General features: G+C 43.0%; 1 protein-coding gene across 3 annotated transcripts; it reads right to left on the reverse strand.

Annotated features, from left to right (window-relative positions):
* Positions 1–579: 579 nt before the first annotated feature.
* XPO6 (exportin 6) lies at positions 580–28,850 on the reverse strand. Of its 3 annotated transcripts, none has more exons than XM_063430536.1 (24): positions 28,616–28,850; positions 28,029–28,119; positions 25,047–25,159; positions 24,419–24,616; positions 24,175–24,334; positions 23,298–23,375; positions 21,435–21,939; positions 20,929–21,055; positions 20,720–20,829; positions 19,723–19,831; positions 18,661–18,753; positions 13,231–13,300; positions 11,363–11,522; positions 9,311–9,403; positions 8,526–8,670; positions 8,290–8,436; positions 7,698–7,884; positions 7,057–7,212; positions 5,674–5,788; positions 4,773–4,944; positions 4,165–4,326; positions 2,596–2,694; positions 2,188–2,415; positions 580–1,224 (listed from the first exon to the last, which is right to left on the reverse strand). In XM_063430536.1, exons 1-24 carry the CDS (start codon positions 28,616–28,618, stop codon positions 1,123–1,125), a joined length of 3,423 nt encoding a protein of 1,140 aa, XP_063286606.1. In that variant the 5' UTR covers positions 28,619–28,850; the 3' UTR covers positions 580–1,122. The 3 variants fall into 3 exon arrangements, with proteins under 3 accessions (XP_063286606.1, XP_063286605.1, XP_063286607.1); XM_063430535.1 differs by having other exon boundaries at positions 2,188–2,418; positions 28,616–28,849; XM_063430537.1 differs by lacking the exon at positions 23,298–23,375 and having other exon boundaries at positions 2,188–2,418; positions 28,616–28,849.
* Positions 28,851–63,098: the final 34,248 nt, after the last annotated feature.

The raw sequence follows: 63,098 nt of genomic DNA on the forward strand, positions 1-63,098 counted from the left end.
CTAATATTTGTGTTCAGCGAAGTCTCCCGAGTAAAACAGTAACTGGCTGAGATCATCAGAATTGACAATCTCAGCAAATTCAATTATTTCCTATGGAAAAACATTGTGATTAGCAGAGATCATCATTTCTGATTATGTCAGCTAAGGTGGAGTTTCGGGACGGGACCAGACGTTAGGTGCCCCGCACACTACTTTAAAAAGGTGAGTCAATCACCTACACGTAAGGCCAACCACCTAAACTGTGGTTTTATACACATTTGTGCTGCTGACACTATAGTGTTTAACTACACATTTTTAGTGGTCTGCTCATTTTTACTCCCCCCCCCCACCCCCCTCACTTTTAAAAAGGTTTTATTCTAACCCAAACCCATACAAAAACAGCTCCCCACAGTGCATCTATGTTATACATCAAGTTATGTGCACATCATACATTAAGTTATATGGTTGGGCAGTATAAATATGAGTGAATTTAAGATACTTGGACAGCCATAGGACACGGAGTCTGCAGGAGAAATAGTTCATACTAGGTATGTTAAAAACATACCGTATGTGGCTCTTGAAAATAAACACATACAAATCTAAACAAGACAGGAGTTTAATTCGCAGGAAGCGATGTTGCAATTCACAATGGAATGATAAAAAAAAAAAAAAAAAATTAAAATAAAATATAAAAACATTACACAAAGTCTTTCTCCAGATAATTGGGTCAGGCATGTAGCTTAAATGTCCATTTTAAAAAATCCAGAGTATGCGTCCATTAGGGGAAGCAGACCTCTCCACTTCCTCTGCAAATAAGGAAATTTGGGAACGATAAGGTTTGTAAAACTGAGAAGTGTTTTCAGTTAAAAAAAAAACAAAAAACAAGGAGATTTACTTAACCCCTTTATAAACCAAGGGATTAAAATGTTTGGGCAGAGTTGGTTTGAGAAGAGAGTCACAGCAGGCACTGAAATCTGTCAGAGAATGTGCTAAAAAGTCAGTGATTTAAAAACAAAAATAAAATTGGGGGGGGGAAAATAAAATAAAATTAAAAAGCGTGCTTCACAGCTGTAGAGTTAAGACAATCGACGTGAAGAGAAGGGGAAATCTGACCATTCTTTGAAAAAAAATGGAAGGGTTTTGTCACAGTTTCACAGTTCCCGGAGGGAGACTGGCATTGCAGAGTCTGTAGTATCGAAGATCATTCACTAGGCGATGGACGCTCTGCGTAAACGAAGGCAGGTCCTGTGTGGGAGAGAGGAAAGACCAGGTGAGACAAGGAGTAAAACCTGCTGAGCCAACCATAGAAGCTAATTTTACACAATTAAATGCAGTCATATTTACATATTGCATTTTTTCATTGGGGATAGATCTAAAAGCAACTTGCAAAAGCTACAGATCTTCTCTCCAGCCTTTGCAAGCTTTCCCCTTTCCCCACGGGAATAGACTTTGTCTGTGGGGAAAGGACCAATCACAAGCTTTCTCTTTGACAAACCCCAGATTCTGAGCCGTAAGCTTGCAGCGTTCATTTATTGAGCTAAACAGGCATGCCAGGGAGAGTCTACGGTAATGGGAAGAAAGCAGGTGCACTCGAAGACAACCTCCCCAGTTAGACACCAAGGAATGCGTTTCTGCAATTATTTAAAAAGAGCGGATTTCAAATAGAAGTAGTTACTTTTATAAACTGCAATTAAAATGATCATATCTGGACACAAAGCACCTCACAAGCGGGTGGAGTGTTCCTTTAACAAAAGACTTATTTCTAAAAAAATTTTTTTAAAGACAAATCGTTAAAATGTCACTTTGGGGTTTAGCAGAAAGGCCCCAAATCAGTCTTGTCTTTAACAAGGATAATCCTAGCTCAAAGTAACTATTTCCAAATGAACAGCCTGGGGACCTTCTTGTGCCTCTCTCTGGAAACCAGTAAATCCAGTGTTTCTCCATTAGAATAATTTCAACAAAATAAATGTTAAGACTTGGAAATTATTGAAAGTCTTCACAAGGAAGAGCCTCTAGTGGCTGTCATTCTGACTGATTGACGTAAATATGATTCCATTTGTCAGACTGCAGGGCCAGGGTCCATGTACCAAAACCACTACATTAAGATGTAGTGACTTTGGTGCTTAAAGTGTCCCTTTAATGCAATATTATTACATTTTATATTGCTAGATCCAAAGGAGAGAGAGTTTCTATGAGCAGGACTCTTACCCGTTCCATCTTGAAATTGCGGGCGAGGACATTTTTCTGGCCACTGTCTAAGCCCTCACAGCTGCCGAGGAATTCAGGGAGAAAGGAGGAAAAGAACGTGCTGAAATCCACTGATGCCATGTTGTAGACGGCAATGCCAATCTCCTCCTGCAGAAGGTCATGGGATTTGTGAATAAGAACCTGCAGCAGAACACTGACGAACTGAGGCAGCATGACAGCCCGGAACAGCTTCTAAGGTGGAGAGGGAGACGTGGTATCAGTAAGGAAATCCAATAAGGCAGAGACTCAAACACTTAAATCAATCTAGCACAGAAAGCATGGAACCCAAGAGGAGTGTCCGTGTACCAAGTTTACAATGAGTACATGTCACAAATTGCAGTAATATTATTTATGTATTTGTGGTCTCACCTTATGGTACAGTTTATGCTTGCTGTTGAGGGTCTCCAGGTAGGAGAGATTTTGCTTGAACACATGTATGTCTGGTTGAAGAAATGATTGACCAAACGCCTGAGTAGAGAAACCAATATTGGAGGTTAGAAACTCATTGACCTATACAATCATTTATGACATATCAAAAAAATAAATAATGTAAATATGCTGAATGAGGATTGTGAGTATCTTACCCTACTAGAGAGGCTACCTCCAGCTGACCCTGATAAGGAAGCAAAACAATTACGGATAGAAGAGATCTTTTAGTTCACCGTGAGATGGAAACATATCTCTGTACGGGAATTAGGATGAGATTCTTACCTGGCAGAGAAGTATTTAGCATGGAAACAGTATTTTCCAGCACTCTATTCTTATCATTAAATAAACAGAATAGTGGAAGTTTTACCTCTGCGTATCTTTTTTTAGAATGACTTCACAAGGAACTCTGGGAGAACTATGAGGAGGGCCATAGAGCAGGAACTCTTACTGGGAGGGAGTTTGTAGACGAGTGTTAACAACGATATACCCACTAGGCTGAATAAATTGTACACCTTGAGGCAAAGTTATAGAAAACACTTTATATCAACCATATAATACCACGCTCAGGTGGCACATGACCGCGTTCAAGTTGTTCCACACAGAAAGACAGAATCTGATTTATGTTGGCGAATCGGTGGTAAAAAAAGATCCTATTTTGGGTAGGGTTAGAGGCCTTGTAGCCAATGTCTTCAGTATCAAGCCATAGACTTTATTATGTAAACACGTGGAGGGACTATGATTGACCGATCAGACGTTATTTAACAAAATAAATGCCCCAGGCATTAAAGCACTGTGTCATAGAAGGTGTTAATCTGCCATGTAGTCATGGATTACAATTTGAATTTGGCATTTGGGCAGTAAGACGGGTAGCTGGGCAGAAGTAAATCCAGTCAGTATCTACAGAAGTGATGCGCAGCTTGGACAGACCATCACCTCACCATGCTGTGCTTATGGAACATGGCATCAGAGGTTCTTATGTCTTGACTAGTGGAGGTCCTGAAATTGCCAGATGGGGAGTCCTATTTAAAGGAGATACTTGACTGACAACGGAGGCTTAAAAAGCTATTAGGGAGCACCCAGTAACAGCATCTAATGAAGAAGGTTCCATGATGGCATGACGCCTTTAGCAATTAAGAAGAAGAGCGCACATGCACAGTATAGCAGAGTAAAGGCGCCACCTACTGGTAGAAAGAAGAAAATACAGCTGAATTTAAAAGGACAGGAGCACAGCTTGGGTCAGCAACTCTCCTGTATTTGTTCTACCTTGTGGTTTTGTTCTCTTTCACCAGTTTATTGTTGCTTTAAAGATATAGCAACGATGAGGCATGTGAAGTGGCTTCAATGCGGAGAGTGAATAGCCTTCACCTCAATACACACTATGGCAGGTGAAGACAACCTTTAGCACTTCTGGTGTTGTGGATTACATCTCCCATCGTGCTCTTACAGTCATGATGGCCAAGCATCTGGATTGCCGAAGGTTGCCTACTCCATTACTTTTATATCACCCACCTGCATGACTACAACAAACTGCGCCTGGTTCTCCATTGGTTCATCGCCTGCGTCTCTGTTAACGCTATCCAGGATGGAGGAGCGGAAGAAATACCTCCAGTTATTGTGCAGCAACTGGAACAGCAGCTCAAAGAGCTCTGCTTTTACATCGGGGGAGGGGCGCTGAAAAGGATGGAAAGATGCAGAAAATTTCATAAAAAAAAAAAAAAGTATACAAAAGGGATAAGGAACTGCACAAGCTTTGTACTGTAAACGTTAGATCGGTGTGGCACTACGTTAAAACACCATCTTATGACTTAGCCCTCAACAGGACGTCTCCGGCAGCTATGTACAAAATAAAGACCAGACTAAGTGTGTGCACAAACATCTACAGAGAGATCTACCATACGGAGTAATTTCAACATCTTAAGGATCCATCTCACATTGTAAACTGGAAGAAGAGGGAGACTGTACACGGCTTTGGTTATAAGGGACAAAACCTCAGCCTGGTGAAACATTTGTAATGAATTGTGCACATTTACTGTGGTCACCAGAAAATAACCGCTACCTTAACCTGGTATTTGTGGACACATGCTTAGACCAGCGACCCCCCCCCCCCCCTTCCATACCTCTGCAATTATAGGGTACAGTTGTTCCATGCAGAGTGACAGGATGCTGGGTAAAAACGGTTTGAAAGCTTGCCCGGGTTCCTGCACGACCACTTGAAGTATCTTCAAGAATTTCTCCACCACATGGCACCCGGCACTGCCTTCCTGCAGAATACTCTCTGCCAGCTGTTCCCTGCAGCGAAAACAAACAATTACAGACACTGCACACGAGACCATTCAGAGAGAGATTAAGCAATGCCTTCAAGGTATACAGTCAGACTGGTATGGAGACTCTGTATCCTCAGAGTATATAGCAATATCAACTAGGATCAGGTATTCCGAGCATTGTGATATTGGCTAAATCATTCATGTGACTGAAAATAATGAATAAAAAGGGAAATCTCCCCCCCACCCCCCATATTCAGGTGAACACATATTTATAAGGTGGATATGCTTAAAGGTCCACTATAGTCACCAAAACAACTACAGCAGGCTGTTTGCATTTTCTCTGAATAGACAGTGTTTATATTACAGGCTAGGGATACCTCCACTGGCCACTTCTTAGATTGTTACTAGAGATGCTTCCTGCTACACAGTTACTTTATCTGTCTCCACCCTCTGCATGCAGATACAATGCATCTATGAGAAGATGCTGATTGGCCAGTGTGGCATTTGGCACTGCCCCCTACCCCACCTCATTAGGATGGACGATCTCCAGTGACCTCTTGGTCGTTACAGAGATTATCTTTAGCACTAGACTGAAACATTGTCAGCTCAGCGCCTACATTAATCATCTTAATTTGAAAGGAAGGTGAGGTTTGCTGGGCCAGTTCTTTCTGATGTAGGCTTCATTTGTAGGCCCTACGTTCTCATTAAGGTCACCTCTTCAAATTCACAAATAACCCGAACACTATATGGTTACCTGGTGAACATATTAAGAAAGGTCTGGATGATTTGCTCTGTGAACGGCGCTCCCATCTGCACTCGCAGTCCCTGGAACAGGGCTAGGAAGAAGCTGAGCATTTCTTGTGTCACATCTTAACAGAAAGAAGATAAATAGAACATTATAACATTCATGATTTGAGCCACTTCGTTCAGACAATATATGGTTTCAGAAGGAACTGTATTCGAACAACTCACATCGTTCTGTTTCTGAATGGCTAGTGAAGATTCCACACAGCTTCCACATAGACAAACACCATTAATCAGCACGCTAGCGACGCTCACTATGGACCCTGACACATTGAGATACCAATCGCTAGGGTCTTCTTTAATAACCAAATACAAATTTGATCTTTTATGAGCCTGGGCAACCATTGTTATAGATGCACTTTTAAACAGAATGAGTGGTTAGAACCTGGGAAATTTCAACTTTAAATGAGGTTTTAGAGCAGTGGGCTCTTGATCCCCAATAAATAGATTTACACTAAAGGGTTGAATCAGGGAGAAAGAAGTTTCCACCTCCACCGGTAAATCCTACACACAGTCTTATTGCAATAGCTTTTTTGTGGGTGCTTTGAGAACTATTATGTTCCAACCCTCTTTAAATGATCTTCCTCTCATGCTTTTGACAAATATAATACACAGTAAGTTAAAGTTTAACCATATTTGTGTTCTAGACCATTGGTAACCAACAAGTAGTACAGCAGCTGTTAAAGGACTAGAATTCCTGCAATCTTCCCGCAAACTGACTAATGCAGTCGATTATCCCAGCACACTGATTTCAGCAAGAACTGGCAAGGCGCTTGTTGGTGTCCCCTCTGCTCTAGGTCAGATGGTCTCAATCACTACCACCTTTGTTTATGGTGGCAGATTTCAACTGATCTAATGGTCTTAAGCTCAGAGCTCGCCAAAATGCATCTCTTCCGTTACAGAAAAACCTGAACACCTGTGATCCTCTGGTCACCCAGACACACTATTGTCTGCAGAGAAGCATCACAGGAGATGTAGTTCCAAAGCTAGACTGCTACCTGGCCCTCACACTGGCACTGTAGGGTTTTGGATTACTACAACATGCAGTCCTCGTTTATCCATGTGGGTGCAGACAGTGCTAGAACAAGATTAGCTGGGGGTCCTTTGAAATGGATTACGCTCAACAAGGACAACTTAAAGATAGTGGGAGAAAACCAAAAACAAAGCTGACTACCTAAAACAAGTCTAAAAACCCTCTGAAAATAACCAGGATACGAATAGAGGCAGAGCAGATTAAGTATGAAAATAAATCAAACTTGAGTTCATGTTCTAAGCCATCATATCCTACACTCCAATAACAAAAGGCCCAGAGACGTACTGGAATGCAGCTTACCAGATTGGTGGATGTAAACCGGAAAAAGGGCAAGAGAGAGCTGAGCAGCCTCCTGTATGGACTGGTAACAGATCTGCCGGGATTTAGTGCCCTCACCAGATATATTCTCCACGATGTCCCTCAATACACTAAGGGTCTGACAGATCACACGTTTTGCTGGGGAGAATAATAGAATCAAGTTCAGCATGGACAACAGAAAAAAAAAAAAAAGCTCCAATGTTGAAAACCTGTGATTTCAAAATCATACATTGAACCTATAAAATGACTCAGCATGTCTTCGTCTTTCAACTACATATTGGCTTCTAAAGTCAGTCTTAATTTACACATTGCATACATTTAATTGTGGGAAACATCACACCCAGGGGTTCACACAGAATTGAAAAAAGTAGACTTAAATAACAGATTTTTAAAAATGTGGCTCAGTTGGCCACAATATGACATTTTAGCCTTAAACCTCCAATTCAGTGTTTACTGAACACACCCCTAAGACTAAGATGAGGGATTTCGAGTGGATCTCGAGACAACGTGAAAGAAGCCCCCATGGCAGCGAGACAGAGGTTTGAGCACACAGCCAATACATAATGTGAAAGGGTAAATACTAAAATGAGGATAATGTGAGGATGTGTGGAGGTCACACTTACTGGCCTCGATCTGACCCTTTCGTGCTGGAGGTGCACTGCCCTTTAGCAGCCGGTACTCTCTGGTCAGAGCACTTAGCAGGTTGGTATGATGGTTGGAGCGTTCGGCCCACTGCTGTTCAGTTTCAGTAACATTGGGCCAGGGGAGGAGTAGAACATTGGAGAGGGCTCGACATAGCAGCACTTGGGCCTGGTACATAAAATAAAAAGGTTATTAAGAAGCAGATGTCTGAAACCCTGAGAAACAGAATACACTTGTTATGGCACACTACATCTCAACTTATATGTATTATTCACTTTCTTCAAAATCGCAGCTGGCAATTCTAGGATTTGTGTCAAAAAAAATAAAAATGAAAAACATTTAAGTCACATTTTACAATATCTACATTGAGTTTGAGAGACAATGACTGCATTGCCTCATTTCCAACCTCTTTACACTTTATCAGAGGCAAAGAGTAAACAGAGGTTTGTATTCCATAAAAGAAAAACATAAAACCCTCTTTGGAAGAATAGAACAATATAGTTAAAATAATGCATGCTTCAAGCCTAGGTGTGTGCAGACCAGAATTCTGCAGCTGTGTCCCAATGTCCTTACCTCCTCCGGTAATCGCTGTGCTGAACTGTCTGTGACGCGGCTGAACACTTTCTGGACGGCAGGAATGTTGATAAGAAACACAGGCCTCACCGTTGTGGCAATGGACACAAGCAAATGGCAGGCAGAGAGCAGCAGCTTCTCTTGTACCTTGAAGAGCAGAAATAGATGTATGAGGTCTCGGCAGACAGACTGGATATCGGAGCTCAGTGTGTGATCACCTTAATGCAGGCACTCACCTTGGTGCTGATGAGGGGAGGCAAAGCCTCCATTGCCGTGGAGATAATGGAGATAAATTGCTCTGGGTTCTGGCGCTGAACTTCGCTGTAAAAACGTGCCAGCCAATGGGAGTAAGCCTGCAGTGCTGCCAAAGACTGGGCATGTCTGTAAGGAAGAATACTCAAGGTCTACAGACTGGCTTTGTGCTCACATTGATGCAGTGGGAAGAAGAGGGCATTTATAGAATGAAACACACTTGATCAATAAGTGGATTGTTTGTCTGTTTAAATAAACTTTACTTCCCTAGAAATAAACACAAGTTGAAATGCGACCCTAAACTTTGCAAATTCAATTTGTTTTTTCTTTTTAAGTTACCAGCACTGCCTCTTTATAAATCTGCATACAGTGAATTAACCAAGGTTATGGTGCTGCGGTGCAGACAATTTACAAAGCATTGCAAAAAGAATAAACTTGTCATAAATAGGAATTAGACAGAAAAGAGCGGCATTAAAATGACAAGTTAACAGAAGTTATAGAATAAAAATTCTACTTACACAGAGTTTCCCCAAAACAAAACTCATGCCCCCAGGCACCCAGTTTTAGCAAAATATCTCAATATACCCTTTCTTTGCACTTCGTCAAAAACAACTAACAAAACCCAAGAACGAAGCAACAGATGTTGATATACAGAACATAAACACAGAAAACAGCACAGAACGTTTGTGTCCTACTTCGCGGCCACATGGTCAATAGTTGTAAGACTGCAGACAGAAAGGTCACCTGCAGGCAGGCCAGGACTACTTACACATCAACAAGGTCCGGCTTCAATACCGATGGTACAGCGGTCTCCATATTGTACAGTTTGATCTGAGAGCCATATAAAGTGACCTTCACCAACCTAGAGAGGAGAGAACGCACAGTAAGCCCACTATACAACTTTTACATGGAGCGCCTCCTCTTTCACAAGCTAGGCTTTCTCCTATTTACAGATGAGATGAGAACTTGCACAGAACACCCTGGATTAAGGAGCACTCTAGCTTCCCATGTATGGACTGGCTTGAGAGGGCAAGAAGGGTCATAGTTTGGAGGAAAGTATAGCTTCCTCTTTGTGGACTCAAAGTAAAATATAATAATGGGAAAAAACCCAAACACATTTCCTATGCAGACAAACAGAAATTGCTACAGAGCTCTAAGCAGAGCGGGGAGGCACGGAGCCAACTTAAATTAGGAAAATAACCTCCCTAGCTGTCAGACATGTCTAATTAATTCTAAATGTGCAGATTTCATATAGAGATGAACACTTTTATAAACTGCAATTAAAATGAGCATTTCCTGGCACAAAGCACCTCAGCAAGCTAAATGAAGGGCTCCTTTAGTTTGACAGGATTTTTATGATCGGTGCTTGCATTTGGCCAGGCTGCCGTACAGAATACGTCTCACTGACACTCTGACCGCCTGTTCACTGACCCACTATGTCAAAAGAAGCAGAGCAGAAAGTACTCTGTGCTTAGTATCCATGGCCAGTGAAGCACGTTAGGATTTGATTGGGAGAAGAAGAGTTTATTTTAAGGCCTGCTTCGATTTAAAAAAAAAAAAAAAAAAGGTTAATTTTAGGTTAGCACATAGGCCTCAATGCAACGTGTGCCCTGGATGTACCAGGATCAACTGAACTGTAGTGGTTATGGTGCGAGGAGTGATCAGCAGATGCGCCTTAAGTGGGAGCTTTTGGCTGTCTCCTGGATGTAGTAGAGGCGGGCAGCAGTGCTCGGCGGACCCCTGGTAAGAAGTCAAACTGTTCCCTTAAAGCACTGAGCACTAGCCTACCAATAATTTCCTAGGAGAAAAGCATTCTATTGGCAGAGATTATTGATTGTGATGATCTCAGCTAAAGAGGAGGTGCTTCCCCAAGGAGTCCAGCGCTGCCAGCGAGAAATAAAAAAATAAGTAGATTATCCATTTTAACCCTAGCAGCAGGGGCCTTCGTCTAAACGGTGACTAGGACACCATAGTGTTAGGAATACACCTTTATTTCTAATGCTATAGTGTTTATTTAAACGCTGGAGAAGGGTTTCCTTTTTCTATATGTTTAATCATATACATAGTCAGTCTACTTCGAAGTGGACAGCCAATTAAAACATTTATTCAGTGATTTGGTTCTTTAATAAGGAACAGAATGGTTGTGCGTACACACACACACACGTTTCGTTGAGGATGTCTCCTGGATTTTAAAAAGGGATAGTTCAATTTAATTAGAGTCAGTCTCTTCATTAAAGTGCACACAGTTTCTGATCCGTGGCCAGACTATAGAGTGACCTCAGTACTTGCTGTCAGACAGACAATCTGTATGACAGCAGGCACATAGATAATTACTCAGAAGGGCGATCTAGATCAACTGCTTCAGAAATATGGAACACCTGTACTCCGGAATATAGGACTCAAAGTCAGTATCTGATCTCAGGCTTTATGAAGGGTAAAGTAAAGATAAAATTATTTCGTTTATTTAAATAGGAACACCTAAAGAGGCTTTAGAGTTTAACAGCAAGTCCCCCATTGTCTTACTTTAAAAAAAAGTGTTCATTTTAAGAGAAAATCAAAAAACCTTAATAGAGACTCCCTGGTAATACCTCCCTGGTCAACCAGACCGAATGTTTGAGTTCAAAGCTCCTCTATGAGCAGACTGCAGTGATTGCAGAGCTGGTGTCCCATATAAAATGACGTCTGTTTTCGCTATAATCTTAATGATTGAACAATTCTATTTACAAGATTCCCTCAAAATAAATAGAAAAATGGCAAAGTGATCACTGCAGTATGAAAACCTAACATTTTGTTATGAAGAAGCGAGAGGAGGTTTTATTACCTTTCAACTACGGTCAGAGCATCGTTGAAACGGGCCTCAAACACATCGCCAATAAAATACTCTGCAAGTCTCCCGACTGCCTGTAAAAGAGAGCTGAGATCTCGCAGGGAGCAGTGTAATCTCCGACAGTCATTTTCGGCTGTTACATTCAGACGCTGGTCTGTGGGAGATTGGGGACAGATTACACCTAGATTATGGAGGGTCAATGCTTTACCCCATCACAGAGGGAACATTTATCTTAATGACATTACAAGAATCTATTTAATACACACACACAATGCTAGATTTTTTTTCATATTTCCTCAATGCAATTAACAGTTAAACGAGATTCTCTCTAACTAATTATTTAGGACTACCGACTCTGGTTGTCATATTCCCTTGGTTTTACTTTGACACAATCTTTGTCATGCTAATGAACATATCATGAAGAGGAGAGGGAATGTAGTATTCATATGCTGGAAGTAACAGCAATCAGATGGAGGAATCCCAAATGATCTTGCTTTTAGCAGGTTTCTCTCCTGCAATGCATGAATGCTACATACTAGAGGGCAGCACGAAGCAGTAATAGGAGTGCAGGGATGTTACATGACTTCTAGAAACCCTATCCCTTGACATTCACATAGAGGACATTCTTGGGACATGTGATCAATCCAATATGTGGCGCTCCATCTGGATATAGCTATCCCTTTGTGCCTGCCCTTCTGCCCAGATGGCCAGTCTTCCCATGACACAATCATTAATCTAGAAAGGCGTCAGCATATGCCTCTTTGGAAGCAAAAACTTGTGAATACGGTGTATGGAGGGTTTTGGGGATAACTCTTTAAATGCTAAAGAGGTGACTAATCCAAGCTGGACAAACACCTGGCTGGTCTCCTTGCCAAGTTTTTTTATCCCATTTTTATTTTAAATGGTGGGATTGGGGGGTACTCAATGTCTGTTTTCCCAAAAGCTCTGCTGCTCTTTAGAACAGGCAGACAATAAAAGTCAAGGAGGACGATGCAAGATCTTACTTAATTCAATATTATAAGCTTCCAAACGCTAAAAAAAAACAGGGAAGAAAATATATATATATTCCGCTCTAAAAAAGCAGCCGATATGAATAAATGATTCAATTGTCAGGGAGGTGGATCAGAGCTCCAAATGGCACATCCACGATACAAGAGAGCTCTGGGGACTGCAACAAGATCCCATTTCCACTGCAAAAGGGTCATTTAGACCTCTAGACATGGAGACTGTCCGTTCCATTATTTTTATTTGACATCTTGTAATTCTTAGATAATGTGTCTTCCAAGCTCAACACAAACAGCCGATCATGGTCATTCATTAGTAAACATAACCCATGGGACCGGTGAACACAAAATGACCTTGCGCTGAATTTTCACTTGCAGAGGGAAAAAAAAACAAAAACACTTTTTTTCTTTAGTAGATTAATTAAACGTAGTTAGAAACTCCCGATTCTTCACTATAACAACTGGCTACCAGCATGAATTATTTAGGCCAAAGTAGTGGCGTTCTAATAAAATAACAAAAAAAAAAAAATTAAATAAAATGAAACACAAAGTTAAACCAAACTTTTGCAAGTCACTTATCAATTAAAGCCGACTCACTAAAATATAAATGAAAAAAATAAAAAAGGGATTGCATTCATCCAGAGAACAGGGTTCTTTACCGAGTCAGGGTCAGCACAACCCATGCATATGGTACATCACTAGGAAAGAGCCTCAGGCACACACTGGGTTCAATGAGGGCTTAGTCAAGCCTGACCAAAACCTTGGTGGAGGTGGAAACGTTGCTGTGCCCATGACGGTCCGATAAACTGCTTTATTTCTGAGCACAGTGAGGGAAAAGGAAAAATAAGCAAGGCATACCTGCTCCATTTGTGACTATGCATTGCTGCAATCCAAGATATACATCGAGGTTCTCTTGCAGGGCAGCAAACTGTAGAGATAAGAAAAGAAAGCATTCAGACATGTTCTCTCAAACACCGATAAACTTCCCTTTTGCACTGAATAGCTCTTTTCACACATTTCGTTTGCCCGATCATCAGCAAAAAGCGGACTGTCAACTATTTAAAACAAAAGCAAGTGTGTGCCAGGGAGATTCTGCGACATGTGAGCAGTGCTAGGTCATTGAGACACAGACACGATCATAAATATTGCTGCATTAGCACAGGTGCATGAAAAGTTATTTTAGTCTGTCTGCACACGGAGAGAGGCCTCACTGTGCCTTTGAGAGGTGGAGGTCTTTTAGGAATAGATGGATCATAGAGAAACTAAAACCTGAACAGAAATCCTCAAAGTCGTTTGTTCAACTACAAAATCGTAGCAATATTAACATGTGAACGGTTAAATTGAAGGAAAAAAACAAAAACACAAAAAACATTCCAAATCTGCTCTAGTCAGTTTGATTGTAGCCCCAATTTGTGCTATGTGTAAGGCAGCCATTTAAAGTTCAGATTTAACTTTATTATCACTGTACAATGTGCACACCGTTAGCCTCTGAACTGAAATGCAGCAGCAATTCTATAAAATGGACGCTCAGTGTAAGCTTTATACAATCTATACCAATGCCATAGCTCCCCTAGTATTTAAGAAATACAATCCTTCATTGATACACATTTTAATACCTTATACAATAATGCTACCATATACATATTTAACATACACCCCTTAGCCCCAGTCCAAGTAATACATTTCATCCCATACTTGTGCCACACTACAATACAGTTAATACATCTAGTGCAAACTAAATACCTAATCCTTAACAATATTTTAACAATTCACAGCTCAGTTGTTGACTGATAGGGCAGAGAATGACGGGCCAACATCAGGCAGAGATGCTGATTTTACAGAAGTCAATGAGAAGAGGGGCCAGCTGCTCACTGAGAATGGTTTGTAACAGAGCTCAATGTTGCTCAGAGAAGCATTAACGCAAAGCATTCTGCGTCTCCATGCAGTGTGGGGATGCTGACTGTTTGTCCGACAATCTTTGCAGGGCCGAAACTAGGAAGTCCGTCTGGTGGCTTTCAGAGTGGCAGCCAGGAGAGGTGGCATTATGCAGCAGTATAAACACTACTTTTTCTCAGAAAAGGCAGCGTTTACACTGCTCAGCCTAGAGACTGGCTCTTTACCCCCAGAAACACCAAATTAAGCTGTAGTGGTTCTGGTGCCTGTATTGTCACTTTAAAATTGCAAAGAGTTTTTCTGCTCTTTCCTGGACAAATCATTCTTTCACTGGAAAGTCAGCCCCTAGAGCAATAACTCTTTAAACCTGGCCTTCCCCAACAGTTTGACATCACGTAGGGGAAAGACAGACGTTCAATAAATCCAGAGATTCACCCATTCAGTGGGTAATATGTCCTACTTTTCATTAGAAGTATTCCTATTACCCCAACATGCATAAAAGATCACCAAAGGGCTTAGATCCCATGCAAAATATATATGGTTTCCAGGCGCAACTGCATAAACCAGCCTAAACCAAAACAAAAAAATAAAATGATTTTCACCCATATCTTAAGGCCAAATTGATATTAGTATTAACAGCAACACTGATCATTGATCCCCTGATTGCCATAAAGTGAGACTTCTACCAGCCTGGAGCCCTCCCTCCCCCTTTCACAAACTCTCTGCAGGAGTTAGATCAATCGTCTGATGATATGAATAGTCTCCAAAGGTGACAATCATACTGTAGGGTATAAATTGCAATCCCTATGTATGACAAACAGATCTTCTGAGGCCAGAGTTCATCCATGATTTATAGCAAGCCCTGGAAAGGTCTGAGGAATGCAAAGTGCTGACTCCTAAGTTACTAGAAGCGGACTGACATTTATCAAATTGTTATTCCATACAAGTTAGACAAAGCGTGGGTAAGGTGATTCGATTTTTCCAAAGGACTAAAAAAGCACACCTGCCCAAAAAGCTGTAATGGAAGGAAAATAAATACAATTTCCAAGCAGTCGGCAATGTCTTAATTTAATACATTTCCAAGCAGTCGACGATAATGGGTTTGGATCAGGACATCATCTTTACTGGCCCATATAGACATGCAGGAGCCAGGGGTAAACTTTACAACAAACACACATGTACCTTAAATGAAGGCAGTCCAGCACAGTGGCAAGCGGGGCAAGAGAGGGATCACAACACCTTTCCATTTGCTTAATTTTTATAGTAACTCGATGGAGCAGTAAAATAACTTCTCTGCATGGTCCGTGTAAAGATCTTCAGCACTGTCACCCTCTCATGTATTCCACCTTTCGTTTCAGTCTCTTTTTGCCATCTTTCAGCTCCCTAGTTTCTCCCTATGCCAGTCCCTCTCTCTCACAAACTTTCCCCCAGTCTCACACTGCAGGCGTCTCACTTGCCGAAATATTGGTCTCTTTCGGTCTTCATCTGTCATTTCCACCCATATTAGCATTTTCCACGGTCTCTCACATGGATTATGGAAACAAAGACGTGTTCTTTGATATTACAGGCAATGGACGACTGTACGGCTTTGATTCCATTTATCAATAGTTCAATCGATGCAATTTGGAATTAAGAATTAATTTGACAAATACGTTGGCCTTATTCATACCATCAATAAATACAATATGATGTACCATCGGTGTAAGACATTCAAATTGTTATACCAACTAACCTCAATTCTTTCCAGAGGATTTAAAGGGACACTCTGAAAACCAGAACCACTACAGCTGAATGTACCGGTGTTCTGGTCCCTGCAGTCTCTTAATTGTAAACACAGTCTTTTCTGAGAAACAAGCAATATTGACATTTGTCCCAAAGGACACCAGTACATGCTGTCACTCAGCCACTAGATGCGCTTCCGTTTGCAGCCCTTCCATCTCTGCAGGACTGACATTTGGAGTTTTCACACTCTGCATGAAAATGACAAACACTTTCCCTAGACACACACTCAGCGATACCATGTGAATGAGGTTTGTATAGCCAACAGATGTACATTTCACAGTGCAGAGATGGCCAACCAATCCCACTATGGACGTTGTGAGTTCTTCCCATGATGCAGAGTTTTTGGGCTCAACATTTATGGCATCAAATGTTAGAAAATGACCACTCTGCATCCCTGTTATATATGTATTCATGTTTTGGATACGTACCTTTTAGTAATAATATTGTTCATATGTAAAAAAGGGAATGGTGAAAGTCTTCCTCTCTTCTCAATCTATCCTTTGGTACTGCTGGCCAATGTCATTAACAATTGACCATCTTTCTTACTTGCCAAGTCATGGTTCAACTTTTAGCAATGCAATTAAAGACAAAAGAGCCCCTTCATATTATAGCAGGGAGGCATTTTAGTTATAGGTCTCTTCTCCACACTGGTGGAATGGCTTCTATTAGTAATCCATAAACACTTCATCCAGAAAGTAATATAAAAAGGTGTATGTAGCCAGAAAATGAAACTGATATTTACAATAAATGCTAAATACATTTAAATAAAAAATTAGAACCAGTCTTTGGACTGTCTTATTCCATTATAAGAAGTACCCTTATAGTGTGCTGAAAACAATTAAATCACGTTTAACAATTTGATGTTAAAACAGGATTTAATAATTTTTACAAAGGTTTAACAATTTGTGATAAAATTTCAAAATGGCCACCCAAACTCTTGCCCTTTTGGGAAAAAAGAAAAAAGAAAAAAAGGGAAACCCTGCAAGAACGACATTAATGCAACCCAGCATATTGTAATCTAATCTTTACATTGCACTAAACATGTGTGTGTGCCTGGAGTGCCCCTTTAAGAGTAGTTTATGTAGCACAGTAATGGAGTACACCCCTCACATTTTTGTAAATATTTTATTATATCTTTTAATGCGACAACACTGAAGAAATGAAACTCTGCTACAATGTAAAGTAGAAAGTGCACAGCCTGTATAATAGTGTAAATTTGCTGTCTCCTTAAAATAACAACACACAACCATTAATGTCTAAACCGTTGGAAAAAGAAAGTGAGTACACCCCTAAGTGGAAATGTCCAGATTGGGCCCAATTAGACATTTTCCCTCCCCGGTGTCATGTGACTCGTTCGTGTTACAAAGTCTCAGGTGTGTTAAATTTGGTGTTATCGCTCTCACACTCTCTCATACTGGTCACTGTTAGTTCAACATGGCACCTCATGGCAAAGTACTCTCTGAGGATCTGAAAAAAAGAATTGTTGCTCTACATAAAGATGGCCCAGGCTATAAGAAGATTGCCAAGACCCTGAAACTGAGCTGCAGCATGATGGGCAAGACCATACAGCGGTTTCACAGGACAGGTTCCACCCAGAACAGGCCAGCATTGCTGCAGAGGTTGAAGGGTTGGTGGTGGGGAAGGGGGAGGGAACAACGACAGCCTATCAGTACTCCAACCATACGCCGCACACTGCATCAAATTGGTCTGCATTGCTGTCGTCCTAGAAGCAAGCCTCTTCTAAAGATTCACAAGAAAGCCCTCAAACAGTTTGCTGAAGACAAGCAGACTAAGGACATGGATTACTGGAACCATTTCCTGTGGTCTGAAGAGACCAAAGTAAAGTTATTTGGTTCAGATGGTGTCAAGCTTGTGTGGCAGCAACCAGGTGAAGAAAAGTGTGTCTTGCCTACAGTCAAGCATGGTGGTGGGAGTGTCATGGTCTGGACCTGCATGAGTGCTGCTAGCACTGGGGAGCTACAGTTTATTGAGGGAACTATGAATGCCAACATATACTGTGACATACTGAAGCAGAGCATGATCCCCTCCCTTCGGAGACTGGGCAGGGCAGTATTCCAACATGAAAATGTCCTCAAACACACCCCCAAAACGACCACTGCCTTGCTAAAGAAGCTGAAGGTAAAGGTGATGGACTGGCCACGTATGTGGGGCATCCTCAAATGGAAGGTGGGAGACCGCAAGGTCTCTAACATCCACCAGCTCCGTGATGTTGTCATGGAGGAGTGGAAGAGGACTCCAGTGGCAACCGGTAAAGCTCTGCTGAACTCCATGCCCATGAGGGTTAAGGCAGTGCTGGAAAATAATGGTGGCCGCACAAAATATTGACACCTTACGCCCAATTTGGACATTTCCAATTAGGGGTGTACTCACTTTTGTTGCCAACGGTTTAGACAAGAATGGCTGTGTGTAGAGTTATTTTGAGGGGACAGCCTTTATATAGGCAGTACACTTACTACTTTACATTGTAACGGAGTAATTTCTTCAGTGTTGTCACATGAAAAGATACAATAAAATATTTACAAAAATGTGAAGAGTGTACTCACTTTTGTGAGATACTATATGTGGGAATCACAATTTAGTTGCAGTTATTACCAGAGTGGAGAAGGCATGGGTGGGGAGCAGCTCCATGATCTTGGCCACCACTTCCAAGCTGTGACGAAGGTATCTCTGCCACTCTGTCTGCTGCTGTGAAACAAAAGGTAAATACAAGTTAGGCATACCATTAGGTACACAAAGGGCCATCTTGTTTGCAAGATCTACCATGTAATCACTGACATGCCAATTCTACATGCTGATGGGAAGCACGTGGAAAAGGGTCTGCTCCCCATTTTAAAGAAATGTATATGATTACATGCAGTCTTAAAGGACCACTCTAGGCACCCAGACGACTTCAGCTTAATGAAGTGGTCTGGGTGCCAGGTACCTCTAGGATTAACCCTTTTTTTTATAAACATAGCAGTTTCAGAGAAACTGCTATGTTTATAATGAGGGTTAATCCAGCCTCCAAATCCTCTAGTGGCTGTCTCATTGACAGCCGCTAGAGGCGCTTGCGTGCTTCTCACTGTGAAAATCACAGTGAGAGCACGCAAGCGTCCATAGGAAAGCATTGTAAATGCTTTCCGATGCGACCGGCTGAATGCGAGCGCGGCTCCTGCCGCGCATGCGCATTCAGCCGATGACGTCGCGATCAAGATGGAGAGGAGGAGGAAAGCTCCCCGCCCGGCGCTGGAAAAAGAGGTAAGTTTAACCCCTTCCTCTCTCCAGAGCCCGGCGGGAGGGGGTCCCTGAGGGTGGGGGCACCCTCAGGGTACTCTAGTGCCAGGAAAACGAGTATGTTTTCCTGGCACTAGAGTGGTCCTTTAAGCCTGCAATACAAACATTTTCTCTGAAACTGCAATGTTTTCAGCTGCCGGGTTAATGTGACAAGGACTGTGGACACAGACCACTTCAATGAGATGCAGTTGTCTGGGTGCCTTAAGTTTCCCTTTAATAACAATTTAGAAGAAGATATTGGGAGATCTGCAAACATGACATTGTAAATGTGTTCGGATAGATAAGATAGGAAATCTGGCACTTCCTCAATCAAATTTTTTTCCCTGCAATCTTTATGGCTGATGTCTCTCTATTAATAAGACCCAGGCCCCTCGTTCTTACATCATCATCCAGCGTCTCATCATCCAACTCTTCCAGCTGCGTCTGGTTATATCGAAACTGAATTCGGTTCAGCACTTCTGTGAGCAGCAATGTCAAGGCATCCTCGTACCTACAGAGTAGAGAAAAGTAAAAATATACAGTCCAAGAAAATAAAAAACACACCAATATCACCACTCATTCAAAACAATCATCAAGCATCCTCCCCAATGCTACGTACACAACAAAGTATTTTCAGCAGATATAAACCCACTTTGCTTTTCTTTGTTCACTGAGGCAGACTGTTTAAAAGGAAGACAAGTGTCCAACTTGTCCGAAGACAGCCTCTGAAACACGTTCAGAGTTCTTCACTAAACAGCCGACTCTTGGGAATTCCCCGAGGAAGTGTTACAGCTCAGGCCAAAATAGCCGCTCTGTGAAAATTCTACAGTCAGCCATGTTTCCAGCTGGCCTATTCTGACCTTTCCAACAGTTTAGTGACTAGCTCAAATATTGTACTTTACGCACAGGATTATTTACTAAAGTGGGTAATGAGGAAGCTGGGAAGAGCAGCCAAAACAGGGTTTCAGTTCTACTATTGTGACCTAAAACTTGATATTTAATTTAAATTCCTACAAATTCACACTTTAGTAAATATTCCTGGAGGCAAAAGGACTTCTCCATATGGTCTTTAATTTTAAAAACGTGTGCAGCAACTAAAGGGGAATTGCACCTTTAAGTACAGGCATCGCTACAGGGGGACATGGTTGGGGCCAATGGGGCTTCCCGGATGCAGAGTCGGAGTAGGGAGAACTTGGTCTCCTCCTTTTAACTGCATGCGAGGGTTACCATAGCAACTCTCTAATACATGCCCCTGCTGGAATGAGCGGTCTGCACCCACTAAGGGCTCAGACAAGCATGTTCTCCCACTGGATCACCAGTGATAAGGATTCCCCCCTACCTATCCATGGTTTTAAGGAGGGGGAAATAAACACTTTTTAAAAAATTATTTTTCACCCACCTGCTGAGAATGGCTTCTCTGTCTTCTAGACGGTTCCTGATCTTGTTTGTCAGGTAGTCCAGAAATAAGGCCCAGATATCCAGACAAGACAGGTAACCCTCATGTGTTGGCTGAAGGGACAGATAAGGGGCATTGAATATTGAGGGTCTGCATTTGATAGTCCAGCACTACAGCAGGCTTACAAAGAAAATGAGATTAAACACACATACCTGGTGAAAGGTATATTTAAACAAGAGAGAGAGGAACTCAACAACGGGGAACTGGGCATTGCACTCTATCCGCCGCAAATGGACACTGACAAAGAGCCGCAGGAAATCTGTGAACTTTTCCACGTAACTGTAAGCACAATGATTAGAATGACCACAGAGAGCTGGAGTTATTTACATTAACAAACCCAAATCAAGTAGCTGAACTGAACAGATGTGAGGAAGACAGGATGTATTATTAATCTCTAATTGTTTCTACTGAAACCTTATGGAATCCTGACAAACAGAACAGCCAGGAAGACACTAGGACCATGCTGCATTCCATGAAATGAAATTTTAATCCCAAACATCAAGATGAACATAAACAACTAAATAAACTTCTCCTTCCAAAGGAGGATCTCCAGTAATGGACCTAGACAGTTCCCCCTCTTGGTAGTCAAATGTTTTGATTTCCTTTTCTACTCCGCCCAGCACAGCTGCAGTTATTGTAGGGGGAAACAAGGCATCACCTCTCGTCAAGCTCCTCCAGCCGATTGCGAATGCTATGGGCATTTGTCTCCCGGGTTATCCTCTGCAGGAGGTAGAAAGTCTGCTGGCACACACGTAGCAAATATTCCTGGAACTCCAGTGGAACACAGTTCTTGCACATCAGCTCATTAATACAAGACATTGCCAATACCCCCAACTTATCGCAGTCTCGCTGGGACGTGGGCAATATGGAGGGCAGAGGGGGGCTGCTACTGCCCCCATTAAGAGTCACAGAGGTGGAGTTGGTGGTGGCAATGTTTGAGGTCCGTCGTGATCGGACATCACAGCCTAGACGTGCAAAGTGGAAGATTGTTGTAAGTAGGGATGGGGTGATGCTGGCAGAAAGGGGGATCCAGCTGAAGAGGTGTGAGAGACATTCGAGAGCCAGGGCACAGACTCGTTCACTCTCGGCCTCAAGGCTTGGAGAAGGTTGGCTCAGTTGCTTTGCCAGGCTGGGTGTGTGAACAAGGTTACTGAGGAGGTCATCTGAAATAAAATATACAATAAAAAAAAAAATATTAAACAGAAAACAAGTAGATGGAAAACACACATAGAAATGGCTGACAGTTATTTACTAAAGTGAGAATTCCAAGTGAATTTAAATTTAAGGTAACAAAAACAAACTAGAAACCGTCTCTAAGTTAGTTCTCGATTCAGCTTCTGGATTTAAATTTGAAATGCACTTTAGTGAATGGGCCCCTTGGAGAGAGACAGTGTTAGTTCTACATAGTTTCCATGGATCGCAGTGTTGTATCCACACGCATAAGCAAGAAAACAAGCAAGGACGCCGGGTCCTGCCTGATCAAGTACCAGGAGCTGGAGATGGACTTCTCGTGACAGATAGCAGTATCCAAAACGCTGAGCTTCAGATAAAGTATATTCCCATGGCCTTCGCAGACCACTCATGTCAGGTTACATGGGTCATAGCAAAATGTGCCAAGACCGAGAAAAGAAACAGCAGTTTGAATACTATCATTATGACATCTTTCCCTTTTGAGATAAGGATTTATTCTTTGCTTTTTAAACATGTGAAAATACATTTAAAGTAGGGTTGTTCACTAAATCTGGAATTGTGAGAATTCACCAAAGAATCTAAAAAAAAGTTAAGGCCAGAATAGCTAAGCTGGATAATACGTCCACTCTGGACTAAAGTTTTTATTTTCTGACAAATCGTGCTTTAACAAATTGTCCTAGAAGCAAAAGTTAAAAACATTAAAATGCTGTGTGAACGTAGATGTATTCGAGAGATAGATCCACTTTAACCCTTTGTCTGGCCACAGATCAAGCCACATTGCATGCACCCCAGACAGACAATGAAGACATTCAGCTGTGTTGCAAAAAAGAAACTATGAGCTCTTTATAACAGGAAGGAAGTATGCAACATACACACTTATCTAAAGACGAAATGACATACGCAGCATGTCTTCAAGCATCACACAGGAAGACGTGCATTAGACAGCGCACACACAGAAAAAGAAACTTGAAAACAAAAACTACATTACACGCTCAAAGAAAGTCAGTTTACAGACAACTGGAAAATAAATAATGAAAATATTAAAAAGTGACTTTATGACAATTGTTGGTTGGATGGAATGAATACTGCAATGCGTACAAGCATCAAATTAAATTTCTCAGGCTAGGTCACACTACCAAAAGTACACACAGTGACAGAGAAACAAAAGAGAAGACGCCTTTATTAAAAAGCAGGAAGGAAAACAAGAAAAGTATTAATGTGATTTTTAAAAGAAGAATTCATGCAATAAGTGTTAGGAGCCATCAGTTCTATATATATATATATATATGTTATATGCCTGTGTTAATGCGGCATTTAACAGCCAGCTCACCAGCATCTGATGCAGTGGGAGAGGGAGGGGGAGTTGCCGCGGTAACGCTGTGCTTATCCCAAATACTCTCCAGGACACCTGTGGGGGGGAAAAAATTAATTTACAGTGAATGAAGCCACATGTAAAGGAAAGGAAGAGAAATTAAAATTAGGGTAATTGAGATCATGATTCCGGTTGATCCACCCCAAAGATTTAGCATTGCAAGTGACTATCAGGATGTCAGTAAACAGGGGGCATTGTCGGGTCTACCTCGCGGATGGTATAATAAACAAACATAGTCAGTAAGGAGTTGCAGAGTTTGTGTTTTCTTTTTCCTCTGTTAACACACAAAGATTCGTGACAGAGCCCAGCCAAGGTAAAAAGTTGAATTGGGGTTAACTCTCAGAAGATACATTTCTAAATCGTGGTGCTGCCGTAAAGACCAAAATATATACAAAACACAGATTAGGGAACAGTGCGCACACACACACACACACACACAAAAAAAAAAAAAAATGTTTTTAAACAAAACCGTTTTACATTTTACAAGGCTACTTAAAATAACATGTCTTAGCAAACAACAATGGGGATTCAGTTACACCATATGCAACCCACATTTTCCTGTGTAGATTTGGAATCCAGACCACATTCCTTTCGGGTCGAGTACCCCATCTATCCACTATGGGTGCCCCTTTGGAGGGGACTACAGGAAAACACAGATTGAGAGAGTATTTGGAAGCAGTTTAAGCGGTACATATTGCAGTTAGCATGTTAATCTCCCATGCGAACATTAGTGTGAGGCCCACCAATATTGGGATACTGTGATGTAGTGGTGGGCTTAACACAATATGGCCAATATGGTGTAACTGAGAGCCCAGCCAAGGTCCCATGTGGTTACCTGTAAGAAGCCCGAGAACAGTTGGCACTTGCTCTAGTAATAGTTTCCGCAGCTCTTCTTTCCTGGTCACACTGAGGTCCTCTCTGGGACAGGCCAATTCCTCAGATGCAGTTTTCAGCATGATGAGTCCAAGAGGGGCAGTGCTGGGTGTCTGGATAAGCTGTACATGTTCAGAGACAGAGAGAGTAAAGAAGGGTTGCAGAGATACCTGGCCAACTCATGTCATTCCACTGTCAAAGCTCACCTGCAAAATGTTGGTGAAAAAGTCATGGTAGAACATGGGCCAGTCCTGCCTTCCCATGTCCACAATCACCTTGCACAGCTTGTTGCAGATGAAGCTGGGAAGGTTTTTGTGCTGAGCAAGCAGAAGTTTGGGCAGGGAGCTACGGATCTCCATCTTCTCCTCGGAAGGAACCCCCAACCACATCTTATTGATCAGGTTCTAAAAGAACAACCAAAAAGCAACAACATAATATGAACTAAATTCTGGAAACTTTATACAGGTCCTGAGACCTGACTGTGCACGGAGAGTGAGATCCAGCAATGGTACTTATCACAGCATTAATACATGACTTACCCAGATAAACCACGTGACTAATCTCATGGCTGCCTATTCTAACGCTAAGCTATGAAATTTTTATAATTTAAAAAAAAGACGGGCAACATTTACAACCCCAACTGCAAAGACTTATGAAGTCCACGTTGTTAGACACGTCTGCAGATGGACTGTACAAAAAAAATAAATAAAATATATATATATATATATATATTATATATATATATAATAATACAAAAAACAGTTGTCAAATAGTCCAACATGTGCATAAAATGGAATGAGTAGCTTCTGGGCTGTCCGAAATGGAATCACTCACCTCAAAAACGCTGAGGCTGTACATTAAGACATAGTCACTGTGTGAGCTGGACAGGAAATAGAAACAGAACCTCCATGCTCCAAGCTGCTGAGCAAAGTTATTCAGGAGCGACTCTGTGAACAAGGAGGAAAGAGACAGTGTGAACATGCGTACAAGATGGCAGATACTCCGATAAGCAAAAATAACTTACTATAGATTTACTACAGCGAACAGGATTGTTTTCGGTCATTGCTGGCAGTGCCATGTTTTTGGGCACAGACATAGACCTATGTAATTTCTTTGTTACCAATAATTAAAATACACAGAGGTTTATTTTTCTTCTCCAATATGTTAAATATTTGTCTCTGTGTGTAAAGATCCCCGATAGTGACTGTAGGGTGCAAGGTAAGGTGAGTTTTACTTACCTGAACCGGTCGGTCCATCAGGGCTGCTGCCATGGTCTCCCTGCTGGTTCTCTTCAGCTCCTGGTGTTTTATCGGTCAGGAGCCCGTTGTAGTGTTGTACTTGTGCATGCACGGAGGTCTAGGGAAGATCCAGCGAGACCCTCCATAGACAATTCCCCTACAGCAGTCATTAGTGACAATTGTGGGAAACGACCCTTCTTGACGGCGGCAGCTCCGCCCAGTGTCGAGAAGTGTCAGACGTAGGGAAAAATACAGAGACAAAGTAGTCGCTACTTTGTCTTAGTAGATCTTTTGACTGCATTGGGATTTCAGTGACACTTAAACACAGACGGAGTGAGTATTGTATAAATGTTTTCTGAACTGCTAATTTCACATATATGAAGTATTAATAAATAAAACAAAAAAATATATTTAAAAAGTGAAAAACTAATAAATCACGACAAACAACCCACGAAAGAGTACCTGGCAAGCTAACAGACGCCACTGCTAATGACAACTTAGTTACAGCTGCGTATGCTTATAGCCGCTACAAAGGCTCTCACAGAGAGAAACAAGGGAGTCTGTAACCTTTAATAGCAGTACAAGGGTGGGCTCCCCAAGTGAAATTACAATGTAGAGGTAGGTGGGAATAGAGCTGCACTGATAAGCAGCTGGATCAAGGATAGGGGTACCGGAAGCTCCAAGCAATATAAACGTATCCAAGGGACATATGGGTGTCCCCTTAAAAGCACACTTCTAAATATCAATAACTTTCTACTCATATTCATACTGCATTTTTCCCCACATTTAATTTTCTTTTACTAAAAACAACAAAATAAATACATATGATTCTACATTCAACTCCACCCCCTTAGCGATGGCTCCTCTTTTCACAAATCAACTTCCTTATTAGATGTACTCTGGGTACATACCCTGCTAGTGAGAGATCAGTGTGCTCCATGCTGCTGACATCACTCCACCCCACAGCCAGTCAGTGCCTTATAATCAGCCCCCTTAGCATGGCTGTGGGGAAGTGGACAGTGATTGGCTGCGGGGTAGAGTGAAGCCAGTAGTTCAGCTCACACTGATCTTTCATTGGCTGAGATATGCTGCTTACCTTTCGATCATTAAAAGAGAATCTGACTATGGCGCAAGGTTTTTGCAAAACTAAGGAGATTTGTACAGGGAGAAATATTGCACAAATATGAACAAAAAACAAATGCACTTAAACGTTTTGCTTTTGCCAAGATCATTCCTTTAAGAAGATGCAAAATTGAAAGGGTGCAAACCGAAGTAGGTTTTGGGCAAGTTTGAATGGCTGACAAATATACATTTTTAGCCTTTTCTCTTTAGAGGCAACAACAAACGCTGCCTTCAGCCAATAACAAGTGAATGGACAGAACATCGGAAGACAATCAGCTGCTTCATCATTGTGCTGAAGGTTATACAAACGGTGTTTTTCTTAACAAGCAAGAAAATGCCCACTGCCTACAACTGTTACAGCCCACGGTGAGCAACACAAAAAAGTGATGAGTCATGAATTCAACATACGGTATGTAGACAAAGCAGATGCCAAGGCCTGCGATGACATCAGTGAATGGACAAAAGGTGAAGAATTAAAAAAAGACCACAAATTATTTCTAAGTATTGAAAAAAAAAAAAAATTATATCTATACACACAACAAAATAATACTGACTTATATGAGCTTTTAGACATCCGGATCTTAACAGAAACAAGCTTGCTGTATTTGCACCACTGGATCACTATTGGCACCCATTAAAATAAATACGCAACTCAACATAACCAGTGGTTATGGTTCCAAGAGTGCCCCGGTGTAAGGTGCTAGACCATTTTAGAGTGTTTTGATCACCTTGGATTTGCCAGGAGCTGCTCCCCACCTGCACAATCTCAGCCAAACAACCAGAAGCTTCTATTTAGGAGCTTCCATTGGCTACCCCTTGACTGAGAGAGTCAGCTGACTACTTTCAGCTAATGAGCCAAGCCCCGCACTGTTGGGTTTAGCTCTGACAGAGGTAGTGACTCCCAGCAAACGCAAGACAAGATGTCAAACCGTTCTAAAAACATTGGGGGAGGATCAGAACACTGAGGTGGATATAGAGCATTGAGTGTTCAATTAAGGAACACTAAGCACCATAAATACTACAGCTCGCTGTAATGGTGCAGTGAGTAATAGATTCTGTCACACTCCCAATTTCAACCGGCTTGGAGGGGGGGGGGGAAAACCATAAAACAACACACTTCTCTGTTGAAAAGCAAGGTTATAAAATTGCTTATCTATAAATTCAGGCATATCTAACAGCGTAAAATCCTTCCTATTGCAAGGCATGTCCACAAGACAAGTTTTAGTATAGTTCCAGAGGCCCTTCTACCATTATTGCCAACAATCAGATTTTGTTAAAATAAAATAAAACTAGATCAAGGCTTGTCAAGGTGCTCCTAAAACCAACAGATTCTAGAGTGCATATGGGTTCAGTCACACCAAGTTTCATGTTAATGCTCGCAGTTTTCCTATAGTTTCAGGTATGCTAACCCTGCAAGAGCCCCCATTTTTACTACTTGTGCTTCTGCTTGACTCACCTATTTCTCTTTTACGCTCATTGGTCGTGCCAGTGTGAAAGAATTCACTCATCAGACTCTCCAGAGCTCGCAACGAAGCCTCCTCAGATGCCTGTAGACAGACCGATGGTAAATATTATTATTTATTTGTTTTAAACATTGATTTCAAACCCAAAGAACACTTACAATAATGCCCGCAATACAAAACTTGAATTAAAACGATAACCCAAATTTACAGTTCTTAGTCATTAAGAATGCACTCCTGACCCCAGAAACATGCACTGATTGACCCAGTAATTCTACCTTAAAGGTACAGGGCTATTAAACACAATGCACTTACTGGTTTATTAACGGGACCTGCAAAACTTAGGCTTAAATAGTCAAACTATAAAAATGGCAGAAAATTAATTTCGTATCTGCAGGAGGAATTTTCCTCATTTTTTTTGTATTTGTTAAGAGTGTGTTACATGAAAAAAGTTGTACAGCCCTCTCCACTGTAAAATGGACATCCTGCTATAAACAAACTGTTTTGCATCTATTTCACGGATGCTACCAGTCACTGAAATGCCATTACAAATAACATTGATAGAAAACACTTTATAACTCACCATGTTTTGGCACGGCTGCCTCCTGGTCACTTCGTGCCACTGTTCTGTCCCAGGGTCATGTCACACAGCCAAGCTGCTGAGATACTTAACCCCCATGTAAGTAATAGACAAAATAAGCAGCCTGTCTCCCTTACTCAACCAGCACTGGTAAGCAAAATTCTAGTTTTAGACACCCACTACTTTAAATTTGTTGAAATAACTCCTACTAAGAAAAAAATAAATGCATATGTAACAACTATTCCTACAATGAGAGATCTTAAAACCGAGCTCACTTTGTAAATAAAATTAAAAAAAAACAAAAAACAGCAAACTCCCCTCTCTGTAATTGTAATACCCCTTGAAAGGAGCAAATAAATAATAAGTTTCCCTAAACTGCCCCCAAACAGGGTGCCTGCTATAAAGGCCTCCCCATACCTGAATTGAAACTAAGGGGAGCAGGAGGAAATATGGGTCTCATATGGGGTGTACTATAAAAAGTGAAATAGCATACAAGGCTATTAAAATGAAAACAATTGTTGGCATCAATAAATTATTGGCAGATATGAATCTACAGCAATATAAAATATAATTTAAAATGGGATGGGATACTGGAGGGGAGGGGGAGTAGGTAAACAATCCAGACAAGATACAGGTAGATCCTATGACTAAGTATAGAGGGGAATAAAATACTGGAGTGATAATCTGGGAAGGGGGCGTTTAGGGGGGATATTATCAGATGTGAATATCTCTCTATATATTATAAATTAATTGGGGGGTGGGGACTCTATAGAGAGGATGCTGCCAGCTCCTAATGTGTTTAATGAATGTGAATAAATTGGGAGGTAGGGGGTATTTAGAGGGACATTAGCTGATATGAACAGTTAATGAATTATTGGCCCCCAGGGGCCAGAGATGGAGGAGAGGAGACAGTTACAGCCAGCATGGGGTTTATCAGGGCTGGGGGGGGCCACACCTAGAGGGTCAGGGGTCAACTTCCGCCTCCCTGGAGGCCTAGCAGAGCTGGTTTCCGGTTCCGGTAAAGAAGGTCGGGAAAGGTGGGGGAGGAATGGCGGCGCTTCCGTTAGCTCCCCTTCGCTTTCTCGGTGTCTTCAATCACTGTCACTGCCGTGACAACCCGCCTCGCCGGAAGTCATTCTAACCGGGCCGGGACCGGAACCAATCAGAGAACAACCTAGTGGGGAAAGAGGCGTGGGCATGCAAGCCTGTGGACCAATGAGAAGCTGGTTAGAACATGTCCGCCATCTTGGTAGGGGAAAGTCTTGTTCCCATAGGCGTAGCGTCCAGTCAGAAGCGAAGGGAGGGCGGGGCGCAGCCTGATGCGTCACGTGATAAACAGTTATGTCTTGAGCTGTCATGTTGGTAGAGGAATCATCCATTGGGCACATACTTGTTCATGTGGTCACTTGTCAGTGCTCAGGAATGAGGTCTTTTTTTTTTTTTTTACTCTAATTGGCTTACTCAATAAAAGTGTGAATTGTCAGGAATTGTAAGTGAACTTACAATGTTAGTACAAAAAAATTGAAATTAAAACATACTTGGAGTTTTTTTTTTCTTTTTTACTATTTTTGCCTAAAACATCTTTTTTTTTTTCCCCCACAAATTATCTGGACAAAGATGAGGAGACTAGCAACCTATAATAAAACCTAACTTTTAATATTACCGATTTAAAACTTACTATACAATTATATATACACTGCTCAAAAAAATAAAGGGAACACAAAAATAACACATCCTAAATCTGAATGAATTAAATATTCTTCTGAAATACTTTGTTCTTTACATAGTTGAATGTGCTGACAACAAAAATCACACAAAAATAAAAAATGGAAATCAAATTTTTCAACCCATGGAGGTTTGGATTTGGAGTCACACTCAAAATTAAAGTGGAAAAACACACTACAGGCTGAGCCAACTTTGATGCAATGTCCCTAAAACAAGTCAAAATGAGGCTCAGTAGTGTGCGTGGCCTCCACGTACCTGTATGACCTCCCTACAACGCCTGTGCATGCTCCTGATGAGGTGGCGGATGGTCTCCTGAGGTATCTCCTCCCAGACCTGGACTCACAAGGGGTCTGAGGATCTCGTCTCGGTACCTAATGGCAGTCAGGCTACCTCTGGTGAGCACATGGAGGCCTGTGTGGCCCCCCAAAGAAATGCCACCCCACACCATTACTGACCCACTGCCAAACCGGTCATGCTGGAGGATGTTGCAGGCAGCAGAACGTTCTCCACGGCATCTCTAGACTCTGTCACGTCTGTCACATGTACTCAGTGTGAGCCTGCTTTCATCTGTGAAGAGCACAAAGCGCCAGTGGTGAATTTGCCAATCTTTGTGTTCTCTGGCAAATGCCAAACGTCCTGCACAGTGTTGGGCTGTAAGCACAACCCCCACCTGTGGACGTCAGGCCCTCATACCACCCTCATGGAGTCTGTTTCTGACCGTTTGAGCAGACACATGCACATTTGTGGCCTGCTGGAGGTCATTTTGCAGGGCTCTGGCAGTGCTCCTCCTGTTCCTCCTTGCACAAAGGCGGAGGTAGCAGTCCTGCTGGTGGGTTGTTACCCTGTTACGGCCTCCTCCACGTCTCCTGATGTACTGGCCTGTCTCCTGGTAGCGCCTCCATGCTCTGGACACTACGCTGACAGACACAGCAAACCTTCTTGCCACAGCCTGCGTTGATGTGCCATCCTGGATGAGCTGCACTACCTGAGCCACTTGTGTGGGTTGTAGACTCCGTCTCATGCTACCACTAGAGTGAAAGCACCGCCAGCATTCAAAAGTGACAAAAACATCAGCCAGGAAGCATAGGAACTGAGAAGTGGTCTGTGGTCACCACCTGCAGAACCACTCCGTTATTGGGGGTGCCTTGCTAATGGCCTATAATTTCCACCTGTTGTCTATCCCATTTGCACAACAGCATGTGAAATTGATTGTCACTCAGTGTTGCTTCCTAAGTGGACAGTTTGATTTCAGAGAAGTGTGATTGGCTTGGAGTTAGATTATGTTGTTTAAGTGTTCCCTTTATTTTTTTGAGCAGTGTATATACGATGACCAGTTAATAAAAAAGTGTGTTCACGCCTTCCATCACTCAATACCAGTATATCAAGGAACATAAAATCTACCCAGTCATATACAACTTATACAAATAGTAACTACTCTGTAATACTGCACATTTCACATAATAGTAACAACCCCTGGATGTTGGGCTAAGGTCCCCTAAGGTCCCTGGATGTTGGGCTAAGGTAACATCCCCAGGACGTACTTGGAAACCAGAGTAATCTGAATGTACCTTTCCTGGTTATATACTTTGTTGTTGTTGTTATTATCGCTACAAGGTATCTATTATAAGTAATGCATAATATTGTAAGGTGCTGCGGAATTAGTTGGCGCTCTATAAACACCAATAATAATAATAATGCCTAGTTGTGGTATCGCACAAAGTTAGATATATTCTAGTTTGAACAAGTTGCATAGACTGACAAAGGAGAGCAGAAAAGACCTTCCACAGGAGGTCCCTCTGCTCTCCACCCATAGCAACCAGATCGCATGTTGTGGAAACTGCTAGACTCCATCTACCTCTAGCACAGTATAGGGGGTATAGGATTGGAGTGATGTGATGTCACTCCGTTCCGACTCCGGAACACTGGTGAAATGTGACGTTGCTGAAATGTGACATTGCGGGACAATCACAGGCGGAGCAGAGGATGCCCTCCAATACCCGTGAAGCAGAATGGAAGAAAAGTGAGTAAATCTTTCTATTTTACATTGAGTACATCTTGCATCTTTGTGATATATGGGAGCGATTTCAGGTAAGTACATTTTTCCATAACAGGTTCCGTGTAATTGCAGCTTCATTGTCCTGGGAAGGGATATTGCAAAAGCACAGTATACGGCATATATATAAATATATATACGCACACAGAGACACACCCCAAACATTAAACAAATAATATGTTTATTGTTCTCAGAGCTTAAAAATCAAAGTGGAAAACAGTTGTCTCTCTGATTTTGTTGTGTATTTATTTTTTAGAAATTGTTTATGTGGATTAATTATAGAATGTGTTAATTAATTGCAATGCAGTATGCAATAGAATTCAGAATACTGCCTCTCTATTCCATGTGGAATGTGGGTTTTTTTGGTCACTGCATTCCATGGAAGGTTAAATGATGGGTTAAAAATTATTTCGTACTGCGTAAGCTGTCCAATCCCTTAGAGGCATTCATAATCATGTGCTTGTACCTAGATCGAGGGTGTCAAATGTAAAGCCCTTGGGCCAGATTCGGTCCGCTAGGCTCATGTATGCAGCCCGAGGGACTTGAGGGAAGTCAGGACACATGAGAACATATTGCCCACACTCTAAACTGCATTTATTGTTCCCCAGGCATGCACTAACACGTTATGCACAGTGCTTGCAGTGCGGACACTCAGAGTTACAGTGAGATCAGGAGAACTATGGTTCCTTTATCTCACCTGTGCTTACTGAGTGAGAGAACTTCGTTGCTCATTTCCCTTTCTCTCCTTGCTCCCTCACACTGTGCTGCAGGGCTAGGATATAAGTCCTATCCCAGTAATGTGTGTCTTTAAGGCTGCCGCAGGTTAGTGTGATGGAGCCTTCCTTTGAATGTTGTGTTGCTGAAGGCCAGACTTTGAGGTGAATAAAGAATTAAAGAATGTTGGGGTATCCTTGACCCCAAACAGGAAGGGGGTTAGCGTCTTCACTGTATAACAGTGGGGGTTAGCGTCTTCACTCTGTATAACAGTGGTGCCGCGGTTCTTTCCATCTCCAGTTAAGCTGCAATCCGGACCAGCACCACACAAATGGGGCAGAATTTCCACCTCCACCCAGGGCCAGATTAAGAGTCCATTGGGCCTAGTGCTGACAATTATGATAGGCCTGATTACAGAATCTTATCGACTGAAAACACTAAAACAGTTATACCTCCCAAGCATCATGTATCTGGAGGAGGTGGTGCTGGAGGGAAACTTACAGGATATAGCTATAAGACAACACGTAAGGCCTATGCTAATCTCTGGCTTTCATCTTTTAAGTAAATCCATACCCCCTAACAGCAGTGTCCAGTGAAGCATGATGTCGGTGGGCGTTTGGTGACGCAAATCACGTAACCAGAACCGCCCTAAGGGCCGAAAATGCCCAAAAAGGGTCAGAGTCTGCCGGAAGAATTAAGAAGGTCAGCCTGGCATGAATGCATGTCAAGCTGCTTGCCAATCAGGCTGGCCTGCTAAGGGATAACTATGCAGACAGCACCCTGAGCTTGGCATAAATGCGTTTAATGATGCCCTCGCTCCACACTTTCTAAGAACTGTCCCCTAGCACTCACTTGTCCGCTCCTCTACTAACCTTCTTACTAACAGGCAGAATCTCCTGTTATATAGTCTGGGACAGAGTAAAGGTGTATGTAATGAGTGTAGAAGAAAGAGAGTATGCCACAGTGTTAGATAGACTGAAGTAACAAGAGTGTTTGCATAGTGCAAACTCGTTTTCCTGGCACTATAGGGTCTTTAGGTCCCCCCACCCTCAGGGTCCCACTCCCGCCGCGCTGAAGGGGGAGGAAGGGGTTAAATTCTTACCTTTCTCCAGTGCCGGGCTCCCTCGGCGCTGGGGAACTCTCCTCCCTCTTCCGACGTCATCCGCCGAATGCGCATGCACGGCAAGAGCCGCACGCGCATTCAATCAGTCCATAGGAAAGCATTTTTCAACGCTTTCCAATGGACGTCAGCGTCTTCTCACTTCTCATTTTCACAGTGAGAAGTGCGGAAGCGCCTCTAGTGGCTGTCAATGAGACAGCCACTAGAGGCTGGGTTAACCCTATTGTAAACATAGTAGTTTCTCTGAAACCACTATGTTAACAGCTGCAGGGATAAACCTAGATGGACCTGGCACCCAGACCACTTCATTGAGCTGAAGTAGTCTGGGTGCCTTTAGTGGTCCTTTAAGTATCCATACTTAAGCAAGAGCATGTGAAGAGTAGTAAAATCAATGGGTCTATTCCATGGGCCTGGAGCTTCAGTTCCATCAGCACCTATGTTAATCCGGCCCTGCCTCCACCTAATGACATCAAAGGCACACATGCCTAAAGGACAGTCTCTTAAATTGGCAGAGGACATTAAAGATTGCAACCAAGTAACCAATGGTGTGGGAGAGGTGGGAACATCTCCCCTATATAACCACATCCAATCATGTCTCAATGCTCAGTTATAGTGTGCTCTCAGAGCGTACACTTCAGTGATTCCTATTGTCTCCTTGATCTTTGACCAATTTGCCTGAAATCCGTTTATGATTCTGTGCTGCCTGCCCCTGATCTTGGCTTCCCCTGACCACAAGTTCGATAAATCCCCATTTGGTACTTTGCTTTTGGCTACTGCTACCTGGGTTCCTCCTGTCAAAACCATAACAGGAACTGACAGTAGAGGTAGTACCTACCTGTTTAGTCGGTAGATTACATTACTTTACCCTGAAGAATTGCATTGTTGATCTCTGTTGTCAGCAGAGAAGGGATGGACAATGTAGCAGGATAGGTCTGGATCCCAGGGACTGACAATGTAGCAGGACAGGTCTGCATCCCAGGGAAGGACGATGTAGCAAAACAGATCTGGATCCCAGGGAAGGACGATGTAGCAGGACAGGACTGGATCCCAGGGATGGACGATGTAGCATGACAGGTCTTAATCCCATGGAAGAACAATGTAGCAGGACAGGTCTGGATCCCAGGGATGGACGATGTAGCAGGACAGGTCTGGATCCCAGGGATGGACGATGTAGCAGGACAGGTCTGGATCCCATGGAAGAACGATGTAGCAGGACAGGTCTGGATCCCAGGGATGAACAATGTAGCAAGACAGGTCTGGATCCCATGGAAGAACGATGTAGCAGGACAGGTCTGGATCCCAGGGATGAACGATGTAGCAGGACAGGTCTGGATCCCGGGGATGGACGATGTAGCAGGACAGGTCTGGATCCCATGGAAGAACGATGTAGCAGGACAGGTCTGGATCCCAGGGATGAACGATGTAGCAGGACAGGTCTGAATCCCAGGGATGGACGACATAGCAGGACAGGTCTGGATCCCTGGGATGAACGATGTAGCAGGACAGGTCTGGATCCCAAGGATCGACGATGTAGCAGGACAGGTCTGGATCCCAGGGATGGACGATGTAGCAGGACAGGTCTGGATCCCAGGGATGGATTACATAGCAGGACAGGTCTGGATCTCAGGGATGGACGATGTAGCAGGACAGGTCTGGATCCCAGGGATGGACAATGTAGCAGGACAGGTCTGGATACCAGGGATGGACAATGTAGCAGGACAGGTCTGGATCCCAAGGATGGATGACATAGCAGGACAGGTCTGGATCCCAGGGATGGACGATGTAGCAAGACAAGCCTGGATCCCAGGGATGAACAACATAGCAGGACAGGTCTGGATCCCAGGGATGTACGACATAGCAGGACAGGTCTGGATCCCAGGGATGTCCGACATAGCAGGACAGGTCTGGATCCCAGGGATGGACGACGTAGCAGGACAGGTCTGGATCCCAGGGATGGACGACGTAGCAGGACAGGTCTGGATCCCAGAGATGGACAATGTAGCAGGGCAGGTCTGGATCCTAAGCTGAAGACCAGTCTACCCTATTTCTGTGACACCTTCACTTTATGGAAATGTAGGAAAGTGATAGTAACTCATACATATATATTCATACTATTGTAGTATGGTGGATATCACCATCATCACCATGCCAGTGATGTATAAGTGTGGTATAATTTAATACTTATATCATCTAGCTGACAGTTCAACCATCCAGAAAAGGAGTCTCCATAGATGGATTTTGTCTAATCTGTAAACTCTAATTGTTTTATTAAGCCACAACCTCCAAAATGAATGGGATTCAGACAATTCAGTGGAGGGGAATAAACCCGCTGGGCTTGTAGTGAAGGCAGTAAGTTTATTGCCAATTGTTGTGATATCTCTAAACTTTCACTTTTTTCTTCAGTGCGTCATGCCTTTCCATAACCTATTCCTTGTGGGAATTCTTTATTGAAGAAGGTGAATTGCAATATGTATTTCGCAGCTCACTCGTTCTACCCTTTCAATATCAAGATCTCATGTGAATTCCTATAGACTTTCCATGTTTCTCGCAGGGTCTAACATATATATAGAAAGAGTGAGAGTCTGAGATAAGGGAAAAGACAGGGGATACCACAATGCACTCCAGGCAACAACAAGCAGATGTCCAAGCAATTTCAGGAAAACTTCATTAGAAGATATAAAAATCTGTTAGTAAAGGCAATCATGGGGGATGGGAGACCATGTGAAGACCCTGTGGGCTTTCTACATTTAGCTACCAGTACATAAAGTACATAAAGGGATTAGTTGTATTATTAACTAGTTTAATAATTCTCATTTTACTGCCTCTAGAATGGTAAAATATTCCTGCAAGGAATTGATCATGGAACCCTGATGTTTGAACAGGTGATCATAACCACTGACCTATTATACCTCGCCATTCTTTCGTTTTCATTTCCTCTTCCTCCTTCCTTACATGTAACTTATTCAGGAGACATTATAAGGAAACAACTTGTTTTAAAAAAACAACAACTGTATTTAAAGAGTTAATCCAAGGCACCATAATCACTTCAGTGTTTCGAGGTCGAATAATTCATACACTTTATTTGAAAACAATATACCAATATAAAAAGTAAAACGAAAACACATTCCCGAAGAATGGGTCATGGACTCCAAGCTTGTTAATACATTTTAAGATGTTATAGACAATAGCCAATAGTTTATCCATGCCTACATTGTCTTGTATATTGAGAATGACAGAGTGTAGGAGAGACTAGTTTGTTTTTTTTAAATCAGAAAATGCGGTGCATAGAATGGCTTTCCAGTAAGAGTGGTAGGGCTGAATACCGTGGAAGAAATATAAGAAAGTAAAATAAAAAAAAGAGAATTCTAAAACCAAACTACTATGTGCATTTCACACATTTTTATTAAGGTAAAACTAACTGCAATCTATGAAAATGTTAAATGCACAAAACCGTACTCTTAGAACGTTCCTAGCAACAGGAGTAGCCACAGTAACATTGTTATCGGGAAAGATAGTCAAGGAACAAGACAGTGTCATGACAACACACAGTCCATATAGCGAGAAAAATGCACACAGTCAGAAATTAAATATAAACAAAACTAATTAATAATAGAATTGTATATTCAAACATACTAATTTAAATTTAACCAGGGTTTGTCTAACCCAAATAAGAGGAGGAAGGATGACGATTTAGCACACCGGAGAGCTTGTGTTACCAATGGGGAGCAATGTGAGCTTGGTAGGGTGGGGGCGAAATAGGGAGGAGCCAGCAGTGCAATATTTGATACAGGTTTTTTTTTTTTAAAACCAATGCAGAAAACTAGAAACAGAATATCTAGGATAGCAGAAAGATCATTAGAGAAAATTGTCTTCAATGTTTCTTCCTTAATGGCTCAATACAATTTTGGAACTTCGGAATCTGGTAAGACCAGCTGATTTTGGTGTCCTTCCCATCTGTTCTGGGTTGGTTCCCTGGTGTCTTGCAGCTGAGGACCCCGGGGAAATATCCCCAGGAAGAAAAAGTGTAAGATTATCATTAGACGCCCCAACATCAGCGTCCAGTGAAGAGGTCGGAAGGACCGTTCGAAGTATTGCCAAGTTCATGCCAAACTGACTGCGAATAAATGTCCACCCTCTGCAGGCCATAAGAGAATGCTGCTCCAGTGTTCTCTGCATGTTCCTAGTGTACTGAGTGTAGTGCAAGGGAGTCTAATAATGCTCTTGTGCTAAGCTTTTTGGGAAAACCTCCCTGGTCCTTTTCTGATTTCATACCTCCTAATTTCAAACATTGCGTTCATAATGTTTATGTAACAAGTTCTCTTTTCTAGCATTTCAGTAGTTATATGACACAAAATATTGACTATTATGAAACAAAGGGCCATGGTTTGTGGAGTTGACTATTTCAGCTCAATCATGGTGGCCAGGAAAACCACCTGAGTTTGAGCGTTTTATCAGTTCGGCCCTTTTGATCTGATGTTTGCATTGACCTTATCGATTCTCCACATTCCCAGTTTAGAGTGTACCCTCTTTCCATCAAGAATACCCATCTTCTGACTGTAACGTTATTTCTGTACAATATTTGCAAAACATCTTTAAAAAGCAAAGTTTAGTGTTTATGGGCATTTCAAAGATCCTCTAAACCAATTTTAGAGGTGCAAGTCGGGATGTGTCCAGGAGCGGGCCTGATCTAAGATATTTTTTAGGTGTATAACCAGTAATAATTTATACAACTAAATTGTAATTAATTTCTAACCACCTTTATTGCAGTTTAATACGGCACTGTCACATGACCCCCCCCAAAAAGGCTAAAGAGGACCCGCAAGGAGAAGGTGGCGGCGCCCATGAGGGATATGTTCGGGTAAGGGGAACTCATCATTGCCGGTCCCCGGCCTCCGGAACCCCAGCGGAATTGGCAATATCTGAAAAGTCACCAGATGGTGGCAGTGCCACTCCAATAACCATTACCACTCCTAAAGTGCATGTGCAGCTTGTAAGCCCTCTGCTGCCAAAGGTGTAACTCCACCTCTGGCAATATCATTGAGGTGTCATCATCTAACTCGGAACCAGAGTTCTGGGTTTGCTAATGTCAATTCTGTGCAACCTGCATTGCACAGAATGTCAGTCAATGTCTGAGAGTGGTCTGCTGGCTCTCTCGGATAGTTAATCGGAAGCAAAGGTAGCATCAGAGCCTGGCAGGGATTCAGGTAGGGGGGCAAACATTGCTAAGCGAATTACCCCATTACAGGGGAACCAAGCTTTAGTGGTTATAATGCTTAGAGTAGCCCTTTAAAGAAACATTAATGTGAGAATTAATGTGGTGGAGCTCTGCTATACACTCACCAACATCAACAATATGGAGCTCCTAAGAAAGAGGGACATTAGAATAGAAAAGATGGACAGAGGGTTTTGGTCCCAAAATAGGGACTGTCCCTCCTAAATAGGGACACTTGTGAGGTATGCCACCTATTGCACTGGCATAGGATGTCATATTCCTATGTTCAGAGAGCATTTAGATATGTGTTGCAAATGTAAAACATTAAATATAATTTAATATATACCTGTGTTGGAAGGTTGGTTAGCATAGTGTAAAGATAAATGTTATTGTTGACAAAAGTGCCACCTTACCAGGATGGGTGAACACCAAGAGCCACAGAAACAGGGCACTTTTATTAGCTCATTTATGTATAAGCATGTGGAAGAACAACATTTAGCTTGACAGTAAGGTGTGAGTAACACAGAGCACGGCAGAATGAGGGTGGGGGAAAACACAATAAAATAGCAATAATAGAATCTGTGTAAAACATTTGAAAATGTATCATCACCATACAAATGTGCTAATATAAAATGTACTATGTCTACCTCTCACTGACTGTACTATTTATACCGCTCTTTCTCTGAATTCTATATTCCACGCCAAATTTATTTAAAGGGGCACACCAAGTACCATACCCATTAAGGGAAACTATAGTACAAAATTGTATTTCTAGCACTATACTATCCTAGTAGTATAGTGACCCTCAGCGCTGGGTCAGGTTCCGCCTCCGCTCCTCCTCCGCCGAAATCAGCCTACGGGCCCGGAAGCCCCTTTAGTGGCTGTCTGATAGACAGCCACTAGAGGTGGTGTTAACCATGCAAGATAACTATTGCAGTTTCTCAATAACTGCAATAATTACAATTGCAAGGTTAATGGGATAGGGGCATTGCACCCAGACCACTTCAACTGCAATAGTGTCCCTTTACTGTTTTTGTAGACAGGTATCAGTTTCACAAAAAATCGAGCATCAAAACAATCCTGGCCCTTCTCTTTGAGATGCCGCCATGATTAGGAAGTCTCACGTCCTCATTATTCTTCCAAATACTCGGTCAGCATAATGCAATCAAGCCAAATGTTAATCCTCTCAGGGCGTTGGTTAAAGGAGAAATATAGACATATTTACCTGATACTCTCTCTCCTCAGCAGTGCCATAATCTACTCTGGTCCACTGTTCAGCTGCTGGTGAGGCTTCAGCTTTCAGGAGCCGAAGCGCTGGTGAAAAAAGCGCACTTGCGGGGCGGAGCTTGAACACTGAAGCGAACGGACGCAAACTAAGAGGGCTCCGAGCCTTAAACAGGGGAAAACGCGTGAAATACCCCCCCCCCCTTAACAACCCAATTGACAAGCAACCATCCCAAGAACTAATGGGGAGAAAGGCGAAAAAAACGATAACACACAAGCCCACATCGGGACTTACGATAGGAGAGTTGTGGAGGCAGACAAGTGGAGCCTCTGACACAATCATGTCGGCTCAGCACGGTGGGTGCTCTGATTTTTCCGAGGACATGACCGACGAGGAAGAGAGGGGACTATTACAGCCTCCTAACCCACCACAAAAGGCACAGCGCTGCGACAAAGAGAAAGACACCGAGCCGATCACCATAGTGGTCCTGAAGGCATTATTGGCGGACCTGAAACACAGCACTCCGCGCAGATCTGAAAGGCCTGACAGGCCGTATCTCCAAACTGGAGAGCTCCTCACAATCCCAGGCCCAGGATGTTGCCACAATGCAACACACAGTACAAGCCCTGGAACAGCAAAACCGGCAATACGAACATCGCCTTGCGGCGCTTGAGGACGCCAGGCGGGCCTCCAACATTAAAATCAGGGGAGTCTGAGAGGACATAGCAGAGGCCGAACTGCCTTATCTAATGCAGCGCATTTTACAAGAAATACTGCCTCGCAGTCAGAAATCAACAATCACCCCAGAGAGGGTCTTCAGAGTCCCTAAACCAACAAACGCTCCGACTACGGCATCGAGAGATGTCATTCTGACCCTCCGCAACAGCAGCCATAACGTAGCGATCCTGTCAGCCCTCCGAGGCAAGACCCCCTTTCGCCTTGAAAACATGGACCTCACACTCTACACGGACCTGTCCAGTGGCACCCTGGCCTGGCCTGGCGTAGGTCGCTACGGCTACTCACCTCAATTCTACGTGCCCGCAAGATTGATTACCTCTGGCGGGCACCCAGGACATTGACGGTCCAACGAGGGTCGAACCTGCACAACATTCAGGACATCAGTGATGCCCCGGCCTTCCTCCGGCTCCTGGACCTACCTCACGATTTGGAGTGGCCACCAGGGACAATAACAGCTCCCCTAACCGCACCCATACATGGGACCCAGACCGGGTCGCACCATTCATCCCCCAAAGCTCCATGCCGGACGCATACTCAGCAGTCACGACATAGAGACGCAGAGAAACTCACCTGTCCGGGCCCTGGACCCGCCGCACGGTTTTGCGGGAGATTGACAAGTCTGGAAAGGGTAGTTCTACTGTCACCCAGATGGGACCCTTCGAGGCCTACAGGAGCCTGTGAACTTATAATATTTTACTTTTTTCGGACCTACCTCTTAAGGGACTATATGTCTCATGTGTCTTCATCAAGCCACTCAGCGCGACCATGGAGATACCCACAGCCCAACACAGCAGAGGCTCTCTACTGGTCTCCATAGATAACTGTCAAGCCAGCCACGCATAGGAGTTGGTTTATAACCATGTATTGAAAACGAATGTTCAGCTGCCACCCAACTGAGTACATATGACACGTGAATATGCCAGTCTTTTATGTTATGTTTCGAGCTGATGTCCGAAATTTCAATAGATATAATTTCCTAAGCAACACCCTCTAGTCAATGTACATACTCACTGTAGCAATTGCAACCCTTTTATAGCACATTCTCTATAAGAGACAGCAGATATAGAATCCCACACTGTTTGTAATGCACTAGATTTAGCCGTGTTGCTCAGATATTATGCTATCACTTTTATGCCTACTTGCTAGGACGTCACATATTGATCCAGCGGTAACTATTTGATGCCATCTAGTCGATGAAACCTGATATTATTTTTCTATTATACAGTATCTACGTTTTAAACTTGTGCCCCTCTAGCTTTCTAAGCCAAATATGTGCACGGTTCTCCCTATATGTCTACACTGTTAAGCGTAATGCTAATGCTTCACTTGCTTCTACTATAGGGGCGTAGCGAGAATGCCCGTGAATATAAGATGCGTCAAACATAAATGTAGTAACCCTACTTAGCTACTTAACCCCGCAAGGCAACTTGGCTTCAAGGCTAAACCCCTCTATTGACCAGCCTCCTGGGCCTAAATGTCCAGCCAAGCTATGCATCGCTGCTGTCTCATAGCAACCAGTTAGCCATGCCCATTGTTATATTGGGATTTGTCCTTCTTGGCGATCGCCCCAGTTTCCTTTGTTTTTCGCCTAGTTTCAGATCTCGAGACTAGACTAACCTTACCCGGACTCATGGCTAAAGTCAGCTCTCTGTGCCCTTGTGGACATAGGGCCATACCCAAGTGCTTACATATTTTGCTTTTTATGGCATTGCCACAACTATATTATGCCCACCTATTATAAAAAAGAAATCAGCGCAGTAACCAAGATATGACCCTGCCAATATTCTGATGTGTATACTATTAAGAACTGTTTATGTACTTTTATATGCCACGCTATGTACCACAAACTGAAGAAATCAAAAACATACCATTAACGGACGCAGTGCAGATAAACCCATATTGTTACTGCCCAGCTACTTTGCATGCATACCTCCACTAACCCGCTATACGCATATGGTGCATATACCTATCATTGCCAACATTACGCTACATGTTCTGACCACTAGGCACTATGTCACTATGGTTTCTAGAACTCTTACAGCATGCATCCCTAACACGCCTCCCTACTAAGGGACAGGCTACGCAGCTGACCATCATTAACCCTTTTGCGCCTGCACTCCATGAGGACACATAAGTCCCAGAGCATATACAGATATCCTGCTATCAGTTTAACTCGTTTGTTTTTGCTACTAGCTAGAGACAGCTGAACCGGCTTATATTTACCTGCTTAATGTAGACCACGCCTAATATGTAATCCTGTTTTACTTTAACAACTATCACGCTAAACCTGTTATTAATACTTGTGAAAGCTCAATTAACATAAAATGAGGCTGTCATGCATAGGAGACGTTACGTTATGTTATCATGCACCCATCCTGTACAAACAATGTGCATCCCCTCTTCTTCATTCTGTACCCCTATTCACGCGTGCCTCAATAAAAAAAAGAATTGTAAAAAAAAAAAAAAAAACGCGCACTTGCAAGAGCTCTGCTGATTCTTTTGTGCAAGGGTATTGTGATACTGGGATATATCCCCACGTTGCGCAAGAAGATGCACGGTACAGTCAGCTGTCCTTTGCAATGGCTGATGTGAAATGGCAAGATGTTGTGGAAGGAAGGTATTCTAGGTCAGCCTTATGCCACATACTATGTTTCCCCCCAAATAATATATATTATATTATATAAATTTTTCGCCCGAAAAGCTTATTTTTGGGGGAGGTTTTATTTTGGTGAAAAAAGTGTGCTAGAAAGCAGGTCTATGTCCGGGGGAATATCCCCGAACATAGACCAGTTCACTAGGACATGGAATCCTTCAAATCTATGTTCGGGAAATCTTTCCCAAACATAGATAAGCTTACTCGCGAATGGAATCCCGCAAATCATGTTCAGGGAAAATTCCCCAAACAAATCATGTTCAGGGAAAATTCCCCGAACGGCTATGGCTTATTTTCAGGGTAGGGCTTATATTAGGACCATTCCCCCGAAAATAAGCTAGGGCTTATTTTCGGGGCATGTCTTATTTCCGGGGGGAAACAGTATTACCCAAAAATAGCACTTACATGGGACAAAATACAACTAATTCTGTCGGAATTTCAGTGAGATTTTAAAACAGTCTTTATTAGTTTTACGTAAAGCTTCTATCTTTATGGAAAAATTCTAAGGTAACAAAGAAGCTGTAATTCTCAGCAGTGAGTACACCCTGAGCTCAATTTGTGTTCACCCCATCCTTCCTTTCAGAGGCGGCTCTAGACTTTATGAGGCCTTAGGCGAAACGCAAACATGAGGCCCCACTAACAAAAAAGTGTCACATATACACATTGATGCACTGTCTACCTGTGTATGTGCCTGAGAGTGTGTCTGACAGAGAGTATCCTTGTGTGTGTGAATGTATGTCTCTGTGAGCATGTTTGCGTTTTTGTCTGAGACCCTATGTGTATGGGGTAGCTGCTTGAAGTGTGTTGTGTGTATGGGGGGGGTGATGGTGAGAGGCGGGTGATGTGAGAGGCGGGTGATGGTGAAAGGGGGGTGATGGTGTGGGGGTGATGGTGAGAGGGAGCGGGGGGTGATGGTGAGAGGGAGCGGGGGGGTGTGATGGTGAGAGGGAGCGGGAGGTGTGATGGTGAGAGGGAGCGGGGGGTGTGATGGTGAGAGGGAGCGGGGGGTGTGAAGGTGAGAGGGAGCGGGGGGTGTGATGGTGAGAGGGAGCGGGGGGTGTGATGGTGAGAGGGAGCGGGGGGTGATGGTGAGAGGGAGCGGGGAGTGATGGTGAGAGGGAGCGGAGGGTTGATGGTGAGAGGGAGCGGAGGGTTGATGGTGAGAGGGAGCGGGGGGTGATGGTGAGAGGGAGCGGGGGTGATGGTGAGAGGGAGCGGGGGGTGATGGTAATGTGACAGGGAGCGGGGGGTGATGGTAATGTGAGAGTGAGGGGGTAATGTAAGAGTGAGGGGGGTAATGTAAGAGTGAGGGGGGTAATGTGAGAGTGAGGGGGGTAATGTGAGAGTGAGGGGGGTAATGTGAGAGTGAGGGGGGTAATGTGAGAGTGAGGGGGGTAATGTGAGAGTGAGGGGGGTAATGTGAGAGTGAGAGGGGGTAATGTGAGAGTGAGAGGGGGTAATGTGAGAGTGAGGGGGTAATGTGAGAGTGAGGGGGTAATGTGAGAGTGGGGGGGCATAATGTGAGAGTGGGGGGGCATAATGTGAGAGTGGGGGGGGAATGTGAGAGTGGGGGGGTAATGTGAGAGTGGGGGGGGTAATGTGAGAGTAGGGGGCTAATGTGAGAGTAGGGGGCTAATGTGAGAGTAGGGGGCTAATGTGAGAGTAGGGGGCTAATGTGAGAGTAGGGGGCTAATGTGAGAGTAGGGGGGCTAATGTGAGAGTGAGAGGGGGGTGATGTGAGAAGGAGGGGGTGATGGTGAGTGGGGTGAGGCTGAGGGTGGTGACGGAGGGTTATGCTGAGGGTGGTGACGGAGGGTTATGCTGAGGGTGGTGACGGAGGGTTATGCTGAGGGTGGTGACGGAGGGTTATGCTGAGGGTGGTGGGGGGTGAGGCTGAGGGTGGTGAGGGGGTTGATGCTGATGGTGGTGGGGGGAGTGATGCTGAGGGTGGTGGGGGGAGTGATGCTGAGGGTGGTGGTGGGGGTGAGGCTGAGGGTGGTGGGGGTGAGGCTGAGGGTGGTGGGGGTGAGGCTGAGGGTGGTGGGGGTTGAAGCTGAGGGTGGTGGGGGTGAGGCTGAGGGTGGTGGGGGTGAAGCTGAGGGTGGTGGGGGTGAAGCTGAGGGTGGTGGGGGTGATGGTGGTGGGGGGTGATGGTGGGGGTGGGGAGGGGTGATGGTGGTAGGGGGTGAGGCTGAGGGTGGTGGGGGGTGATGGTGGTGGGGGGGTGAGGCTGAGGGGGGGTAATGTGAGAGTGAGGGGGGCTAATGTGAGAGTAAGGTGGCAAATGTGAGAGTGAGGTGGCAAATGTGAGAGTGAGGGGGTAATGTGAGAGTGAGGGGGTAATGTGAGAGTGAGGGGGTAATGTGAGAGTGAGAGGGGGTAATGTGAGAGTGAGAGGGGGGTGATGGTGAGTGGGGTGATGGTGAGTGGGGTGAGGCTGAGGGTGGTGATGGGGGTGATGCTGAGGGTGGTGGGGGGAGTGATGCTGAGGGTGGTGGGGGGTGGTGGTGATGATGAGGGTGGTGGGGGGGTGGTGGGGCTGAGGGTGGTGGGGGGTGAAGCTGAGGGTGGTGGGGGTGAGGCTGAGGGTGGTGGGGGTGAAGCTGAGGGTGGTGGGGGTGAAGCTGACGGTGGTGGGGGGTGATGGTGGTGGGGGGTGAGGCTGAAAGTGGTGGGGGTGATGGTGAGGGTGGGGAGGGGTGATGGTGGTGGGGGGTGAGGCTGAGGGTGGTGGGGGGTGATGGTGAGAGTGGTGGGGGGTGATGGTGAGGAGGGGTGATGGTGGGGGGTGAGGCTGAGGGTGGTGGTGGGTGATGGTGGTGGGGGTGAGGCTGAGGGTGGTGGGGGTGATGGTGAGGGTGGGGAGGGGGAGGGGTGATGGTGGTGGGGGTGAGGCTGAGGGTGGTGGGGGGTGATGGTGAGTGTGGGGAGGGGTGATGGTGGTGGGGGGTGAGGCTGAGGGTGGTGGGGGGTGATGGTGAGAGTGGTGGGGGTGATGGTGAGGGTGGGGAGGGGTGATGGTGGGGGGGTGAGGCTGAGGGTGGTGGGGGTTATGGTGGTGGGGGTGAGGCTGAGGGTGGTGGGAGGTGAAGCTGAGGGTGGTGGGGGGTGAAGCTGAGGGTGGTGGGGGGTGATGGTGGTGGGGGGTGATGGTGGGGGTGGTGATGGTGAGGGTGGGGAGGGGTGATGGTGGTAGGGGGTGAGGCTGAGGGTGGTGGGGGTGAGTCTGAGGGTGGTGGGAGGTGAAGCTGAGGGTGGTGGGGGTGAAGCTGAGGGTGGTGGGGGGTGAAGCTGAGGGTGGTGGGGGGTGAAGCTGAGGGTGGTGGGGGGTGAAGCTGAGGGTGGTGGGGGGTGATGGTGGGGGTGGTGATGGTGAGGGTGGGGAGGGGTGATGGTGGTAGGGGTGAGGCTGAGGGTGGTGGGGGGTTATGGTGGTGGGGGTGAGGCTGAGGGTGGTGGGAGGTGAAGCTGAGGGTGGTGGGGGTGAAGCTGAGGGTGGTGGGGGTGAAGCTGAGGGTGGTGGGGGGTGATGGTGGTGGGGGTGATGGTGAGGGTGGGGTGATGGTGAGGGTGGGGTGATGGTGGTAGGGGGTGAGGCTGAGGGTGGTGGGGGGTGATGGTGGTGGGGGTGAGGCTGAGGGTCGTGGGGGGTGATGGTGGGGAGGGGTGATGGTGGGTGATGGTGGTTGAGGCTGAGGGTGGTGGGGGTGAGGGTGGTGGGGGGTTATGGTGGTGGGGGGTGAGGCTGAGGGTGGTGATGGTGGTGGGGGGTGAGGGTGAGGGTGGTGGGGATGGGGAGGGAGAGCCTACCTTTCCCTGGTGGTCCAGTGGGTTCCCTGGTGGTCCGGTGGCCACTGCTTCCGGTCTGCAGCTCCGCATAGCTGCAGACCATGTAATCTCGCGAGATTTCAGAGCGTTGCCGTGGTAACCCGCGGCAACGCTCTGATTGGCCAAATCTCGCGAGTCACATGGTCTGCAGCTCTGCACACTGCGGAGCTGCAGACCAGTGTCTGCGATGGTGGCCGGGCAGCAAGGAGGGGCCTCGCACCCGGCGGCATACCGGGCAAGCCGCCGGCCCCCTCCTGGTGTCAGGTCCTCGGTCACTGACCGAGGACCTGACACACTGCCAACAGGCGGTTTAGGCGGCCGCGAGGCCCCAGCCAGCGCGAGGCCTTAGGCGGCCGCCTAAACCGCCTAATTAGAGAGCCGCCTCTGCTTCCTTTGTAAAGTTAGACAGGAGGTAAACACGGCTGACAACAGGGCGACTTATTTAAGTGAGAATTCAAAGTGAATTTCAAATTTAAGACCCGAGTATCTGAACTGAGAACATAGCTGACTTGGAAAATGTCTCCAGTTTGGATCTTTTCACCTTTAAATTTACCTTCATTTCTCCTTAGTGAATACCGCTGCAAATTGACGCACCTAGTGTCAGGTGAGATTTTCCTGTATGTGTTTCTTTAACTGTTTGTAGAGTGAATCCACGTAAAATGTATTTAGAACAAAGAACCACGTGTTCCCTGTTAATCTGCTACATAGTTTGTTGAAAGTGGCAAATGTCATGGTCTCACCTCCACCTTTGTTTTTGTCATGGCTAGAGTAGAAGAACCCAAAACACACAGACCCTAATCTGCTGAAGGAAACGTATAACGTTTTAACGGACCTTAGAATGGCCGGATTTAACATAAAGAGTAGTCAAGGAGAAAGCCAAGGTCAAACGTAGGGGAGTACAGCAAAAACTGTAAGCCATGGTCAGGAGCACAGAAAGCGGAGAAATGACAAGAACCACAACAGGGCAACTCGCTACTGAAAAGCCCTGGCTTATAAAGCCAATACCGTTGGTCTGCATCACATAAGAGCACCTAAAGACCCGAGTTCGGCTGAACGCCGAATTCGGGAGTCTCTGTTCGTGCGAACCGATAGGTTCGGCACTTCGAGTCGCGCTGTTATGACGTTGGCGCGACTTCGCACAAATAGATCATTGACATTGATTTGTTCAACACAACCAAAAATGTTATTCTGTGTGCCCATAGTGCGTACACACAACCTGGTTAAATATGTCTCTCCTAGCCAAACAAAGAGCTGAGCTTTGGTTGTGTGCATTCACGGTTTGTAGCTGTGCCTTACAAATCACGAAACCCGTTTATTGAACTGTTCCATTAATTTCGTGTAATGAACAACTGTTGGGGTGCAAACAATGTATGCTATAAAGCTCTGCTGGACAGAGGTTAATCAGATAAGATAATTTACCAAAGAATAGAATTATAGTCTCCTATTGCTGCAATCAGCTTTATCTTCTTTCCTGATCTTTTTCTACATCATTTTATTAATGCACTCTTTATATAATGCGTAAAAAATAATGAGTCACTTTTATCCCATTGCTTGCTTTTAAACTGACTCGGTATGCACCATAATCACTAAAGCTTATTGTAGGGATTTTATAGGGCAAAAAATCTTCAAGTTCTGTCTACACATTTTGACCAAAAAAAAATGGACTCTTTTGTGACCCCCTACGCTGGGCAGAGAAACACTTTCATTTTAGGGGAGTTTGTGGGGGAGAGGGTGGCTGGTGGCGGGCTGTTCACAGAAATCTTTAGGTGACTTACTAATAACAATTTATAAAACGAAAATTAAATTTATAACAAGAACAATGCATCTTATTTAAACAGACTGATTTTTAAACACATTTATTGTACTTTATTAAAGACCCATTACTGGGAGTTTTATTGCCATGGAGCTCTGTTGTACACTCAGAACCACCAACAATATGGAGCTCCTAGAAAAGACCGACAGATGGATTTGGGTCCAAAATAGGGACAGTCCCTTCTAAATAGGGACACTTGGGAGGTATGGCACCTGCTGTATAGTAACTTCTCTTAGCACAAAGTTACGCCATATAGATATTAGTATTCCTGTCCAGCAGACGGCATTTTAGTGTGACAGGTCTTTTTGGTAACAAATGTAGGAGTACTCACAGTGTTTGGAAGACATTTTCTGCCGTCAAGGCTCAGCAATATATGAGTCAGTGACAATATCTTTTAAACAAATTAACTGGAAAGAAAAGAATAAAGGGCTCTCTAAAGATAAAGTGAAAAGCATCTGTCACGAATAAAACTCCATCTCCACTTAGCCCAAAATGCTCGCACAAAACGTGTATAATTAAATATGATTTAAAACTTCTTTTTTTTTTCCAGTTACTTAGCCTACAGATATGGCGCCTACACTGAAGGGAGGTCGCCTTGTCTCAAACGTTGCACGGGCGCCCCAAAGAAGTACTATATGCCATGTTATGTGGGAACGGGGCAGCTGAGTATTCAGCCATTTTAGTTGCCAAGTTCCCTCCCCCAAATTAATGGAGGCCTAGTTGGGGGGAGGGCTAAATTTAGAGGCCCTCACAGCTATAAATAGATAAATGGAGAATCTTGCTTTTTTTGTTTGTTTATTCCCAAGGTTCCATTGGGTCCCCATGACATATTTATTTTTATTATTATTTTTATATTTTCTTTGCAAGCAGGTGGGAGGGATATTGGCTACTGATACCTGACGGCTTGTGGTAGCTGATTAATGTTTTGATATATTTACTTAGATATTGGATGAAATTAAAGTGAGCACTTATAAGCACTTGTTTTTAGTATACCTTCTGCCTTCTAACCCCGCAGAGAGTAGAGGATTTAAATTCTATGGTTTAAATAAAAAGTTACCAGATGATAGCACACTAAATTCAAACTTATTTTAGATCCAAGGTGTACATTTAATTTTGGTTTCTTTTACTCCCAGTGCTAAGCAGAGTTTTTTTGCCATGGCTTTATGTCTGAGATTGGGTATGGTGTCAATTTCTCAGAATGATAGTGTAGAATTGTTTTGATGTGGTAGATATAACATGTTACAGTCATGGTGTAAGCCCCTTTAAGGGGAGGCTGTGTGTAAGACACTATTGGTTAAATGTGCTTCAGGTGACTTCTGTGAGAGGACGGAAAATAACAAACTAAAAACACAATGTGAGCTTTTTACTTAGTCAATAAAGTATATGTTTTTCACAGTGATATAACACTATTATCAATTTAAGGTAGGCCTGGAGCTAACTATAGAGCAGATATTTATGTAATTGAGGTTATCCTCGCCGCCAACCTTACTCCCAACAGTTCCGGATTCAGAAAGACATTCCGGAACTGCAAGAGCATCTTTAGAGTACATTAAGGGCATTGCACCAAGTGCGAGCAATTCAGATGCAATCTTTGGGTTGGCCAGAGTGGCTACCTGTAAACTGACATACATGCAGGCTTGACCGAAATGCCCTCTTTTTAGATGGGCCAGCCCCTTTTATGGATATGTCTTCCCCTCATTACATCATGACTGCCTTGAGCCCACGAAGGTTTATACATTATGACGTTGGGAGTTATGGCCCTATGGTTCAACCATCAACCACCGAGGATTTCCATTTTTTTTTTTAATATATTTTTTTTAACAAAATACTCAGGCGCATGTTAGGAACATGTACATATATTTTTTTTTTCCCATAGTCCTTTACTACAGTTTGTTGTACTGATGCAATGGGTCTTTGACTGCCACCTCCTTTTTTTTAGCAAACTGTTTAAGACTGACAAAAACTAGGTTTCTCTCGGCAAATAAAGCACAGTCCCTCGCCAGATGCTGAGATAACATGGAAGCAAATATCTGCATTCTCTGTATACGTTTGCAAGGCAGTAATTTACTGTGGGGGTCGGGATTGCACACTTGCATTGCAATCTAAGCTTAGAAATATATTTCCACATTCGCCGAGCTGAAGATAAGGGCCATGATTTAGGTGTCGGAGGAGTTACGTTTTTTTTATCGTAATGTTTGAGAAACAAAAAAGCAAGGTAACGGGCATGAAGTCTCTTGCACGTTAACGACTACCGTTATCTACAGTGGTTGTGGTGCGTACAGTGCCTCTTAGCAGAATATATTAGTTGGGTTTTTTTTGCCTTTCTTTCTTTCTTTTGTTTTCCTGCTCCCGTGACTCCCTGAAAAGCCTAACCATTCATGGATCTTTATCCATATACACATGATACAGTTCATTACTTTACTAATCCTTTTTTCTAACCCTTGTCAGAGCATAGGTAAAACGATGTTTTGAGAGATGAGATACCTCTGTATTGGTAGAAGATCTGATACATAGAATAAAAAGGTGAGATATCTGCATATATTGATGCTTTTATATTACCGTATTTGATATACGCGCACCATCATGCGATAGAAAGTAGGGTAGCTATTTTTGGAGTACAGGAAAGGGAGATTCCGTGTTTTACTTTAACCCCTTAAGGACCAAAGTCACACATGTCATGTGTCCTTAAGGGGTTAAGGAGATGATTGTGTATAAGATGATAACGCTAATACGCTGAACATTGTAATATATGCTGTGATGACTGTGCATTAACAGAGGGTGATGACTGTGTATTTGGAAGGATCCAGCTGTGCCCAGTTCTTTCGGATAGCTGACATTCTTGTCTTGTCCTGAGGGTCCTGTCATGTTAAATCTTGTCCTTCTATTACTCCATATCTCCAGCCCCTCAGCTTCTTCCTTCATCCCTCCAACCCCAGCAACCTCAGACACGCAGTGTACGGGGAGAATCCTGACACAGAACACAGGAACACAGCTATAATTTATCTTAATTAGTCACCTCTCAGCAGGCAGTGTTGCTAAATGATACATCGTGAGGCACAAAATAATAAATTGCACACAATAAAAATTAGACATTAAGAAATGATTACTATTTTTTGTTTGCGTTTTGCATTAGTGTCTTGTTAGTAAATGTTATTGTTGAGCAAATATAATCACAAAATAGAAATATGTTGGCACATTGGCTGATTGCAGGCTAAGGGAGACATGTGATTAAGATCAAAAAATAGAAATGATCAAATGTTAAAAGGGACATTCCAAACACCATAACAACTTTAGCCCGCAATATTGAACGCCGCTGAGGGAGATAGGGTTACTCCATTCACCATGACCACCTCATAGTTATTTTCTACAAGTAAATCCTGCTCGGATCAATTTGTTCGGACGGAGACGGACAGGGATTTGATTTGTTCAACACAACCTGAAATGAATTTGAGCACAAGTCTAGTGCATACACTCCGCTGTGTTGTATGCGTTTTCCGCCCTCTTACCGCCATTTCTCACTTTTTCACCTTTTTCTTTCGTTTTATAATGCCATTGTTCTGCTGTAGCTTTTGTGCCTAAAATCTCAGTCACTTGGACCTGTTTCTCTCTCTCTCCCTACTATAGGAATTAATCTTGTTACATGTGCTACATAATTGGGAAAACAAAAACGTTAGTCCGAAAAAAAAGAACCAAATGCTGTGTTATTTTTAAAAGACAGCTTAAAGGGACACTCCGAGCAGTGCTCTCCAGTTTAGCCAAAGTGCTTACAATTATCATCCATTTCCCCTGCAAATTGAGGCTGGTGTTAGAAAACAACTGGGAGCTTCTGATGATAAAGAGTGTCATGTTTTTGAGATAACGGCAAGGTCAAGTTGGAACTAGGTACCAGTCACAGAGAGGTGAAGCACAATTGGATGGGAAAGTCAATGTCTAATTTCTGCTACTATCCAGCAATAGGCAATGGCACTGGAAGCTGTGCCAGGGGTCAGTTAGATAGCAAAGTCAAGGTCTGACACATCGCCATATATCATAAAGACCGGCACATTATGAAGCAAACTAAGCACATCCATAGCCACCCAGAGTATTACTCATGAGAAGATGTACCTGACTAATATGTTGTAAGTAGTTTTAATATAATTTATTTATACAGTACCAGTGCCAAGAAATTGAGTAAGCACTGCTAGATAAGTAAAAAAAATGTCTAAGGGCAAGTTCACACCAGTACATCCAAGATACTTTCATTATTCCGTGGCCTTATCTTATAGTTAGGATAGCCGTATGCCTATCCCATGCATGCTTAACCCCTTAAGGACCGGACTGTTTTTGCGATGTTGTACATTTGCGACCAGGCCTCTTTTTACACTTTTGTGGTGTTTGTGTTTAGCTGTAATTTTCCGCTCTCTCATTTACTGTTCCCATACAAATTATATATTGTTTTTTTCAGGACAAAAAAGGCTTTCTTTACATACCCTTATTTATATAATCTCATGTAATTTAATTTTAAAAAAACAAACAAATATGATGAAAAATTTAAAAAAATACATGTTTTTTTGACTTTTACTTGAAAAATCTTTTACTCATCTACAAAAGCGAATAAAAAAAACTGCTAAATAGATTAAAAATATTGTCCTGAGTTTTAAAATACCCAGTGTTTACATGCTTTTTTTTGCAAGTTATAGGGTTATAGGTACAAGTAGGATATTGCGATTTCAAAACATATATTTTTTTCAAATGTATCAATAGTGACATTGTAACACTATTATCTGTCAAAAGTCTCTGAATAACACCCCACATGTACATATTTTTTTTAAAGTAGACAAACCAGGGTATTCAATATGGGGTATGTCCAGTCTTTTTTAGTAGCCACCTAGTTTCAAACACTGGCCAAAGTTAGCGTTCATATTTGTTTTCTGTGTGAAAAAACTAAAAAACTAAATTGAATGCTAATTTTGGCCAGTGTTTGTGACTTAGTGGCTACTAAAAAAGACTGGACATACCCCATTTGCAATACCTTTTGTTGTCTTCTTTTGCAAATGGTATGCCATCATGGGGGTAATTCTCATTCCTGGGCTACCATACGCTCTCAAAGGCAACATAACCAACCTGGCCATTTTCAATGTAAAAATATTTGACCCATATATTTGACCCTGTAACTTTCAAAAACGCTATAAAATCTGTACACGGGGGGTACTGTTATACTCGGGAGACTTTCTTGAACACAAATATTAGTGTTTCAAAACAGGAAAACATATCACAACAATTATATCATCAGTAAAAGTGCTGTTTGTGTGTGAAAAATGCGAAACAAAGTCACTTTCACTGACAATATCATCGCTGTGATAGGTTTTACTGTTTTGAATCACTAATATTTGTGTTCAGCGAAGTCTCCCGAGTAAAACGGTACCCCCCATGTACAGGTTTTAGGGTGTCATAGAAAGTTACAGGGTAAAATACAGTGCTAGCAAATTAAATTCTCTGGAATTTCGGCCTGTAGAATTTAAATATATATGCATATTTATATATTTGAAGTCTACGTGTATATTTATATAATTATTTATGTAATTTTGTATATGGACATATGTATATTTCGTATTATTTTTATTTATTTATATATACATAGATATATATATATATATACAATTTCATTCTAAGTGTATTTTGATATAAATATATATATTTTAATATCAAAATACAGTTAGAATAACATTTCATATAGATATGTAATTTTTTTTTTTTTTATTATTATTATTTTTAATTTTTTTATTTAATTTAATTTACTTATTTGTATTTCATAATAATAATATATATACAATATATATAGTTATTATATATATTATATATATACGTGTGTAATTTAATTATAAGTGTATTTTTATATTAATATATGTACATATTAATATAAAAATACACTTAGTATGATATTATATATATGCTATATAGACATATATTATATAAATATAATATATGCCTATATAGCATATATATACACACATATATATAATTTTTTTTTATTATTAACATTAACTTTATTTTATTTTTTTAGGATTTTACACTAGCAGGGAGACTGCCTGTCAGCACAGACAGTCCCCCTGCAGGCAGACACATGGACACCCTGTTGAGCGATCACATGGCCCCAGGGGTCCTAATCCGCCATGGGGAGACTGTCTGGGCTGCAGGCAGTCTCCCCACACCGGGAGAACCGCCGATCGCCGCCGGGGGAACGACGGCGATCGGGTAAGTACATTGCACCGTTAGGACGGTTCAGGACCGTCATCGGTCGGCAATGCAAAAAATGCCGATGACGGTCCTGAACCGTCCTCGGTCGCTAAGGGGTTAAACTCCTTCACTGTGTTTACCTCTACCACTTCAGCTGGAAGGCTATTCCATGCATCCACTACCCTCTAAGTAAAGTATTACTTCCTGATATTATTTTTAAACCTTTGTCCCTCTAATTTAAGACTATGTCCCCTTGTTGTGGTAGTTTTTCTTCTTTTAAACATAGTCTCCTCCTTTACTGTGTTGATTCCCTTTATGTATTTAAATGTTTCTATCATATCCCCCCTGTCTCGTCTTTCTTCCAAGCTATACATGTTAAGATCCTTTAACCTTTCCTGGTACGTTTTATCCTGCAATCCATGAACCAGTTTAGTAACCCTTCTCTGAACTCTCTCTAAGGTATCAATATCCTTCTGAAGATACGGTCTCCAGTACTGCGTACAATACTCCAAGTGAGGTCTCACCAGTGTTCTGTACAATGGCATGAGCACTTCCCTCTTTCTACTGCTAATACCTCTCCCTATACAACCAAGCATTCTGCTAGCATTTCCTGCTGCTCTATTACATTGTCTGCCTACTTTTAAGTCATCTAAAATTATTACCCCTAAATCCCTTTCCTCAGATGTTGAGGTTAGGACTCTATCAAATATTCTGTACTCTGCCCTTGGGTTTTTACGTCCAAGATGCATTATCTTGCACTTATCCACATTAAATGTCAGTTGCCACAACTCTGATCATTTTTCTAGTTTACCTAAATCATTTGCCATTTTGTTATCACTCCTGGAACATCAACCCTGTTACATAGCTTAGTATCATCAGCAAAAAGACATACCTTACCATCAAGACCTTCTGCAATATCACTAATAAAAATATTAAAGAGAATGGGTCCAAGTACAGATCCCTGAGGTACCCCACTGGTGACAAGCCCAAGCTTTGAATATACTCCATTGACTACAACCCTCTGTTGCCTGTCACTCAGCCACTGCCTTACCCATTCAACAATATTGGAATCCAAACTTAAAGATTGCAGTTTATTGATAAGCCTTCTATGTGCAACCGTGTCAAAAGCCTTACTGAAATCTAGGTAAGCAATGTCTACTGCACCACCCTGATCTATAATTTTAGTTACCCAATCAAAATAATCAATAAGATTAGTTTGGCATGATCTCCCTGAAGTAAACCCATGTTGTCTCTGATCTTGAAATCCATGTGATATTAGATGTTCAAAATCCTATCCTTTAACATGGTTTCCATTACTTTCCCCACTACTGAAGTAAGGCTTACTGGCCTATAGTTGCCCGACTCCTCCCTATTACCTTTCTTGTGAATGGGCACAACATTCGCTAACTTCCAATCTTCTGGGACTACTCCTGTTATCAATGATTGGTTAAATAAATCTGTTAATGGTTTTGCTAGTACACCACTGAGCTCTGTTAATAGTGTTGGGTGTACTCCATCAGGCCCCATTGACTTATTTGTCTTTACTTTTGACAGTTGAAATAGAACCTCTTCCTCTGTAAACTCACATGTAAATAATGACTCATTGATACACTGTTCTTGTTCTAAGTTACATTTTAGTTGCATAAACTGTTATTAGTAAGTCACCTAAAATTTCTCAGCCCCATCCATGACCACAACCCACTCAGACCCCGAAAATGAAAGTGTTCCTCTTTGTCTATTTAGAGTGTTGGGAGGTATGCATTTATGCACTGGCTGAACAGTTTACTATATGTGCTTACTTTCTATTTCACGTAAAAACTGCTCGGATCCTGGCAAATTCATCTACCTGGACTGTCTGATTTGGACTCAGCTGGAGCGAATAGGCCCTTTAAGGTTTTAGCAGGTGGTAATGTAGGTTTTCATTAACATCAGTTATCTAGGTTATTAAACGGTCCCCAATTCACACTAAATCCCATCACTTGGGATTATTTAATAAAATCGATTCAGACCAACACCAGTGGTAAATTATACATCGGCTGCCAGGTCATTAGGTACTGGCATAGATGATGATGAATAATGGTTTCTCCAAGTGGCCCACGTAAAAATAATCTTAAAGGGACAAATACCTACCTACATTATTACCAATGCTATGTGCACAGATTCCTGTCTCCCTTAATTCTGCCAATTCTAGTGATTCACAAAAATTTTCAACATGGAAATTTCCAATTTCCACTAAAAAAATAAATATGCCAACAAACGTTTAATTTCGAGAATAAATATCATTGTGTCGTATCTAGTAATTAAAGGGTAAAATGTGACTGTTTGGAAATGTACAAAAGAAAAGATTAATAAGCTGGGATTGAGTGGAATTCCTGACCGTCTTGTCCCTGAGCTGTGTGAGGTACAAGGTGGGCCTTGAGTGATACTTTCAGACAGTATTGATCACCATGTGACTCTCAGCCCTTGTCAGACCTATATATAGCTGTATGTATCCTGTGCATGACGGCTGGCGGTATACTGACCTCCAATTCTTCTGCTCAGCCGGGCCCTGACTTCCTGCTAATGGATTGAATTCCACTTTATTACATTAATGAGAACCACTCAAACCTCTAGGACCATTAACAAATCCAGTCTATTCCTTACCTGTTAGCAATGAATAAAATATCATATACTCAAGGCACAGAGTGCTGTCAGTGTACACAGTACTTTACCTGCGTGTAAAATGGACATTTAGAATGTTAAATGAGGACAGTTTAATCTTTATGTAATGCTGTCAGTGTACACAGTACTTTACCTGCATATAAAATGGACATTTAGAATGTTAAATGGGGACAGTTTAATCTTTATGTAATGCTGTCAGTGTACACAGTCCTGTACCTGCGTATAAAATGGACACTTAGAATGTTAAATGGGGACCGTTTAATCTTTCTGTAATGCTGCCTGCCAGTGTACACAGTCCTGTACCTGCATATAAAATGGACACTACCGGTAAATGAGGACCGTTTCATCTTTATGTAATGTTGCCGGTGTACTCTTTGCTTTTATTTGACAGTGCTGTTAACGCAGACGGTTTAGTAGAACTTATAAGGAGTTGGCAATGTACACACGGCTGTGTATTCACTATACCTGTATGTAACATGCATATCTCCTACAAGGTGGGCAGGCCGTGGCTTTTCAGCCATTAATACTCCATCCCCTAAGCCAGCCTACATCTTCCCTGATGCTTTGTCAGCATTATGGGTGTGAGAGCATTATGGGACATGTAGTCCACAACATCTGAAATGCTGAAGGTTGCCTACCCCTGCCCTAAGCAGTAGATGGGATTAAATAATATATCTGGTCCACCATTATTCCTCCCACGCTCACTGCTTGGCCACCCAATCACTTAACCCCTTAAGGACCAAACTTCTGGAATAAAAGGGAATCATGACATGTCACACACGTCATGTGTCCTTAAGGGGTTAAAGACACTTTTAGTGGTTGCTTGGTGACCCTATATATCCTAGGGGGGACGTGCCATTGGTCAGAGACAACAAACACCTGTCAAAGACTACGGAATTAATTCCTTCTAATGTACTTAGAAAATGCTATGGTAGTCCTGCGTACCCCGAAACCAAGTTCCAGCCAGTCAGCGAGTAAGGCCTCTCATGGCCAGTGAATTTTGGCTGTTTGTGTCCCAGTACTCAGGCCGTGAGGTCTGTTTATTTCACATTGGCGGCATGGTTATTTTGTGTACACAGAGCTCTATGTATATATTAGTGCTGTCAGTGTGCACAGGGCTGTATGTATATCACAGTGTTGTATTCATCGTACTCGCAGTTTACAAGGCTATTTAGTTGTGTGAACGTTGCACTATCTTTTTAGATAGCTCTGTGTGGTTGTAGAAAGTAAAAGCACACAGTTTGCCTTAATTAGCAGAACACATAAGGGCTTTATAAAAATAACTAATTGATTTTTTTTTTTAAGCTGGGTCTGGATGGGTTTCCATTTTAACATATAAAAACTGATAAATAATTCACCTTATCATTGGAGTTTTCCATTAACCCTGACCCTCCCAGAATCCAGCAAATAATCTTCCCATTAACCCTGACCCTCCCAGAATCCTGCAAAGATTCTTCCCATTAACCCTGACCCTCCCAGAATCCAGCAAATCATCTTCCTATTAACCCTGACCCTTCCAGAATCCAGCAAAGAATCTTCCCATTAGCCCTGACCCTTCCAGTATCCGGCAAAGAATCTTCCCTTTAACCCTAACCCTCCCAGAATCCTGCAAAGAATCTTCCCATAAACCCTGACCCTTCCAGTATCTGGCAAAGAATCTTCCCATCAACCCTGATCCTCCCAGAATCCGGCAAAGAATCTGCCCTTTAACCCTAACCCTCCCAGAATCCTGCAAAGAATCTTCCTATTAACCCCGACCCTTCCAGAATCCTGCAAAGAAACTTCCCATTAACCCTGACCCTCCCAGAATCGATCAAAGAATCTTCCTATTAACCCTGACCCTTGCAGAATCTTGCAAAGAATCTTCCCATTAACCCCGACCCTCCAATAATCCAACAAAGAATCTTCCCATGAACCCTGACCCTTGCAGAATCTTGCAAAGAATCTTCCCATTAACCCCGACCCTCCCAGAAGCCAACAAAGAATCTTCCTATTAACCCTGACCCTTCCAGAATCCGGCAAAGAATCTTCCCATTAACCCTGACCCTCCCAGAATCCTGCAAAGAATCTTCCCATTAACCCTGACCCTCCCAGAGTCCAGCACAGAATCTTCCCACTAACCCTGACCCTCCCAGAATCCTGCAAAGAATCTTCCCATTAACCCTGACCCTCCCAGAATCCTGCAAATAATCTTACCATTAACCCTGACCCTTCCAGAATCCTGCAAATAATCTACCCATTAACCCTGACCCTTCCAGAATCCGGCAAAGAATCTTCCCACTAACCCTGACCCTTCCAGAATCCGGCAAGAATCTTCCTATTAACCCTGACCCTTCCAGAATCCTGCAATTAATCTACCCATTAACCCTGACCCTTCCAGAATCCGGCAAGAATCTTCCTATTAACCCCGACCCTTCCAGAATCCTGCAATTAATCTACCCATTAACCCTGACCCTTCCAGAATCCGGCAAAGAATCTTCCCATTAACCCTGACCCTTCCAGAATCCGGCAAGAATCTTCCTATTAACCCTGACCCTTCCAGAATCTTGCAAAGAATCTTCCCATTAACCCTGACCCTCCCAGAATCCAACAAAGAATCTTTCCATTAACCCTGGCCCTCCCAAAATCCAACAAAGAATCTTCCTTTTAACCCTGACCCTTCCAGAATCTCGCAAATAATCTTCCCATTAACCCTGACCCTCCCAGAATCCAACAAAGAATCTTTCCATTAACCCTGACCCTCCCAGAATCCAACAAAGAATCTTTCCATTAACCCTGACCCTCCCAGAATCCAACAAAGAATCTTCCTATTAACACTGACCCTTCCAGAATCCGGCAAAGAATCTTCCCATTAACCCTGACCCTCCTAGAATCCAGCAAAGAATCTTCCTATTAACCCTGACTCCCCCAGAATCCGGCAAAGAATCTTCCCATTAACCTTGACCATTCCAGAATCTTGCAAAGAATCTTCCCATTAACCCTGACCCTCCCAGAATTCTGCAAATAATCTTCCCATTTACCCTGACCCTCCCAGAATCCAACAAAGAATCTTCCTATTAACACTGACCCTTCCAGAATCCGGCAAAGAATCTTCCCATTAACACTGACCCTCCCAGAATCCAGCAAAGAATCTTCCTATTAACCCTGACCCCCCTAGAATCCGGCAAAGAATGTTCCCATTAACCCTGACCCTCCCAGAATCCAGCAAAGAATGTTCCCATTAACCCTGACCCTCCCAGAATCCTGCAAAGACTCTTCCCATTAACCCTGACCCTCCCAGAATCCAACAAAGAATCTTTCCATTAACCCTGACCCTCCCAGAATCCAACAAAGAATCTTCCTATTAACACTGACCCTTCCAGAATCCGGCAAAGAATCTTCCCATTAACCCTGAGCCTCCCAGAATCCAGCAAAGAATCTACCCATTAACCCTGACTCCCCCAGAATCCAGCAAAGAATCTTCCCATTAACCCTGACCCTTCTAGAATCTTGCAAAGAATCTTCCCGTTAACCCTGACCCTCCCAGAATCCTGCAAATAATCTTCCCATTAACCCTGACCCTCCCAGAATCCAACAAAGAATCTTTCCATTAACCCTGACCCTCCCAGAATCCAACAAAGATTCTTCCTATTAACACTGACCCTTCCAGAATCCGGCAAAGAATCTTCCCATTAACACTGACCCTCCCAGAATCCAGCAAATAATCTTCCTATTAACCCTGACCCCCCTAGAATCCAGCAAAGAATCTTCCCATTAACCCTGACCCTCCCAGAATCCAGCAAAGAATGTTCCCATTAACTCTGACCCATCTAAAATCTGAAAAAAGCTTTCCAGTGAATCTCATCCCTCCCAGAATCCTGCAGAGTGCCATTATTTAACCACATCCCACCTTATATCCTGCAAATTAGCTTTAATTAACACTGATACTTCAGCAACAACAAAAAAGTGATATATTCCAATAACTCCCAACCTCGCAAGACATTCACTGGCATAACACATCATGTACAAAGCTACATGTCATTAATCCTTTCCCTTCCATCACTCTGTTATGCTGCGTTGAATTTACAAAGTACAAATACTTTAACCCTTCTCATACTGATTAATGTTATAGAGCAGGACACGCAGACACTGAATGCTTATAGTGATTAATGTCATTTTGATATAGTCCCGGGCCTCCTCTGCTTTCCATCGTATATATCGGGGTTTATTCACTAGGGACAGAACTGTTGTGAACTGAAAACTGAATTGTAAAATAGGAAAAAATGTTCGATTTAGCGATAGCCACAGTTTAGTAATTTGTTTTAGCATATGCTTTCAATACAATTTTCAAGTCAAATAATAGAGAATAGACTGTTATTGTTGTATTCATGAAACAGTAAACTGAGAACCAAACTGTGAGATATAGGATAAACCGGGGATTATTAAACAGCTGTTTCAGAGAATTAATCAAATGCAGCTAGGTTTTCTATCTATCTATCTATCTATGTATCTATCTGTCTGTCTGTCTGTCTGTCTATCTATCTATATA

The sequence above is a fragment of the Pelobates fuscus genome, chromosome 8, assembly GCF_036172605.1.
Source record: "Pelobates fuscus isolate aPelFus1 chromosome 8, aPelFus1.pri, whole genome shotgun sequence".
NCBI classification, from domain to species: Eukaryota; Metazoa; Chordata; class Amphibia; order Anura; family Pelobatidae; genus Pelobates; species Pelobates fuscus.

What these genes read in the sequence shown, in the direction of transcription:
- XPO6 (XM_063430535.1), bottom strand. An exon ending in TCCCACTGCATCAGATGCTG is followed by an intron (nt 21,940 to 23,297) that starts GTGAGCTGGCTG and finishes ATTTTATTTCAG; the next exon opens with ATGACCTCCTCAGTAACCTT. An exon ending in TTTCTTAATATGTTCACCAG is followed by an intron (nt 4,945 to 5,673) that starts GTAACCATATAG and finishes TTTTCGCTGCAG; the next exon opens with GGAACAGCTGGCAGAGAGTA.